At 43.7% G+C, this 72,089-nt stretch overlaps 1 protein-coding gene across 1 annotated transcript; it reads right to left on the bottom strand.

Moving 5' to 3' along the window:
- Positions 1–22,830: 22,830 nt before the first annotated feature.
- Positions 22,831–47,529, bottom strand: LOC113960154 (creatine kinase S-type, mitochondrial-like). Its single transcript, XM_027669550.1, has 9 exons — positions 47,378–47,529; positions 45,686–45,884; positions 43,609–43,704; positions 41,932–42,153; positions 36,626–36,711; positions 30,597–30,720; positions 26,230–26,364; positions 25,767–25,892; positions 22,831–22,950 (listed from the first exon to the last, which is right to left on the bottom strand). The coding sequence occupies exons 1-9, from the start codon at positions 47,527–47,529 to the stop codon at positions 22,831–22,833; spliced, it is 1,260 nt and encodes a 419-aa protein (XP_027525351.1).
- Between the last annotated feature and the right edge of the window lie 24,560 nt (positions 47,530–72,089).

Below are 72,089 nucleotides of genomic sequence, written 5' to 3'. Positions count from 1 at the left end.
AGTGCCCCCTGCCAGCCACCATGGAGCAACTGCAGGCTCTGCTCCTCCAGTGGTCCAACAGCGCTCCCTCCTGATCTTGGTTAGAATTTGACCAAAAGGTGGAAAGTACTGAACTGTTTCCTTTTTGAAGGGGACTTTTGGGTACAGGATTATTGTTTAGTCTTTTTTTGTGTTCTTTTGTTGTTCTACCAATACACATATATCCTTTAATAAAGGACTGTTATCTTTTTTTTCTTTCTCTATACTTCCTCAATTGGAACCTCTTAATGTCAGATTTACAATTGCTTAGAGGGAGGAGCTTGGTCTTCCTCATAACTCATCCTCCTTAGCAAAACACTTCAGTCTCATTAAACTGAGACAGTTGGCAAAAACAATCCAATAAAAAAGTACTATAGCAATACCATACTCCAGGCACTTTAGTCTTAGCCCACAGACATCTGGGCAGAGAGCAATGCTACATGGAATATTTTATTCTTTCCAAATATGGTACCTAGCAGATAAGATATCAAATCAAATTCCCCTTTTTCTAGTGTTCAAAGCATAAAGGAAATTTGGAAGAATTCCAGTTTTAGTGCACAGTGATTTGGGGAACAGAGTATAGCTATAGCAAATCAAAAGCAAGCACTGTGCACACAGATGTGATGGGTCCTTCAAGGTGGAAAGTCTGTTCCTTCCCTTATTATTACTCTAGCCTAGGGTGGAATTTTTTTGAAGCATGCAAGTAATGCAAAAGCACAAACTGCACCAAATGTCAACAGGACTTGTTATCCTGAAAGACATACCATTTTGGAAAAAGCTTCTTTTTCTTTTCTTTTAAGATATGACATGCAACTTTTACTGCAATAAGCAGGGTCTCCTGATTGGTGCATCTCAACCTTCTTTAACCCAAGAACCACCAATATTTTTTGAAGACATCTCTTTATCATTCTGTAGAGCATTTTCATATCAGTTGTCAATTTCAGTCAAATGACCACTGAAAGTTTAAATTACTTTGAGCACGTTTCCCAGATTTATTTGTTTGACTGTTGAAATGAGAGGGGATCTCCTTTCTGAATGACTTAGGAAATTAGAAGTTTTAACTTAGATAAAATTGTATCTTAATCACCTAAGGGATTTGCTTTCTTGGCATGGTAGTTGTCGTTTCTTTTAGGACTACAATTAGTTTCAGGATGTAGAATGTAGATGAAACATGGGAACTAATAGAGAGTGTACCATATGCCCACGTGCAAGAAATTACCCTATACACTTCAAAAAACATGATCAATAAGAGATTGTTTTGCGAAGAAGTAAATTCAATTAAAGATTGTTTAAGTTAATGAGAAATTTCAGTTATCTTTGACCAATGATGAATATATGTGTCTTGGTAAGTACTAGAACAATTAGTTTTGGGATTAGAGATCAACTGGATCAATCAGAGATATTAGGAAGACTGCCAAGTGGAAAGAAGACTCTATGAAGATGACTCCCCCTCCTGAAGAAATGGACACTAGGTGGAAGTCTTGCTCCACAAATGAATTCCAGGATGATATTTGACCCCCAAATCATGCCACAATCAGGGGTTGGGTATGAGGGGGGTCTTTCAGGTATCACTGTATTTATATCCCAAAGTTTGTGCTGATTCTTCGATTCATGTATGGTAAAAAATTTCCCCACAAATCCCCAGCTGGCATATTAAAGAAATGTCTGATCCAATGATTTCTGGTTGTTGGGTTTAATTGTTTTGTTTCAATGTGCAGGAATGGGTGTACATGTTTTTAACTTGATGCTTAATTTGTGGATGTCCCTCTAAGCAGGTCTTTAAGGAAAGAACTGGGTGTTTTGGAAGAAGTTAAGCTGTTGTGTTGGGGTTTTTTTTTAAAGAAGAGTTAATCTTTCCACTTGCAATAATTTCTTATGAGCACTTGTGTAATAGGGAGAGTTCGAAGGATGCCAAGATTGAAACCAAAACACCATTGAAAGCTCAAAAAAAATAAAAATCAATATTTATTATCAAGAGGTGGCCAACAAAACAAAAAAAAAAAACCAAGAGAGAGGAAGGAGGAGAGAAATAAGCCCTCAGTATGACTCCCCCAGTCACCCATGTGTTGCATATGAAGTTATCTTACTGTAGTGGTTTGGACCAAGTTTTTCCCCTGCAGTTGAAAATGGTAAAACCCCAGGGGGTGGTGGCCCTAGAAGTTTTGAAGTTTTGTCCAATGAGTGCTTTTGCAAAATATAAACATATCACAACCAAACGGAAGAGAAGAGTTGTAGTTTGGGTAGTAGAGGTGGTAGCCATGTTGTAGGAACCACGAGGAGAGGGTAAGAGCCCTCTGGGGGGCCTCTGCCCCCCCCAGCCCCAGTTGGGGGCTACAGAGACTTGGAACAGTGTTAAACTGGACTATGTGTCTGTAGCTATGAGCTGGGAGATGTTTTCTTCACTGTGAGCAGCAGCGGCAGCAGCAGAACTGCACTGACCGGAGCAGTGGCAGAGAACCAGAAAAGATAAGATGCGGCAGAGGCATTACAGCCAAGCAGGAGAGAGACAGTGTTGTCTGAAGAGAGACAGTAGCAGAGAGACAGAGTTTTGGGGGTAAGAACTGAACTAGACCCCCAAACTCCTTGGAGACCCCTCACGTCCTAAACGGGAGGGGTAAAGTGCAACATGCACTGCAGAGAAGAGCTAAGAAGCTCAGTCGTCCTGAGAGTTCAGCCAGGACGGTGTGTAGGAGGTAGACCTTGAGCCCTCCCGTGCTGCAAGCTACAAAGAAGCTCGCAGCCATCTTGAAGCAGGGCACAGAAGCTCTGCAAGGGGCTGAGTCCCCTGAAGATAAGGACCGTCGCGAAGACCCCTGAGCTTCATGATATGACGTGGTGATAGCGCCCTTGTCCTGGGAAACATAGCCCACAGAAGACCCCTCGTTTGGAAAGACGAGTGGCTGAGGGGGCTTGGATTTCCCCCTCGTGTGTACTGGCAGAAATCCAGCTATCAGCTGCTGCAGGTGAAGAGGATAAATGACTGCTGCTGTAGAAGATACTCCTGCTCAGAGACTAGAAGGGATCTGTCCTTCTTCCCTCCTGGACTTTTATTTGGAGGGGAGAAGAGATCTGATCCATTGTAAATACTTATGTCATGGTAGAGATAGCTAAGGTTGTATATAATGTATTGTAGTATTTATTTGTACAGTCACTGTAATATATTCCCTTTCCCCCACTTTGAGTCTGGTGTGTTTTGTCTGGGAAAAAACACATCTTACACTAGGTTGAGATGTGAGAGGGGGGCTTGGACTAGAGAATTGGATTTTGGGGTATCTCAAACCATGACACTTACCACCCCAGAATGCCTAGAATTATCCATAGCAGAAGCTGCATTCTTGGAGAGTCAGCAGGTTCACAAGATAGCGGGCGTCCCCGCAAAAGGCAACGTTGTCCTTTGATGTGAAGTTTGCATTTTTCATTCCCTCACTCAGCATGAGCTATCTGCTTTTTATAAATTAATAGGTGACGTCTACCTAGGCAGGTGTGGCCAGCACCGCCCAGCTAGAGACCTTCAGTCCCTCCCTCTGTTATGCAAGTGGTATCTCTTCTGCACATGTGTGGCTACTTTGGAATTTCCCCCGCGTGTGCATGCTGCACCTAGGGGAGTCTTTCCCAAATGAGTCTGGCGGTTTATTTCATCACCCTCCTCTTCACTTTCTCCCTCAAGTGCCCTTGAAAGGCGATGAGCCAATCATAAGACAGCAATTAATTTCAGTTTATACAAGATGCTTGCTTCAAGGATGTTCTCGTTTATCAGTGCTTGTTTTCTCATAGTTTAGCAGTAAAAGAACAAACTTTCACAAGTGGCTGGGCCAAACACAGACCACAGTATCAACTTCTATTTAAGTCCTGATACAACTTGTTATCAGTTACCTTGGCTAAACGCCTGGTGTCCACTGAGACTCCACTCAACCTCCCCCCCAGAGGGAAAAGGAGGAGGGAAGAGGGGGACAGAAGAGGAAAAAAAACTTGCAAAACTGAAACTGCAGAGAAAGGCAGTTTTATATTTACGTAGAGAGGAAAAAAAAAGAGATCTATAAGCACTATACACACAGGGAAAACTGACAATAAAGACTACTTACCTGCAAAAGGTGTTTTCCTCCTCTGAATAACAGCTGTCTATCCCGCGCAACTGTTCTGGAAGAGAAGAGAAGGAGTTGTTTCCTTTATATCTGAGCTGACATAACATGGTATGGAATATCTTATTGGTAAAATATACATCAGGTGACCTATCCTAGTTCCTTTTCCCTCCCAGGGAGGGTTACAAACCCACTACAGCACTAGTGAACTTTATCGTTTATCTAGTATGTAATATGACACAGTCATCATACTACAAAATGTAAGTTCACTTGTGGTTAATAATAATTTCATTTCTGTCTATGTTGGCTCTCTTAAAAACCCATAATTGGAGCAATAATTTAATGACAGATGACATCAGAGCAAATAATTCAATAAAACTGATCTGAGTGTTCAGTGCACCACTTGCAGGGAAACATGCTGAGATCTCCATTGTCAAAGGAATTGGACAGACGGTCGATGTTATGGGAGTTGATCCCCACAGACTACTTAACTATATTTGTTTGGAAGGGACCTTAAAGATCATCTAGGTCAGGTTGTTTAGAGCCTCATCCAACCTGGCCTTGAACACTTCCAGGGAGGGGGCATCCACAACTTCTCTGGGCAACCTGTTCCAGAGCCTCACCATCCTCACAGTAAAGAATTTCTTCCTAATATCTAATCTAAACTTGCCCTCTTTCAGTTTGAAGTCGTTCCTCCTTGTCCTGTCACTACATGCTCTTGTAAAAAGTCCCTCTCCAGTTTTCCTGTAGTCCCCCTTCAGGTAGTAGAAGGTCGCAATTAGGTGCCCCGAAACCTTCTCTTCTCCAGGCTGAACAATCCCAACTCTCTCAGCCTTTCCTCATAAGAGAGGTGTTCTATCCCTCTAATCATCTTCATGGTCTTCCTCTGGACTCACTCCAACATGTCTCAGTCCCTCCTGTGCTGAGGACCCAAGAGCTGAATGCAATACTCCAAGTGGGGTCTCACAAAGGCAGAGTAGAGGGGCAGATTCACCTCCCTCAGCCTGTTGGCCATGCTTCTTTTGATGCAGCCCAGGATAGGATTCTGGGCTGCAAGCACACATTGCCAACTCATGTCCAACCTCTTGTCCACCAGAACCCCCTAGTCCTTCTCGGCAGAGTTGCTCTCCATCTGTTCATCCCACAGCCTGTATTGATTCCAGGGATTACCCCAACCCAGGTGCAACACCTTGCACTTGGTCTTATAAAACCTCATGAGATTCCCATAGACCCACTTCTCGAGTTTGTCCTGGTCCCTCTGGATGGCATCGTATCCTTCAGATGTGTCAACTGCACCACTCAGCTTGGTGTCATGTGCAAACTTGCTGAGGGTGCAGTCGATCCCTTTTTCTATGTTACTGATGAAGATATTGAATAACACTGGCCCCAATATGGACCCCTGAAGGTCGCCACTCATCACCGATGTCCATCGGGCCTCTGAGCAGTTGACCACTACCCTCTGAATGTGACCATCCAGCCAATTACTCATCCATCTGGGCGGAGGAAGGGGTTGAAAACAGAAGATTGGTGAGAAGACAAGAGAATAAGATGCTTTTAGAATTCTTTTCGCTCAAGAGATTTTTGCAGTTGGGAAGGCTAAGCTGGAAAAAGATCAGTGTGGGAATCTTCACACCCTGTATTCTCTTTGGATTGTTTTCTGTAGAAAGAAGTGGAATTCTCTCAGGGAAGACAACACAGTGTTGTTAAAAACTTAAAAGCATTCTTTCCCACAGGCTTGGGGGGAAGGAAGATATGACAGAAAGTTTAGAACTGTAAAAACAGCCTCTTGAGCCACTTGCGCATGTGTCAGGCCTTTGATATGTAAGGCAGGGCACAGGTCTGCACTGTGCTTTTTGCCCCTGATAAGTTTGCACTAACCTAGCAGTGTATGGATGTCCCTGAAACTATGGAATAAATCTATTCTTCACACTGCAGCTGTGGTTCATGGTTGTCTTGGTGTTACCTGCGTATAATAAATTCTTACACTCACCCACCGCATGACATGTTTATCCAGCTGTGTGCTGGACATTTTGTCCAGAAGGAGACCATGAGACACAGTATCGAAAGCTTTACTGAAGTCCAAAACAATTACATCAACTGGCTTTCCTTGATCAACTAGGTAGGTTACCTTGTCATAAAAGGAAATGAGGTTTGACAAGCAGGACTTTCCTCTCATGAAGCCGTACTGGCTGTGACCAATGACTGCATTGTCTTTCAGATGTTTTTCAATAACTCCCAGAATAATCTTCTACATAACTTTATCAGGCACTAAAGCGAGACTGACAGTTTCTGGGGTCCTCCTTCTTGCCCTTCTTGAAAATTGGAACAACATTTGCCAGCTTCCATTCAGCTGGGACCTTTACGGATTCCCAAGACCGCTAAAAAAATCATCAAGAGAGGTTTTGCGATTACATCAGCCAACTCTTTGAGCATTCTGGGATGAATCCCATCAGGTCCCATAGATTTCACAGAATCACAGAATCACCTAGGTTGGAAAATACCTCTGAGATCATCGAGTCCAACCTATGATTTACCACTACCTTGTCAACTAGACCATGGCACTAAGTGCCACATCCAGTCTTTTCTTAAACACCTCCAAGAATGGTGACTCCACCACCTCCCTGGGCAGCCCATTCCAATGCCCAATCACTCTTTCTGTGAAGAACTTCTTCCTAATGTCTAACCTAAGCCTCCCCTGATGCAGCTTAAGACTGTGCCCTCTTGTCCTACTGCTAGTTGCCTGGGAGAAGAGACCAACCCCCACCTGGTTACAACCTCCTTTCAGGTAGTTGTAGAGAGTGATGTCTCCCCTGAGCCTTCCCCTCTCCAGGCTAAACAACCCCAGCTCCCTTAGCCAATCCTCATAGGACTTCTGGTCCAGACCCTTCGCCAGCCTTGTTGCCCTTTTCAAACACACTCCAGCACCTCAACATCCTTCCTAAATTGAGGGGCCCAGAACTGGACATAGTACTTGAGTGCCGAGTACAGGGGAAGAATCACTTCCCTGGTCCTGTTGACCACACTATTCCTGATACAGGTCAGCATGCCCTTGGTCTTCTTGGTCACCTGGGCACACTGCTGGCTCATGCTCAGCTTCCTGTCAATCCAAACTCCCAGGTCCCTTTCTGCCTGGTTGCTCTCCAGTCACTCTGTCCCCAACCTGCAGTGCTCCATGGGGTTGTTGTGGGCAAAGTGCAGGACCCAGAACTTGGTATTGTTGAACCTCATACTGTTGGATTCGGTCTATCTATCCAGTCTGTCCAAGTCCCTCTGCAGAGCCATCCTACCCTCCAGCCGATCGGCACTCCCCCCCAACTTGATGTCATCTGAAAATTTACTAATGGTAGACTTGATCTCCTTGTCCAGATCATCAATAAAGATATTAAACAGGACCAGGACCAACACTGATCCCTGGAGAACACCACTAGTGTGGTGGACAACAGCTGGATGCAACACCATTCCCCAGCACTTTCTGGGCCAGGTCATCCAGCCAGTTGTCAACCCAGTGAAGAGTGCCTCTGTCCAAGCCATGAACTGCCAGCTTTTCCAGAAGTATGATATGAGAGACGGTGTCGAAGGCCTTGCTGAAGTCCAGGTAGACAACATCCACAGCCTTCCCTTCATCCACCAGGAGGGTCACCTGGTCATAAAAGATTAGGTTGGTCAGGCAGGACCTGACCCTCCTAAGTCCATGCTGGTTTGGTCTGATCCCCTGGTCATCCTGTAGGTGCCATGTGATTGCACTCAAGATGATCCATTCCATAACCTTGCCAAGCACAGAGGTCAGGCCTTAAAGGTCTGTAGTTCCCTGGATCATCCTTCCAACCGTTCTTGTAGATGGGCATCACATTTGCCAACTGCCAGTTCCCTGGGACCTCCCCAGTTAACCAAGATTGATGGCAAATGATGGAGAGCGGCTTGGCAAGCTCTTCTGCCAACTCCTTCAGTACCCTCGGGTGAATTCTATCTGGACCCATAGACTTGTGAGTGTCTAAATGGCACAGCAGGTCACTAACTACCTCCTCCTTGATTACAGGGGGCCTATTCTGCTCCCCACCCCTGTCTACCAGCTCAGGGGTCTGGTTGCCCTGAAGATAACTGGTCTTACTGTTAAAGACTGAGGCAAAGAAGGCATTAAGTACCTCAGCCTTTTCCTCATCCTTAGTGACAGTGTTCCCCCCCACATTCAATAAAGTATGGAGATTTTCCTTGGCCCTCCTGTTGTTGTTGATGTATTTATAAAAACATTTTTTATTATCTCTCACAACAGTGGCCAGATTAAGTTCTAGCTGAGCTTTTGGTGGGAAACCAAACAGGTGTTCAACCCAGAAAGCCAGAGGTAGCTGCTCAGCAAGAGTCCTCAGAGATAACGATGGAATCCATCAGACGGCCTTGGACACTCTGTGAGAGTGAGAGAAGCAGCTGCTAACTTTGGCAGAAGGATACCATGCAATGAACACCTGTTACCAAAGTTAAAACTAAAAAAGAAAGACTGCTTAAGTTAACCCCCACTTATGAAATATGTATTGATTTGTAAGTAGTAATGACAGTGTGTTGTTAGAAAATTTGAATAGTGTGAATAAGTTTGATAAAAGCGTGTAATAGTATGTTAAATAGGTCCATGCATGCCTCCCTCCCTGTAACCTAAAAATTCCTGCACTAGGTGTGATAAAAATGCTTTAATGTAAACACTGCATGCCATTCCACCATTCCGGGTGATTCTGTATGGAGGAATCTGACTGGTCCTGGAGTTCTCTGAGTGAAATGGATATAACACAGATACCTGTGTATCCTGGAGACAGTTAGGGAAGGAAGTGAGAAGAAGGAAGCTGGAACTGCAAGGTTGGATTTCCTGAACTTTTGCAAAGTCATCATGATCCTGCTAGAGCCAAGTCACTATGAGTTTGCAGATGCTGAATCATCATGAGTGTGCTACGAGGCAATCAATTGTGATGTATATTTATGTAGAATCACCAATGGTGGTATAACATGTATGTTACACCAAGGACTATAAATGTCAGTGATTTGTTGCAAAAAAGGTCCTGTCCTATGTGGGAGGCGTGTCTAAGGGCACAAAAGATGTGCCAAGGTAACAGAGCCCAAGACAGCATGCCCCGACATAAGTAACCTGGTTGGTTAAAGAAGTCACATGATGTTAAGGAATAAAACCGTGCCGAGTTTGAAATAAAGTCTCTTTGTCCACACCACCAGGAGGAGCATCATTATTCCTTGTTATACAAGGACTGCCGCCGTTACATATGGCAACCCGAAAAGGGACATTTTAGCTTATATTAAGCCAATTACCCTGGACTCTTTTAGCTTATATTAAGCCAGATATTTCTCCTGAATCAGGAAATCAGCCGGTGGCTCCGGGATCGTCTCAATTCTCGGAGACGGGAGCCTTTACCGCAAAAAACCTTGAAGTCAGTAAAGCCGTGGTCTCAGTGGCATCTGAGAAACGGAAAGTTAGTTTAGGAGCACCAAAAATATTAGGAAAGTGCACGAGAGAAGAGAAGAAAGAAGTTGAAGAAGAAACCGAGAGGTCGAGCAGCAACCGGAGAGAGCAGAGGGTCCACACAACATCAAAAGCGGTGAGTCCAACTGGGAGGCATTCTGCACGCCTAAGACTGCTCCCTGGGCAAGAGTGTGCCTGCAGTTCGGAGACCCAGGCCGCGGAGCACCTTAAGATCGTCAGGGAAAAGTCTGTTGGTCCCCGTGCGTCGGTCAATCTGGTAAAAGCGGCCTTGCCGCTGCCGAGAGCACTAGTCGGACCACGTGCGAGAAGTAGCTTTGCTACTGCCGCATCTTAACACCCCCAGCCACCGCAGACCCCACCGTCGCGAACGCCGTGCTCGCCAGAGACAGAGCCAGACCTGCCGCCGCCAGTGCCGCCGCCGCCGTTCACCGCTTCAGCAGCCCACGCACACGCCGATCGCCTGTAGCCCCAAGTGCCGCTTCTGCAGTCAGCCCCGCGCCCGTCGCTACAGTTGCCCCGTGCCTGCCGTTGCCCCTCGCCGCCGCTCGCAGCCTGCACCGGGACACCAGCCATGCACCGATCCTGCCCCGCGCCCCTCCACGCCACAGCCGCAACAGACCTGGACCCCCGCAGAGACACCGAGAGAAAAAAAAACTGCAGAGAAAAGACTACCAGATAAACAAAACTGTCGAGGACCAGGAATCGGAATGGGAACGATTCCGGAAATGGAAAAACATGTACAGCGATTGAATGGACTTCACACATTGTGTGTTTCCCCCGAATTTGTATCTTCCGGGCATGTCCCGGTTTACTCACCTCCCTGCACCTCTGTCTTCTCTGCCGACTGGCTGGAGAAGCTGCGGCAGGAGACAGCCCCCATTCGCCCTTTCCTCCCCTGGTCCCTCCTGCGCTCCCCCCTTTTTTGCCCACGGTTCAATCCTGGTTTGTCCCCCTGTCTGTCTGTCTCCTGCTCCACCCTATGTTCTGGCCCTTTCCCTCCGGATAAAAACCCCGTGTGCACGCTGGATTAAAGATTCTACCTGCACCCCACCTTTGTGTCTGGGATCCGTACAGTGTCGCGGCCCCATTCCCCTCCCCTGCTCGGACCGCGGCATATGGCTCCCAACGTGCGGCGAAGGTAGAGGTTTTTATCTTAAAAAGCCTCCCATACGCCACGAGGGCTCAGACGACGCGGAGAGAGGCGTTTGTCCCACTGGTCCTTCCCGGCTGAACTCCAGAATTACGGCAAGATAGCCACCGCACCGAGAAAGGTGAGCTCTGGGAAAACCCCTAATCCCATCTCCCCCCCTCCCAAACTTTAAAAAAAAAAAAAAAAAAAAAAAAAAATGGGCCTCTCGCTATCTACCTCTCAAAAATTCGTGTACCGCAAGCTTAAAGACTTTATTTTGGAAAACGACCATCCTTTAGATAAAAAATCCGCTAAAGTCCTCGCTAAATGGCTTGAAAAGGGAGGGGAGACGGTCTCCAACAGCATGTCCCTAAAAGACTGGGAGAAAATTGGATACAATATCTGGAGAGCGAAAGAGAGGGGAGACAAAATTGCTACTGAGGCATTAATCGCCTGGAGATTGATTCTGATGATGATACAGCATCAGTTGATGAGTTCCTATGAAAATATCCAAGAATCACCACGAAAATATAAAAATTCCAATTCAAAATCCCCGACAAAAGACAAACTCCGAAAAAACGAGCACGGCGGGAGGGAAAAAAGCGGCGCAGGGAACACGCGGTCTTGGCAACATGGCGACGGGGGGGGGAAGGGCACTTGCACGAGTACAGGGCGGAAGCACGCGGGGGAAGATCGCGGGAACGCACGCCGCGTGGCAGCACGGCGCGCAAACTTTTCGCGCGCGCTCCGTCGGTCCCGTCCCCTAGCCCGCCCGACCGGGACTCCGTCGGCACCGCCCCCCAGCCCGCCTTCGCGCCCGCCCCCCTACGCCCCCGGCACGCCCACGGACCCTCCCACCAGAACGTCCTCTCCCTCCAGCACCGCCTCTACCCCCACGTCATCACCCTCCCGGGGTAGACGGAAGCTAAGGGGCAGGGTCAGAGCCTCTTCCGACAATAACATCCGGAAAGATGGCCGCGCCCATGAAGCCTTTGTTACCGAGGCTCCCGGCAGTTGTCGGATGGCAAATGCCTCTCTTCCATGCAACGATATTTGGAAAGCTTTCCGAACAGAAGCCGCACAGGCTAATGATGCCGAGTTTTTAAAAGCTTTTCCAATTTACCTAGAGGAAGGTCGTGCCCCTGAGTGGCATCCGGTGTCTTATCCTATGTTAAAGGACATCAAAAAAGCGATTGTACAGTACGGTTTGGGGTCACCTTATACTGTTGGACTTTTTGAATCGTTTTTTCTCGCCTGCCATTTAATACCTTATGATATCAAAGCGGTAATTAATGGACTGTTATCGACTGTGCAGGCATCCGTTTTTGAAGCGGAATGGAAACGTCTTATAGTTAAATATGTCAATGAAAAGATGGAGAGGCGTGATATTCCTGTAAACAATGCTATTGATATGCTGTATGGAGAGGGCAACTATGCGAGTTGACAAGATCAGGCTCGTGTAGATTTAAAATACCTGGATATTACAAAAGATCTGGCAATGGAGGTCTTTAAAAAAGTTGCTGATGCATATGTCCAGACACCCTCCTTCACCCTAATTCATCAGGGCTCAACAGAACCTTTTGTGGACTTTATAACCCGGTTAAGGGAAGCTATAACACGGCAGGTCCAGTAAAAGGAAAGCCAAGACATTTTGTTTAATAAACTTGTGATTGAAAAGGTTAACGAAGATTGTCAACAAGCCTTAAAAATGCTAAAAGATCCTACACTCCTGGAGATGATAGAAGCTTGTAAGAATGTGGGGTCTAATTCTCATAAAGCAAGACTAATAGCTGAAGCTTTGGCTGGACCACAAACCTGTTTTCACTGTGGTGAGACAGGACATATTAAAAAGAACTGCCCACAATTAATTACAAAGACTGAACTTCCAAAGACGCCGTGCAAATGATGTGGGAAACGCAGACACTGGACTAAAGATTGCCGTTCCCTTACTAACATTTATGGACAACTGCTACCCCCGAAAAAGTCACCAGACTTGAGAAGAAAAGTGACTTTTAATTCAATGCCAGATCTTAAACAGTGCACCTGTAAGTTGTCAAGAAACAAGGCAGCACCCCCTCAACCGTGTTCCATCCTACGTAGCCCATCCCTTCAGCAAGTGCCAGGAAACCACAGCAATCCCTGCAATTCCCTTATCACGTGATCCCAATCCTAAATTCTCCCTTCTAACATGTTCTGCTTACTTTCCAGGATCTCGTAGTTCACAGAAGACCACTATCACTAAGCTTTTAGACACCATGGAGCAGTGGCATCTCTGACTGGAAACAATTTTTAGGGGGGGAGTCACTCAGCAAATGCAGCTGTCCACTTGTTTTGAAATTTTGCTTTCTCTGTTTGTTTTGTTACTAACTATTTCTTGTGTCACAGCATGCTGCAGGAAGACCATCACAAAAAATATCTTTTTAGCTGTGCCTGATTTAAATAACAGAGGGCGAGATGTCGAGGACCAGGAATCGGAATGGGAACGATTCCGGAAATGGAAAAACATGTACAGTGATTGAATGGACTTCACACATTGTGTGTTTCCCCCGAATTTGTATCTTCCGGGCATGTCCCGGCTTGCTCACCTCCCTGCACCTCTGTCTTCTCTGCCGACTGGCTGGAGAAGCTGCGGCAGGAGACAGCCCCCATTCGCCCTTTCCTCCCCTGGTCCCTCCTGCGCTCCCCCCCCCCCTTTTTTGCCCACGGCTCAATCCTGGTTTGTCCCCCCGTCTGTCTGTCTCCTACTCCACCCTATGTTCTGGCCCTTTCCCTCCGGATAAAAACCCCGTGTGCACGCTGGATTAAAGATTCTACCTGCACCCCACCTTTGTGTCTGGGATCCGTACCGTGTCGAGGCCCCATACCCCTCCCCTGCTCGGACCGCGGCACAAAACTGCTACACAAAGGACTCAGAACACGTGTGCTCCCAGTCGCTCGTAGATAAGGTAAACACAAACACTTGTTTCCATAGAAACCTCATGATACATTGAAACAAAACACAGATACAGGCGATTGCCAGTTTTTGCAACATAAAGCAGTTTACTCGGTTATAAACTCTGCCTGCACAAAGCACACAGGGAAAAAAAAAAACCCCACACCGCACCCCCTGCACACACTGCTGGTAGCAGCACAACACAACATAGTAACAGAAACTCAGAGAACATACCGGGGAAAGGGACGGGAGCCGGGAGAACACAGTCGCTGGGAAGGGACAGAATTGCCATGCAAGCTCCTGGTCTATGGGCCCACAACAAGCAATTCTGTTACAGCGATGGGGGGGCTAATTCAGCGTGCCTACCCCATTTCGCTGCGGATGACCAGTGACCACGTGGCCCGGTATGGCCGCAGCCATTTTCCCCCCCTCACGACCCAAACCCTGACCTTTCTCTTCCGGTCCAGGTGCAACCCCACCCCACCCACAGACACGAGGAGGGAGGCAACCCCCCCCCTACTCGCCACCTGTACCGCCCACCACCCCCCCACAGAGAACCGGTCTCACCGGAGCTACAAGGGGGGAGAACTGGGAGGGATGGGGGGAGGGGGAGAAAGAACAAAACATGATTCCAACGGGAGGGATCAAAAAGGCAAATGGGGAGAAGTCAGCTAACATGTGGGAACAATGTCTAGACAAGGCAATTCGTATGGAAAGCCTGAATGTTAATCAGGCATGCCCAGACGATATTAGCCAAAGCCAGTCCCCTCAGAGTCAAACCCTGTATAGGGCCACAGAGAACCTGAGGCATTTGATAAGAAGTTCTGGTCTGTCTTTAACCAATATTTTCAAATATTTGGAGGCATTGAGTTACATCTATCTTTTCACCACATATGACTGGGAAGAATTGGTAAAATTAGTTCTCAGTGACACCCAATATACAGTTTGGTTAACTGATTTTCAAAAAAATTGCTCTATTCATATTAAATACCCACAGGCAGGCATCACGGCACACCAATTAAGCAAGAAAGCAAATTATAATTCAGATTTACAATCAAAGTACCATAGAGAGATAACCAGGCAAGCCCTAAAAGCTATGGAAAGCATTCTCACTGCAGATCAAGATGATCATCTGTCCCCCATTAAAAAGTTACAAAGTTATACTGAGTTAAATTTAAGATGTGTAGACCAGCTGCAGTCTACTTTGAACAAGCAAATTGAATACAATGAAACCAGAGAGATGCTGTACAAGCATTTGGTTTTTGAAAGAGAAAATGCAAACTGTGAAAGAGTTTTGCAGAGCCCTCCTGCAAGGGAGAACTGTGACTTTATTGAGCTGGTACAACCCTACCAAAAAGCTAGCTCTGAGAAGCAGCTACCTGCCTCTTTAGCTGCAGCTTTAGATGCCCAGATAAGAGTACAGAAAGAAGTCAGACACACAGCTAGTTGTATTAGTTGTGAAGAAATAGGTCACTCTCAGGAAGATTGTCCTTGGAAGCCCCTAGTAGCAACATTCCATAAACACCCTAACAGCAGAGAAATGACTGAGTTATACCAAAGGTGCCATAAGCAAGGTAAAAGATGTGCTACAGGCATCATACTGCTTGTAGGAGCCCTGCTTGCTGTAATCCTTTGTGGTACTACTTTTCATGTGCAAGAAAGGAAACAAATTAAGGTAAACCACAATATGCCAATAACCAGTCCCCAAAATACCCGTGTACCCTGTACCCCAAAAAAAGGTGACAGGTGGAAAACATTGCAAATGTTAAGAGCAGAACGCGCAGTCAAAAAACATGCAGAAACCTTGCAAATCGGACTGCCCCTACCTATAAGGCTTCTAGTAAATTTGCCACGAGTGGTAACTGATTCAAAAAACCATTCCTTTACCATTCTCCTTCACCCGGAGGGTGCCCAGAAACCTTTCTTTCCCATCATGGTTTTAAACAGTGCACAATCTATGCAAAGTCACTGCTGGGCTGCCCTTCCTCAAGGGATGCAAAATACCTCGATAAAGTATCAGACAGCCATAATACATCATTATGCAGATGACACATTAATAACCACGGCCACAAGAAATGAACTGCTATTTGTTCCTGCTGCTTTAACCAAAACCACCCAAGGTACAGATCTTCAGGTTGTTTCAGGAAGAATTCAACAACCACAACTCTGGACTTGCCCAGGACGAGAGAACACAGCAAAAAAGTTCTACACAGCTGACACAACTCGAGGTAAAAAACATTTATATTTACACGAGTTGCAGAAGCCTCAGAAAGCTACCAATTGCTTAAAACCTGTTTTAACCATAACCATAGGGGACCTATACCCTCTCTTTATGTTGCTAAGGGAGAACTTCAATTTAAAGTCTGACAAATCGTTAGCTGCAGAGGCAAACCAAATGTTAGAGAATTATACCAAAGTGATAAAAGGCAAACAGAACAACAGAGATGCTGAAAGGCAATTCTGCCTAGTTCTTGTTTCCAGCAGGTATGAAGCATTGCAGTTTGTTTCAGTGGGATCAAACTGAGAGAAGCCCACTGTTAGTTCTAAAACAGCTTTTTCTGTCATACCACACCACCTAAAATCTGTGTAAACTGCTAATATGTTTGCAAGTTTGTCATTTAGGGCAGAGCACGACGAAGAGAACTGGACAGAAGAAATCCTGCCTTTACCAACATTCCAGCTTTGAAAGACAATTTAGATAGGATGACAGCTGAGGACGCCGGATTTTAAGATGCCCTGGCAAGTTTTAGTGGTAATATTTTAATTCATCTCCTTAAGCACAGATTGTGGCAGAAATCAGCAATTTGCCTTTAAAAGCCACACCAGATGCAAAACTGAACCAGTGAAAGGCCTCAGGGCCTTCACACATGCATCTAGAAAAACACAAAATGCTGCAATGACTTGAATAAGTCCTGCCACTGATCAGTAAGAAAACTACAGCCATGAACCAAGCTTCTGTATAGTTCTGGAACTGATTGTCATTCATATTACCTTGAAAAGTTTTTAAACAATCCTCGGGTGTTATGATTGTGCTTATTATGCTATAAGGTTAATATCCTGTCTTGAAAGTTAATTTCCTTGAGATATTGTTAACCCTTACCTGTTGTTTGAAATGCGTTCTGTTTGGTTCCTGTAAGTTGCAGAAAGTATGATTTCTATATATATGTACACAAATCACATCCTGACATGCCACAGACAATAACTGACAGTAACTAAGAAGTTGCTAAAGCAGCAATGTTTAACACTATACCCAGAGTTTTAAAGCAAGCAATTGTCTCATTCATTACATCAGAATACAGGTTCTCTAAAGAGACCATTCAAAATAACAATTAATAAAAACTACATCATCAAGGTATGCTCACACTGTCAGGAAATCTCAGAAAGCATTAACCCTAGCTGGTTAATGGTAAGTGAGATCTAGCAAACAGATATGTACATATCTGAATTAGACATGTTGAAAATGTACATGCAAATAGATACACATCCACAAAGCATAACTGCTACTACATCCACTAGACAAAACACAAAGGTGTAAAACACATGAGTTAGTTGCTTAGCAACCTTGATACACTAAAATGGATTAACATTAATAATAACTAGCTACTTCCTATCAAATAGGAAAATTCTCATGTCACAAGCATTCCACATTAAACCATAAAACAGCAAAAGCACATCACATTTTGAAACACATGCTAAATTTAAACAAAAGGGGGGAGAACCAGTGTAACCTGTAAAAACATCTGTAAAAAACTATGTATGTTATCAATTTTTGAGTTGTGACAGTGTTGAAAGAAGCAGGTCTGAAAAGCAGCACACACCTCAAGCGTTTGTTTCTCCCAAACTACTAATCATGGTAAGAATTGATTTCAGGACATTAGACGAGATCCCTAGATTTTGTGACTCAAACAGATTTCTCCCAAGTGTGTAAAACCCTATTCAAATATGTGACCACAGCAGCAGGAACCAGAGCAACGCAGAAGTTTGAAAAGAGTTATGTTATGTTTCAAGTTTGCATTAGAAAATGACCAACGTGGTGAAACACAGTCTCTGAAATGTGCATGTGTTCGTGTGTGTGTTCAGTGTACGGTGGCCACCGATGAATGAGATGAGTGAATGAATGAAAATAGTTGTTTGACTAGTCAAATAATGGAAAACAAAACACCTCACAAAATAACATTACCTCAGCCACAGGTCACTTTTAGGAAATTGAAGTTTGCTAAGATTACCCTGTTTCTTAAATAAAGTTAAATCTCCCAGTTGTAAAAACCCTCAGATTAAAAAAGTTGTAGTTTACACACAGTTAAAATAAGTCCAGGTTAATAAAGTTATCTCTCCAAGTTGCGCTACCCTATAGGAATATAAGAAGGTTTTAAAAATGTTTACAATAGAAGTATAAGTAGTCAAGTAAGCAATGTGCTGGATCACTGCGAAACTTGGTAACTTATAATGTTTTGATCGTTTGAATTGTTTGCATTTTTGTTTACACTGTTATCGTGACTTCTTTTAGATATTTAGGAAAGGGGTGATGTGGGAGGCGTGTCTCAGGGCACAAAAGATGTACCAAGGTAACAGAGCCCAAGAGAGCATGCCCCGACATAAGTAACCTGGTTGGTTAAAGAAGTCACATGGTGTTAAGGAATAAAACCGCGCCGAGTTTGAAATAAAGTCTCTTTGTCCACACCACCACGAGGAGCATCATTATTCCTTGTTATACAAGGACCGCCGCCGTTACAGTCCTATTCTTCTGGAAGAAGATCTTGTGTTTTGGCTGTCTCGACAATGACAATTCTGCTCCTTTCAACTCAACGAGGAGGACAGAAGAATAAAACCTCTTTTTTAGAGATGCAGTCAGATTGTCTTTATTAATAGCCATCATTGGTAAAAAAGAAGTTAAAACTGTGTCAGGATAGGGTTTAGGCATCGTCAGTTTTTGCTTTTCTAATTTTCTCTCTACATGACCTAAGGACATCCTTGTACTCTTCCTGAGTTGCCTGCCCCTTCTTGCAAAGGTCATAAACCCTCATTTTCCCCTGAGTTCCAACAAAAGCTCCCTGGTCAGCCAGGCCAGTCTTATTCCCCACTGGCTCATCTTTTGGCACATAGGGTTGGCCTGCTCCTGTGCCTTTAGGATTTCCTTCTTAAAGTATGTCCAGCCTTCTTGGACCCCTTTGTTATTAAGGACTGTTTCCCAAGGGACTCTCTGAACCAGTGTCTTGAAAAGGTCAAACTCCACCTTCTGGAAGTCCACAGTAGAGGCAGAGAGGCCCTGCAGAGAGACCTCAACAAACTAGAGGACTGGACAATCACCAACCATATGAAGTTCAGCAAGGGAAAGTGCCAGATTCTGCACCTGGAATGGGGCAATCCCAGATGTACGTAGAGAATGCAGAATGAGATGCTGGAAAGCAGTGCCGTGGAAAGGGAACTGGGGGTCCTGGCCGATGGCAAGTTGAATATGAGTCAGCAGTGTGCCCTGGCAGTCAGGAGGGACAACTGTGTCCTGGGGTGCATCAGGCAAAGCATCACCAGTCGGTCGAGGGAGGTGATTGTCCTGCTCTACTCTGCACTGGTGCAGCCTCACCTTGAATATTGTGTGCAGTTTTGGTCTCCACAATATAAGAAAGATATTAAGCTATTAGAGAGTGTCCAAAGGAGGGCAACAAAGATGTTGAAGGGCCTTGAGGGGAAGCTGTATGAGGAGCAGCTGAGGTCACTTGGTCTGTTCAACCTAGAGGAGGCTGAGGGGAGACGTCATCGCAGTCTACAACTTCCTCATGAGGGGGAGAGGAGAGGCAGACACTGATCCCTTCTCTGTGGTGACGAGTGACAGGACACAAAGGAACGTCCTGAAGGTGTGTCAGGGGAGGTTTAGGTTAGATATTAGGAAAAGGTTCTTCACCTAGAGGGTGATTGGGCACTGGAACAGGTTCCCCAGGGCAGTGGTCACAGCGCCAAGCCTGACAGTTCAAGAAGCATTTGGATGATACTCTCAGGCACATGGTGTGACTCTTGGGGATGGTCCTGTGCAAGGCTAAGGGTTGGACTCGATGATCCTTGTGGGTCCCTTCCAACTCAGAATATTCTGTGATTCTGTGTTGAATCCTTATTTCACTGAGAAATGAAAACTTTATCATTTTGTGGTCTTTGTACCCAGGATGGCCTCCAACCACCACATCTCCCACCAGTCCTTCTCTGTTTGTAAACAGCAGGTCTAGTGGGGCACCACCCCTGGTTTGCTCACTTACCAGCTGTGTCAGGAAGTTCTCTTCCACACACTCCAGGAACCCCCTAGACTGCCTCCTCTCTGCTGTTTCCAGCAGACATCTGACAGGTTAAAGTCTCCCACAAGCACAAGGGCTAGTGATTATGAAACATCACCCAGACGCTTATAAAATATTTCATCCGCCTCTTCATCCTGGTTGGGTGGTCTATAACAGACTCCCATTGGAATGTCTGCCTTGTTGTCCTTCCCCCTGATTCTTACACATAGGCACTCAACCTTATCATCATTATCCTTGAGCTCTATACAGTCAAAACACTCCATAATGTACAGAGCCACCCCACCACCTCTCCTTCCTCGCTTGTCCCTTCGGAAGAACTTGTATCCATCCATTGCAGCACTCCAGTCACGCGAGTCATCCCATCACATTTCTGTGATGGTGAATACATCATAGCTTTCCTGCTGCATGATGGCCTCCAGTTCCTCCTGTTTGTTACCCATACTGTGTGCATTGGTGTAGATGGACTTCAGGTGGGCTATCGATTTCACCCCAACACTGACATGCTGCCCTCAGGCTCATCTCTACTGAGCCAGGTCTTATCCCCTCCCCCCTTTAAACCTAGTTTAAAGCTCTCTCAATCAGCCCTGCCAACTCATGGGCTAGAATCCTTTTCCCCCTTTTAGACAGGTGAACCCCAGCAGGCCTGGTGTCGTATAAACTGCCCCACAATCAAAAAAGCCAAAATTTCACTGATGGCACCAGTCTTTAAGCCATATGTGGATCAGGTGGATTCTCCTGTTCTTTTCAGCATTCTTCCCTGTTACACCTGTACTCCTGTCCCTTCAACCAGTCATCCCAGTGCCCTGAAATCCTTTGTGATTGCCCTAGGGCTTCTCTCCAGAACCTGACCTGGACAACTAGCAGTGGGTAATGATCAGAGGGCCGAATCAGTCCAGGGTGTGTCCTAGTAATGTCTCTTACCTGGGCTCCAGGGAAGCAGCAGACTTCCCTGTGGGATGGGTCCAGTCGTGTGCTGGTTTAAAGGTAAACTGGCAGGAGAAATGAACCCAACTCAAAAGAGATTGTAAGTCAGAGTTACAATTTCATAAAAATAGTACAATAAGCCATTTGCAGCTGCTTGTTCTAGTTAACTTTTGAACATGATGTTGAATGCTGAAAAAGTAATGACTACTTTGCAGCACCTGCCCTTCAGACTGAGAGATTTTTTCTGTCTGGACAGGCAGTCAAGAGAAGTGCTTCTGTGAATAAAATGCAGGTGCTCAGAAGTCTGCATAAATATGGTCATAAGTGCACATACAGGCTAGAATTATGTATTTGTGCTTTTTTCATTATTCAAGTAATACTTTCCTTATCATCAGCCAAGAAAGAGAGGTTCAAAACCTAGGTGAAACTTGCTGAGAAGACAAAGGGAAAAGGAAAGCAGTCCCTACTGATACCTTTGAACTTTTTGGATTTTGAGCATTTTGTAGATTTTAGAAGTAACTGTACTTAGCTCACACTTTAGCACAGTAGTTTACATATACCCAAACGCTTTTTCCCATTTCATATCAAATCTTCTAAATTCCTTTAGTTTGTTTAGACTTCCCTCAAGGTAGGCCTTCATTCAGTTTAAGAACATTTGCACCCTGGCCTAAACAACAAGATATGCCAACAGACAAAGCAACCTTCAAAAGCTAGAACTTTGGAGGAGCTCCAAGGACTGGACGTTCTGCGACGATGAGGAAGATGAGGAAGAGGGGGTCTTAGAGACTCCTGACTCAATTTCCAGAGGTGTGTGCCAGGGACAGAACTGGGCAGAAATGCGGGGCAGATAGATCTGGGATTGGAAGGGTAATACCTTAAATTGTGGAACCCCCTGGACACGGCGAACCACACCCCTGTGGTGGTTGAAGGCTTTCTATTAAAACTGTTCTCTTACCTTATGTCTACTAATGATTACCTGGTGAGTAATTTTTTGGCTCCTGATCTAAGGTAACACTACAAAGTGGTTGTCCTACTTTAAGACCCTAGGCTCACCCTACGAGCTCATTGAAGGGGTTTTACATTAAAAATATACAAGACTCCAAAAATCTGCTTTCCAGATGTATTAAAAGGACCTTCAGTTCTTTTATACCTTGAGAGAGCACATGGGAGAAGATGCTGCACAAATTTCTCAGGAGGTCAAATAACACACTTTTTGGGTAAACTTTAGAAAATAAGGAAACTTGGCAAAAGTTTAAAGGGCAACATTCAACCAAAATAAAGCATTCCATGAAGCATTGACTCAGCACATGCTAACCCATACAATTTAGCAAATCCAACTCATCCGGCTTTAAGTTATCAAAAATATTAAGAAAGGAGATTAGGAGAAGAAGAAGGAGAGAGAAAGAGAGAGAGAGAGAGAGAGAGAGAGAGAGAAAAGGAGAATTATAGTTACCATCCCAGATCCAGCTATCCAGGAGTCTAGGAAATGGCAGGACCACAATCATGTGGAGGCTTTACGGTGTTTTTATCTGCTCTAGCCCTGCTGTGGTGACCTCCCCCTCCAGGTGGGACTTCCAGTGTGCTAGCCATTCTGAGGCTGAGTTAGGGGCTCCAGGGAGTGTGGTGTGGGGCAGTGCTCCCAGTGTGCCAATGACAGACAACTGCTACAGGGCTCGCCAAGGAGGCTTCAAGGGGCTGGGGTATGGAGCAGGACACCACTCCACCTTCATGAAATTCAACATGTCCCTTCCCCCCCCCCCCCCAAACACTTGAGTTGGTCTGAACCAATAATTAATATAATAATCCAGTGTCTCACACCTACTAAAGCTGCACTAAGACTATTTTCTGTCAGTGTAACCAGGCATCTAGAGAGACATTGGGTATCAGGTAGCATTTTATTAAACCAGCTATTTATATAGAGATATACAGAGGTGCCTTTCTGTCAAAATGGCAGTCATATTTTTCATCATTTACAGTCATCAACCACAAGATCACTTCCTGCCAAACTGAGGTAACGGTGGTGGTACTTTAATGTCTTGACCTCTTTCCAGTTTCTTCTCACAGTCAACTAGGTAGTTGACTCCATCAATGACAATCTGAACTAGTTCTACCTACAACAACAAGAAAAACAATAATAATAAAAGATTTAGGCAACATTTTAATAGAGGAAGGAAAAAATTGGCTTTGCATGACAAAGGCTGCAAGTAAAGTTGGACCCAAGGAGAGTCATGACCTGGGCACAGAGATCACACATGCTGTGGCACAGGGAATATGGGTCACCCACTGATCCAGTGGAAGCCAATAGTAATTCCCTTCTCCCTACCCCTTCTCCTGTTCATGCTGAGTTGGATCTTCTGACAATAGAAATTTTCAAATAGGTTTCTAATTTCCACCAAATTCTGTTCCTACACATATCCCTATATAAATAAACAGAAGTACTTAAATAAAATGTTTAGGCACGAGTTTAGACACCTATTTCAAATGTTACCACTCTGAGGGTACAAGATCCTCCCCAGACATTTGCTGAGAACTACAGCATGTCAAAGCCTTGGGTTCCCATCTGCTGTGTTCTCAAAATTTACATATTAGGACAAAGAAAGTGAAAAGTCGTTGTCATGGATGTTGAGTCACCAGGCAGTTCTCTGTGAAGCAACAAATGCCAGTGTAAGTAAAGAGGTTCTGGTGTTTTGCCAACAGCATCTTGTGAGGTTTGGATTAATGCCTTTATCCAAATGCCTTTGGGCTTAAAAGCTATGGAACATTGGTCTGACATTTGGTAAATGACTGTGAAGACTACTGGCACTTTGTCTTCTATAGAAAGTGGGGGAGTTGCATTTTCTTGATGGATAGTAATGAGATATATAAGTAGCACTGAAATGACTTGAAGAATCATGCAGAGCCCTCCCTTACTGTTTAGCATGCTTAAAGTATCTGTACATATATGCTTACTTTTTGATGTTTTAGACTGTTTTTCTCTATTCTGTGAAATACAACAGCTTTATTCAATATACAGTCAGTACTGTAGAAGAAAGAATGTACTGCATCCAAATGGACACCAGTGAATTGCAGAGGATGACCCATACATCAACTGTAGAAACTAAAACTTATTCTATGATATTAAGATATTAGTATAGTTTTGTGTGTCTGAAAAAGCAAAAAATATGTTCTCCTATGAGAAGACAGTCAACTGAAAACTAATTGGAATGGGGGTGTAAGGAGGGGAAGAGACACACTCATTTCCCCAATCCAGTGGTACCATGAGCCCTGAAAGCTTCTGGATGCATGGGGTAGGAGGAGGATAGTGGGGGTTCTTTCACATGACTGGGAGTTGGTAGGATGGCAGGACTAGACTTCTGGCCACAGCCATTTAGACTAACTGTCTGTGGTGGGTTGACCTTGACTAGACGTCAGTTGCCCATCAAGCCACTCTATCACTCCCCTCCTCAGCTGGGACTTAGGGGAGGGGGAGAAAATAGTATGGGAAAAAACCCTCATGGGTCAAGATAAAGGCAGTTTACTAAAGAAAAAGTAAAGGTCATGCATGTGCAAGCAATGGAAAAAAACCCAAAGTTTTTATTATCTTCTTTCCATCAGCAAGGGATCTACAGCCTCTTCCCAGGAAGCAGGGCTTCAGCATGAGTAGTGGTTGCTCTAGAAGGCAAAAACTGTAAATAACAAATGCCATTCCCTCCTCCTCTATTCTCTTAGCTTTTATATATGAACAGATGTCATATGGTATGGAATAACCCTTTGGCCAGTTTGGGTCAGCTGTCCTAGTTATGTCCCCTCCCAAGATCTTGCCCACACCCAGTCTATTGGGGGGTGAGGGGGCGTAATGTTGGAGAGACAGCACTGATGCTGTGCCAGCACTGCTCAGCAGTAGCCAAAACACTGATGTGTTATCAACACCTTTCTAGCTACCAATGCAAAGCACAGCACTATGGGGATTGCTATGGGAAAGTTAACTATTCCAGCCAAACACAATACAGTGAAAGTGCATGACTGAATCCTAAAAGGAAAACTGCATGTTAATCCAGTCTTGATTTCAGTGACTGATTCCCTGCGTGGGTTAGTCCTCAAATCCTGCTTCTTTCCTCAGTATTTTACACTGGATACATCAGGTACCTGTCCAAGGTACAGTACCTAGCTCCATTCCCAGTTTACGACTTCAGTGAACCCCATTCAGAAAGATGGAGAGGAACTTTTTACAAGAACATGTAGTGATAGGAAAAGGGGGAATGGATTCAAACTGAGAGTAGGTTTAGATTAGATATTAGGAAAAAATTCTTTACTGTGAGGGTGGTGAAGCACTGGAACAGGTTGCCCAGAGAAGTTGTGGATGCCCCCTCCCTGGAAGTGTTCAAGGTGAGGTTGGATGGGGCCCTGAACAACCTGGTCTAGTGGGAGGTGTCCCTGCCCATGGCAGAGATGGTTGGGACTAGATGATCTTTAAGGTCCCTTCCAACTCAAACCATTCTGTGTTTCTATGATTCTATGATTCTTAGATACGTAGCTCATTTCCAGCACCGTAGAGAGAACCTGTACACCTAACTCATAGCTGTGTACTCCAGTAGGTATTTGGGTATAAAAGTTTGTTCTGTGATACTGAGAAACATTGTCCCAAGGGAATTCTGTTACCACAGTCAAAGGTTTTCAGTACCTGCACACTTTCAACAAAATGTCTCAGCATATGATGTAAGCAAGTCACATTTATGGAACTTGCTCAGAAACTTGTCATATTTGACAAGCACTGTATGCACAGTAGTAATTTTTTGTTGTGTAAACCTTTTCATTGGATCAAATTCACTAGGAGAAAAAACTGCCATAGTTCTAAAAAGTGACTCTAAATTCATAGTGAAATCAGAGGGAAACTGACATATCAGTGCAGATCTGAGTTTTAAAGCAAGGAAAAAATCAAACTGATTACCTCTGATCGACCCATGCGGTCCAGGTTGGAGATATCATACACATCTGCAACAGCTGCTGTGTCTACTCCACCAGTGCCACGCTTCTGCAGCCTCAAACTCTCCAGGATTTTTGGAAACCTGGGATCCTAACAGAAAAAATAGGTTTGTTCATATTGTCTTTCGCCTTGCTTATTGTTATTATCCATGATCTAGTACCATCTCCAGAAAGACAGGCAGAGAAAGTTTCCTCTGTCTTTGGATTATAGCCTGTCTTGGGGTCTGTCTGCTGAGTAGATTAATTTCCATTAAAAATATAACAATTTTCATAATACAAGTGTGCTCAATCAGTAATGCATTATGCCTGGGACCTAGTTGTTGCACATCTTGAAAACATCCAATTGCTGTAAACTGTCTTTTTTTTTTAATTTATAAATCATGTGAAGACCTTATTTATATCACTGGTCTTTTAAACAATTTATGTACCTTGCTAAGGTTTGGCAGCTTTACATGTACTCCAGCACGTAAACCAGTTCCTAGGTTCGAAGGACAAGTCAGAACATATCCAAGACGTTCATTCCACATGAACTCCCAGCCTCGTTCTTTAATTAATCTTTCAACCTATGAAGGTAAAAAAAAGAGAAAAAAAAAAAAAGGAAAGAAATGGATACAAACTTGTCATCTTCTGACACTTTTTTATAGATTAAATTCTTTTCACTTTGTATCTATGTTGATGATGAACTTCACTATTCACCAATGGAGGTACATACACATATACTCAAGTAAAGTCTGTTTTGGCTCTGGTATGAACCTTTGCATTCATCAGGCATCAAGTTCCCCAGTGAATATTACGAAAATTTCTTCATTTTCTAACTACCATTAACTTGAAGGTTCTTTATCACTTTATCACATGGCCTTAGCCCATGAAGCCATATGCTTATATAGTAATTCTGACTTTTACCTATAGTATAAATGATTTTCTAACCTTTGTGTTTTTAGAGCCAAATTGCAAAGCATAAGTCCAAACATCTCAAACACTGTGTAGCAAACAAAAAGAGACAAAGTCTAGTTTTATATAATTTTCAAGGTGATTACATGATGCTAGGTGAAGGACACGATTTCTAAATGCTTAAATTTCACAGCCCTGCTTCCACTATGAAAAGACTACATACCTCCTCTATAATGTAAGTGCTTTTGCAATTCACAGAATATCCTGAATTGGAAGGAACCCACAAGGATCATCGAGTCCAACTGTTGAGTGAATGGCCTGTACAGATATTGTACCCATGACTTTGGCATTATTAGCACTATGCTCTAAACAACTGAGCTAATCTCAGGGTCAGTAGTTCTAAAATCCAGTTACAAAGGAGACTGAAATCATTATCCTCGGAAATATCACAAAGGTCTATTGACCTTTTAATAAGCTACTATTCTGTCCACTCAACTACACTTCTGAGACTTAATTCTGTGACCCAAATCCAATTTCAGTTCAGTAAAACCACTGTCAGAAGAGAATCAGATACCTATGACAGTTCAGGTTCACAAGAACTCTGCAATATAGGCAAATTCTGCAGAAGGATACAAAATAATGGACTAATTCTGACATTTCAATATTGTGTGAGGATGTAGAAATTGCTCATAAGAAACTAGACCTGATTTCCTGCCTCATGCACTTGCTCTGGTCACAGTTCCCAAAGCTATCTGACCACTTCGTACAGCAAGGTTGAGAGGTCCACTTCTCTTGAACAAGAGATAAGCACAGTAGCAGAGGAAAACATGGAAACAACATCCCCAAGCTATGTCACTTAGACCATAATCCTGTACATTTCTCAGTCTCACGGATATGCCTGAGAAGCATACCAGATCCCAGTGAACCACCCAGGTGCCAACAAAGCATCGATTAGGCACTTTTGTTTTTCCATGTTCCCAAAGTCACTACATGTTCAAAATTTCTTAAAGATGCTCTGAACTTACCTTCAGGGACCACTTCCACAATCAGATAATCATAGAATCATAGAATGCTTTGGGCTGGAAGGGACCTTAAAGATCATCTAGTTCCAATCCTTCTGCCATGGGCAGGGACACTTTTCACTAGACCAGGTTGTTTAGAGCCTCATCCAACCTGGCCTTGAACACTTCCAGGGAGGGGGCATCCACAACTTCTCTGGGCAACCTGTTCCAGAGCCTCACCATCCTCACAGTAAAGAATTTCTTCCTAATATCTAATCTAAACTTGCCCTCTTTCAGTTTGAAGTCGTTCCTCCTTGTCCTGTCACTACATGCTCTTGTAAAAAGTCCCTCTCCAGTTTTCCTGTAGTCCCCCTTCAGGTAGTAGAAGGTCGCAATTAGGTGCCCCGAAGCCTTCTCTTCTCCAGGTTGAACAATCCCAACTCTCTCAGCCTTTCCTCATAAGAGAGGTGTTCTATCCCTCTAATCATCTTCATGGTCTTCCTCTGGACTCGCTCCAACATGTCTCAGTCCCTCCTGTGCTGAGGACCCAAGAGCTGAATGCAATACTCCAAGTGGGGTCTCACAAAGGCAGAGTAGAGGGGCAGATTCACCTCCCTCAACCTGCTGGCCATGCTTCTTTTGATGCAGCCCAGGATAGGATTCTGGGCTGCAAGTGCATATTGCCAGCTCATGTCCAGCCTCTTGTCCACCAGAACCCCCTAGTCCTTCTTGGCAGGGCTTCTCTCCATCTGTTCATCCCACAGTCTGTATTGATTCCAGGGATTACCCCAACCCAGGTGCAGCACCTTGCACTTGGTCTTATAAAACCTCATAAGATTCCCATAGGCCCACTTCTCAAGCTTGTCCTGGTCCCTCTGGATGGCATCGTATCCTTCAGATGTGTCAACTGTACCACACAGTTTGGTGTTGTCTGCAAACTTGCCCAGGATTTACTCTATCCCTTTGTTAATAACACTGGCCCCAATATGGACCGCTGAAGGTCGCCACTCATCACTGATGTCCATCAGGCCTCTGAGCAGTTGACCACTACCCTCTGAATGTGACTGTCCGGACAATTATTTATCCATCTAACAGTCCACACATCCAATCCATCTCTCTCCACTTTAGAGAGGATGTTGTGAGGGACCGTGTCAAAGACCTCACAGAATTCCAGATAAATGACATCTATAGTTCTTTCTTTGTCTATTGATGTAGTCACCCCATCATAGAAGGTCGCTAGATTGGTCAGACAGGACTTGCCATTGGTGAAGGCATGATGGCTGTCTCTAATCACATCCCTGTTCTCCATGTGCCTTAGTATAGCTTCTAGAGGATCTGTTCCATGATCTTCCCAGGTGCAGAGGTGAGGCTGATAGGTCATTAGTTCTCAGGGTCCTCCTGATGCCTTTGAACTTTTTGGATTTTTAGCTTTTTGTAGATTTTAGAAGTTATTGTGCAGTAAATGTAGATTTTAATGTAGCTGTAAAATCTTTCACACTTTAGAACAGTACTTAGGACTCACTAAACCCTTTTCCCCCATTTCATATCAAATTTTCTAAATTCTTCAGGCTTGTTTAGACTCCTTTTCAAGGTAGAATTGTAGAGAACACCCTCTGTTTAAGAACATTTGCACCCTAGGCCTGAAGAACAAGATACCATCATAGTCAAAGCAACCTTCAAACCCAGAATCTTAAAGGAACTCCAAAGACAGTACTTGCCGCCAAGAAGAGGAAGATGAGGAAGAAAGGGGTCTTAAGACCCCTGACTCAATTTCCAGAGGGGTGTGTTGGGGGAGGATCTAGGGGGCAGATGGTTCTGGGATTGGATGGACAATACTATAAAATTGTAGAGCCAATAGACACCACGTGCACGCCTTTTTTTCTGTATTCCCCATGTCTGAAGGCCTCCATTAAAGACCTGCTCTTTATCTTATCTCTACTAAATTTATCTGGAGTGTTTCTTTGCTCCTGATCTTAAGGTAACACTCCTTTCTACCCTTTTAAAAGATGGGTACAATGTTTCCCTTTTTCCAGTCACCTGGCACTTCATCTGGGTGCCAGGACTTTTCAAATATCATGAAGAGTGGCTTGGCAACTACGTCAGCCAATTCCCTCAGAATGCTGGGATGCATCTCATTGGGTCCCATAGACTTATGTATGTTCTGGTTCTTCAGGTGACCATGAACCTGATCTTTACTTACAGTGGGAAGCACTTCACTTCCCCAGTCCCCATCCTGCTGTCTATACACAGGAGAAGTGTGGGAAGAGAGGTTGCAATTGAAGACTGAAGAAAAAACTATTGAGTACCTCAGTTTTCTCCTCATCCATTGTTACCAGTTTTCCAGCACTGTTTATCGGGAGGGGTACACCTTCTTTGATCTTCCTTTTCTGGTTAACATACCTGTAGAAGCCATTATAGTTCCCTGCTTTCCCTACTTTGCCATGTGGTGTTTGTTTTGGTTTTTTTCAGGTGAAGGCCTGTGCTGGTGTCTTTGAAGTGATATGGGAGTGCACAGTTGTATGAGCTATACAGCAGTTGGAGATTTCCTGAGACAGGAGAGTCTCTAGAAATCCAGAGAAGCTGGAGTGAAAGCTGCTTTGCCCAGAATGAGAGGAATAAAGCAAGTGTTCCAAGGAAAAAGAAGAAACATTTCTTTAGCCATCCAGTGCTGAAGATTGTAATATAAAAACTAAAATGACATTTTACCTATTTTTCCTACAACTCCAATAACAATTTGGTTTTGTTTCCTTCTTTAACTGCTATTAATGTGGGTTGCTATTTGAATTGGTGTTAGTTTATTTTGTTGCTTCTGGAGATGTCAGTTCAGTGTTAATCATGCTAAGTAGTGCTGACAACAGCCCAACAATAAACAAACAGGCATCATAAATTCATTGAGTTACTACCTCTTTTAAACCACGGCAAAATCTTTCAAACACCCGTTTCATGTTGCCACCCTTTTCCATGGAGATCACCCTGGTGTGGTCCTCTTCATTAATCCAGACAAGAAATGTCTTGTCATTGTTATGCCTGGTTGAGAGAAAAATGAGCAGCTTTAAAGCACAAGACAAGCCCTGAAAAATAACTCTCAGTATCCATAGTTTCATTACAGTCTTTCAGGACTGTGAAGAGGTTAAGCACTGCAAAATAACATTGCTCTGCATGGTTAAGGACATGAGCTACTTTCACAGCTTGATCCCCCATGCCAATGGAATTATGCAGGTTTCTCAGGTCACAGTGAGAAGAGCAGTTTTCTCTGATCACATCATGCTGCCATGAAGCTGAGATATGAAGAACATGTCTTCAAACATGAACACAGTTGGGGTGTACAGCTGCTAAGGGAACAGGTAAAGGGAGAAGCCAAATTCTGCATCTTAAGTCACTGGGGATGGTTTTTATTGTTCTTAGAAAATTGTGCAGTTAGAAAAAAACTGACTGGGGGCATAGCCCTATGACCTTACTTAATTGTATTGTCTTCTAAATCAAATCCCAGTGCCCTTCATATCACTTAATAACACTGGATTGCCACGTCAGTCAAATTATATGTCTGAGGAAAACAGCTATATTTTGCTTCTGGACACTGCATTAAAAATGTTGGTTTGTCAATTAAGATAATGCCTACAGAGAAGCTAACTACTGTTGTTCCAGGCAGATCAGTCATGACTAGGTTTATATAGTTCTAGGTCAAACTCAAGATAACTTTTCCTTGATTTTCTCCATTTTTTCTATCTTTTGCAACAATTTTTCTACAGAATATAAAAAGTGATTGATAAGATTAGACTTGTACACACAAACAGTAGAATATGACCAAGTTTGAAACACATGAAATTTGCAACTTCACTGAGAGCCTAACTTGCAGCCTGCCTTTTACTGCAACTCACTTTTCACACTTTGACAATGCAAAACCTAACAGATGCAAGCATCCTGTGGTCTGATATTATAGTTACAGAGAGGTCCAGTTATCTCATTTTCAATCACATGCAAATATTCAGGGTAGGATTTTCCAGAGATTGATGTTGACCTGACTCAGTTTCTCCTTTATTTAAACGAGTCTTTCCATTGCTTCAAGGAATGCAGAGTGAGACAACACTGTTCTATGGCAATACTGCATCATGTTCAGAAGCATATGCAGTATTATTCTGATAAGTTAAACCTGCTTTGTCAGGGAGCAGGAACTGTAAAACCTGATCAGAAGCCTGTGGAAATCTGTGAGGATTTTTTATTTCAGTGATCTTCTGATTAGTTCCCCAGAACACAAAACCAACTAGACAATAGTCCTGTACCCAAAAGTCTCCTTCAAAAAAAAAAAGAAACAGTCTGAATACTTCTCTGTCCTTTAGAGCAGTTCTAATCACAGTTGGCAGGGGGCGCTGTTGGATCACTGGCGGTCACTGGGGTCTGGGGGGGGGTGTCTCAGATCACAGGAGAAACTGAAAAAATGGGGCCCCTCCCCAATGGAAGAAGGGGAAAGAAAAAAAAACAGTCCACCCCCACAAAACTCATTGTTGTCCTCGGCTGACGGTGCTTCAAGGTTCCTCTTTTCTCCCAATGAGCACAAAACTCTCCAATGAAATCACAGCAGGTTTGGACTGGAGGCAAGGGCAGCATGCAAGCAAGCCAAGGCGAGTGGTCAGGAATGACCAGGTTGAGAGCAAGAAAAACCGACCTCAAGGGTTTTTTTTTTCCAAATGCACACACACAGACCCCGTCTCCGTTCGAGAGAGAAACCCAAAAACTGTTCTCCCTCTTTGTGAGGAGGGCAGCAACAGAGCAAAACTCCTCCCCCCTCACTCCAGTCTCAGATGGACCATCAGTCGGGAATGTGGTTCTGCCAGTTAGATCTTTTGTAAAGTTAATTAGCCCCCTTCCCTCTTCCCGTTTGAACTCCGACTTTCTTACAGTGGGGCACTGGAAGAAAAATTCCCCCTTGGATTTATATAACCTATGACAGCAGGTCACTTTGTCATAGAAGGACATCATGTTAGTCAAGCAGGACTTGCCTCTCATAAACCCATGTTGACTGGGCCTGATCCCCTGGTTGTCCTCTATATGCCATTTGATGGCACTCATGATGTTCCATGACCTTCCTGTGCACCAAGGTCAGACTGACAGGCCTGTAGTTCCCCAGATCCTCCTTCCAGCCCTTCTTGTAGGTGGGTTTCACATTTGGTAACTTCCAGTCAACTGGGACCTCCCTGGTTAGGCAGAACTGCTGGTAAATGATTGAAAGTTGCTTGATGAGTGCTTCCGCCAGCTCCCTCAGTACCCTTGGAAGGATCCCTTCTGGTCCCATTGACTTTTGTATGTCTAAGTGGTGTTCCAGGTCACTAACCATTTTGCCTTGGATTATGGGGGCTTCATTCTGCTCCCTGTCTCTGTCTTACAGTTCAGAGCACTGGGTGCACTGAGAACAATTGGTCTTGCTATTAGACTGATGCATCATCATGGTTAGGCTTCACGAACGAAGATTTGGGAAGGGGTCTACCCACGTTTGTTGCAAGTGCACTAGTGGCTAAAAAGGTCAATACGAGATAGGCATGTCCAGTTGCAAAAGGCACAGTAGAAAGACTCCTTAGGTGGTATATTCTGCAAGGCATGATTCTTTTCTCCTCAAGGGTGATCCTGCGTGCTTTCTCAAAAGCATCAACAGCATTATAGTCGGTGTGTCTCCAGGCCTCCCGATTGGAGAACAGAGTAGACCAGTTATGGTGGTCAATATGGCCAAGGCTGAGATGTTGATTCAGGGAGTCCTTGTATCTTCTCTTTGGGGCTCCTCTCTTGCGGCAACCGGTAGCAAGTTCACCATAAAGCAAGATCTTTGGGAGGTGGTGGTCCTTCATCCTGGAGACGTGCCCTGCCCAACGCAGCTGTGTTCTCAGTAACATGACCTCAATACTTGTGACTGCTGCTTGTTCAAGAACAGATGTATTGGTCTCATAATCCGACCAGTGGATGTTTAGGATTGTTCGGAGGCAGCGTTGATGGAAGCGTTCTAGGAGATGCAGATGGTGGCAGTAGATGACCCATGGTTCAGATCCGTATAAGAGAGTAGACAGCACTATGGTTCTGTAAACACTGATCTTTGTACTTTTCAAGTGTTTATTTCGCCAAACTCTTTTATGGAGCTTCCCGAAAGCACTATATGCCTTTGCTAACCTGTTGTCTATCTCCCCGTCAATCTTACCATTCCAGCACATGAGGTTACCTAGGTAATTAAACTGCTGGACTGATTTGAGCTCTGATTTGCCAATAGTGATATGGGGATGATGGGGGACTTCCTGAGGTGCAGGTTGATGGAGAACTTCTGTCTTCTTTAAGCTGACTTCCAACCCAAAGAGCTTAGTAGCATCTGCAAAGCAGGATGTTAAACGCTGCAGAGTTGCTTCTGTGTGGGCAACAAGGGCGGCGTCATCAGCATAGAGCAGCTCCCGGACAAGGTGGTTTAAGGTTTTGGTGTGGGCCTTCAGTCGCCTTAGATTGAATAGACTTCCATCAGTACGGTATCGAATGTAGATACCGTCCTGATCATCGAGGTCTGCTGTGGCCCTTTGGAGCATCCTGCTAAAGAAGACGGTGAATAGGGTAGGAGTAAGAACGCAGCCTTGTTTCACACCATTCTTTATTAGAAAGGGCTCAGAAAGTGTGTTGCCATATCTGACTCGGTCGTGCTGATCCTCATGGAGTGAGAAGATCTTTTTAAGGAACTTGGGGGGACAACCTAAATGTTCCAAAATCTGCCACAGACCTTTTCTGCTCACAGTATCGAAAGCCTTGGTGAGATCAACAAAGGTTGCATAGAGACCTTTGTTCTGTTCCCTACACTTCTCTTGCAGTTGTCTGAGAACAAATACTGTGTCTGTGGTACTCCCGTTGTCTCTGAAACCACACTGACTTTCAGGTAGAATTCTTCTGCTATGGCAGGTATTAGTCTGTTCAAGAGTATTCTTGCCAGGATTTTGCCAGCAATGGAGAGCAGAGTAATACTACGGTAATTTGAGCAGTCTGATTTAGTACCTTTCTACTTATACAAAGTGATGATGACTGCATCTCGAAGGTCTGATGGTAGTTCGCCTAGTTCCCAACAGTGCACCACAAACTCGTGAAATTTGGTATGGAGTGCAAGGCCCCCCTGTTTCCAGACTTCAGGTGGAATTCCATCAACTCCAGCTGCCTTGCCAATTTTCACCTACTGTATGTCCTTGAGGGTTTCTCCTAAAGTGGGGGCAGTATCCAATTCATACTTTACTGGTTGTTGTGTGATGGACTGAATTGCTGAGTCTTGGACTACACGGTTGGTACTGAAAAGAGTCTGAAAGTGTTCAGACCACCGATTCAGAATGGAGGTTTTATCCTTAGGGTTCTCTCTCAAGAAGAACGAGGACTGGTTTGACGAAAACAATCAAGAAATAAATCCAGGACTTGTTGAGGAAAAAGAGAACCGCCCACCAAGCACACCTTACACTGTCATCCTGTCACGCAAAAAAGCCTTTCGTCTTGCATGCAGCAAGCTCCAACAGAAACTCCGTGACATCCAGAACAAGTGGTGGATCGATCTAGCTGAAAAAACTCAACTATGTGCAGATACGGGTGATCACAAAGGATTCTATGAGGCCCTGAAAACAGCATACGGGCCTACATACCAGGTCCAAAGCCCTCTACTCAGCGCTGATGATCAAACGCTTCTAGACTGATGCAAAGAAGGCATTAATTACCTCAGTCTTTTCCTCATCCTCTGTCACTATGTTTCCCCCCCACATCCAATAAAGGATGGAGATTCTCCTTAGCTCTTTTTTTGTTGTTAATGTATTTACAGAACTATTTTTTATTGTCTTTTATGGCAGTAGCCAATTAAGTTCTAACTGTGCTTCCTGGACTTCTTTGCCCTTCAGGACTGTCTCATAAGGGACTTTCTCAACCAGGTCCCTAAACAGGTCAAAGTCTGCCCTCCAGAAGCCTGAGGTAGCAGTTCTGGTAACCATATTCCTTACTTCCCTAAGAATTGAAAACTCCTATCATTTCATGATCGCTGTGCTCAAAATGGCCTCCAACCATCATATCACCCACAATTCCTTTGCTTTTTGCAAACAAGTCCAGCGGGCGTGCCTTCCCCAGTTGGTTCACTCTCCAGTTGTGTCAGGAAGTTTTCTTCTGCACATTCCAGGAACCTCCTAGACTGTTTCTTCTCTGCTGTATTGTATTTCCAGCAGACAACTGGTATGTTGAAGTCTCCAAGAGAACAAGGATTAGAGATTGTGAGACTACTCCCAGATGCTTATAGAATATTTCCTCTGCCTCTTCATCCCAGTTGGATGAAGACCACCAGGATATCTGCCTTGTTAGCCTTTCCCCTGGTTCTTACGCATAAACATTTGACCCTTTCATCATCATTGGCAAGCCCTAAACAGTCCAAACAATCCCTAACATACAGGGTTACCCCATGGCCTCTCCTTCCTTGCCTGTCCCCTCTAAAGAGTTTATAGCCATCCATTGCAGTACCCCAGTTCTGTGAGTCAACTCACCATGTTTTCATGACTGCAATTATATCATAGTTTTTCAGCCGTGCAATAGCTTCCAACTCCTCTTATTTGTTGCCCACAGTGCATGCATTGGTGTAGATGCACTTCAGTTGGGCTATTGATCCTATCACCTTTATTGTGGGAGAAGCCCTAATTCCTTTGTGACTGTTTTCAAGCTCTTCTGTAGTTTCTAACACTTCAACAATCCTCGCATCTTTGCTGTGTCTTTGCCTTTATGAATATAAAGGTCTTAAATTTTTTTTCAATTAATCATTTAAAACATTACAAAAATATTTAAAAAACAAACTGAACATGCTGTGAGTATCAGTGCAGAGTGGCTGTGGGGTTAGGAGAAGCAAGGAGACTTGTAATATATATTTTTAAACATGACACATGCTTCTATGCGTCACACAACATACCAGATTCCTCTGGCATCTGGCCAGTCACGTGCCATCCCAGCACATGTTAGCAAAGGGGACACTGGTTTATCAAAGAGAAAATGATCCTGGACACCAAAATGGGACCAGAAAGAGAGAGACAAACAGAGAAAGAGAAACAAAACAAAATTGAAGTTTATTAACACTGTCTTATGCATTTAATATGAAGTAATCAATACAATTAAATCCCATAGCAAACCTGATTCCTTCCTGACTGAAAGTATGAGAATGATATTGATAACACACTGATGTTTCAGTTGTTGCTAAGTAGTACTTACTCTAAGTCAAGGACTTTTCAGTTTCCCATGCTCTGCCAGTGAGGAGATGCACAAGAAGCTGGGAGGTAGCATCACCAGGACAGCGGACCTGAACTGGACAAGGGGATATTTCATATCATAGAATGTCATGCTCAGTATATAAACTGAGGGGAGTTGGAGCAGCTGAGGAGCAGCTGCATGGTACTTAGTTGCCAGCTGGAGTTAAACCATGACAGACTTTTCTTGGCACCCAGTACGGGACACAAAGGGTTGAGATAATGGCAGATCTGACAGTACCATGTTAAAACAAGTTTGTTATATGCATTCATTGTATTGGTTTAGTAGCCGTTGGTCACAATGTTGATTCATTTGCTCTCAGAGCTGTTGTGCTTGTTCTCAGGGATTTTTATGTAATACCTTACTTGCTGTATGTGTTCCCTATGTATATTTATTGTCCTTGGGACCTGGGCTCAGATTATGATTGCAGTGTACTTTGTAGTATGGTAGACTTGTTGGTGATGAAACTAAGGTGATCTATGCACTCAGCATTGCCAACACCTCTGTACTTTGGGAGTCATTTACTGGGAACTATTAATAATTACATCTTTTGCCTTTTTTCTCCCAGAGAGTCAGCCTATGGGCTAGATATCTTCCTACATCTATCTTTTTTCCTTCCTTCCTTCCTCCCTTCCTTCTTTGTCCAGACTGATTACAGTAGTGTTTGAGTACTTCACAGATTTCAAATATCCTTTGAATACCCTTGAAACCAATACAGTCCTTTTGCTAGGAAACAGCATGTTGCTGAATATGGTTCAGTCCTTGTTTAAGGTTAAACAGCTATTTAAGAACATCATCCAGAGATCTGTCTCAAGGTTGTATAGTTATGAATGGCAGGGTGTGGGACAGTATGGGCAAGTACCTAGGAGAGTGGTCACCTCCATCCTTTTGGAACCCCTGAACAAGTGTAGAATCCTGAAAAACTAGTAAAATATTAGGAAAAAAGTATGCTGTCACCCTGGCAATTCCAGAGAGATACAAATAATTGTAAAGTGCTGGGGCCTGGCTAATGCCTACAGAGCCCTGTTCTACACTATTCAGTACCCTCAGGGGGAGGAGAAGGTCTCTGGATTTGATGACAAAACAACAGACAATGCTGCTACTCCAACCCTGATGATAGACACTGTGGCTACTCGAACCCCAGTGACAGGTCCTGTGCTTACTCCAAACCCCATGATAGACACTGCCACTGAATCAGAGAACCAACCTGTGCTGGTATCAGTCACCCCTATACACAAAAAGAATTGGATGTGAAAGACATCTTGTTTACTAAAGGATGACAAGGAGAACAAAGAAGGGCCATCACGGGAACAGGAGGAAGAGACAGAACAAAAGAACCACTCGATCCTTATCCCTGAGTGAGCTGCTGGATATACGAAAAGATTTCAGCTGTCATCCAGGTGAGGACATTATTAAACGTCTGCTCCAATGATGGGATAATGGGGATAAGAGTTTGGAATTAGAGGGTAGGGAAGCCAAGCAGCTGGGATCACTTTCTAGGGAAGCATGCATTGACAAGGCGATTGGAAGAGGGACAGGAGTTCTTAGCCTCTGGAGGCAACTCCTATCAAGAGTGAGGAAAAAGTAGCCCCACAAGGAAGATGTTATATGTCACCCAGGCAAGTGGACCACCTTAGAGAAAGGTATCCAGTACCTCAGGGAATTAGCCATGCTGGAGTTGGTTTATTTTGACCTAAACAATGCACAGTTACCAACAGATCCAGACAAAGTCCAGTGCACATGACTCGTGGTGGAAATTTTTACAGAGCACACCACCATCAAACACTAACCTATTGGTAACAATAAGCTGGAGAGACATTTCTCCAGCAACGGTAAATGAAGTGGCTTGCCAACTCCAGGAATATGATGACAAAATCTCTTCCTCTATCATCTTGATTGTAGAGAAACTGTTCAGGGAGTTTCAGCAATTCAGAGAGGATATGTCCTACTCCCCACCTGTACAGACCCACATCTCAGATTTTAACAGCAGGCATTCTTCCACTCAAGAGGGAGGATATAGAAGGTACACACCATGGGGTACCCTGGGGTTTTACTTGCAGGGCCACAGAGAGGACATGAGGAAGAGGGATGGAAAACCTACTTTGATCCTAGAGGCACAGGTGCAGGAATTGCAGGGAAAAGAAATCACAAAAGGGGGTTCTTCCAGGAAAGTTGCAGCTCCAGGTTCCAGTGGGCAGTTTTCCAGGCTGAGTGGAAGGGTTGATCTACCTCCTGATCATATGGGAAGAAATTGTATTGTGTACCCTAATGCCATCAAGCTATGCAGAGGCAGAAGCCATTTGCATTTCTGGAGTGACAGAAGGATTCCAATGGCTGACTGGAGGCTGAAATCAGCATCACTGGGAATGAGTGGCAAAAGCACCCCATTGTGACTGGTCCAGAGGTTCCATGAATCCTTGGCATAGACTATCTCAGGAGAGGGTATTTCAAGGACCCAAAAGGGTATCGGTGGGCTTTTGGTATAGCTGCCTTGGAGACAGAGGAAATTAAGCAACTGTCTACCTTACCCAGTCTCTTGGAGAGGGGTTGCTGAAGGTCAAAGAACAACAGGTGCCGATTGCTACCACAGTGGTGCAACGGCTGCAATATTGCACTGAGACTATCATTCTCATCCATAAGCTGATTCATCTACTGGAGAGGCAATGAGTGAGTAGCAGGACCCACTCACCCTTTAAGAACCCCATGTGGCCAGTCCAAAAGTCTAATGGAGAATGGACAGTAACAGTAGATTATCATGGCCTGAATAAAGTCATGTCACTGTTGAGTGTTGCCATAGCAGACACACTAGAAAGTCTATGCAAACTGGAGTCAAAGGTAGCCCAGTGGTATGTCACAAATGATGCCACTAATGCATTTTTCTCAATCTCTTTGGCAGCAGAGTGCATGCCACAGTTCACTTTCACTTGGAGAGGCATCCAGTACACCTGGAATGGACCACCCCAGTGGTGGAAACACAGTCCTACCATCTGCCATGGCCTAATTCAAACTGCACTGGAACCAGAATTAACAGTTGTTTTATTTTCTGCCAGTACCACCCCTCAAGCAGAGCTTCTAAGTTAAGTGCCTCTTTTTGTTAACACAATGTAGTGGGTTTCTGTGGCTGGGCTTTGGTACTGGGGGGGGCTACAGGGGTGGCTTCTGTTAGAAGCTGCTAGAAGCTTCCCCTGTCCCATGGAGCCAATGCCAGCCAGCTCCAGGACAGACTTCCTGTTGTTGGTCAAGGTCGAGCCAATTAGGAGTAATAGTAACACCTCTGTGATAACATATTTAAGAACAGAAGGTATTGCGCAGAAAGAATTCCAGCCAGGGAAGAGTGGAGTTAGAACATGGGAACAACAAAGTAGACACCAAGGTCAGTGCAGAAGGAGGGGGAGGAATGTTACAGGTGCCAGAGCTGAGGCCCCTGCAGCCCGTGGTGAAGACCATGGTGGAGTAGGCTGTCCCCCTGCAGCCCATGGTGGACCATTGGGATGCAGAGACCCACCTGCAGCCCATGGAGGAGCCCATGCTGGAACAGGTGGATGCATGAAGGAGGCTGTGACCTTGTGGGAGGCCCAGGATGGAGCAGGGTCCTGCTGGAGACCTGCAGCCCATGGAGAGGGAAACCCACACTGGAGCAGGTTTTTCCTGGGTAAGACTTGTGGCCCCTGTGGGGGACCCACAGAGGTACAGCTCATTTGTGAAGGACTGCCCTGTGGAGGAGTGACCCACGGGACAGCAGTTTGGGAAGAACTGCTGCCCGAGGGATGGACTCATGCTGGAGAGTTCCATGAAGGACTGTCTTCCATGGGAGGGACCCCATGGGAGCAGGGGAAGGACTCCTCTCTCTAAGCAGCAGCAGAAACAACAACTGACTGCAACCTCCATTCCCCATCCCCCTGCATCGCTCCGGGGGAGGAGGGAGAACATGGAAGGAGGAGTGGGGGGAAGGTGTTTTTAAGACTGTTTTATTTCTCACTCTTTGGCTCTTATCCTGTTAGTAATAAATTTAAGTACTATCCCCACTTTGAGTCTATTTTGCCCGTGAAGGTAATCTCAGTGACCTCTCCCAGCTCTTATCTCAACTCATGAATCCTTAGCTGTCTTTTTTTTTTCTCTCTCCTCTGTCCAGTTGCAGAGGGAGAGTGAGAAAGCGGCTTTAGTGGGTACCTGGCATCCAGCCAGGGTCAACCCACTACACACATGAAAATCTAAAAAGACTTTGTAAGAATAATTTTCATATAAATATTTGATCTACCCATAGCAAAACAGAGAGTAGAAGAAAAGAAGAAAGGAAGGCAAGCAAGACCAAACTTAACACTAGGGACCTTATGTCACCTCAAAACTTAAGGAGAGGTATAATTCTCCCCACTCTGCTCATATGAGAAAATGAAGCTTTCTCTCTTTCACACACACACACACACACACACACACACTCTCTCACTCTTTCTTTCTCTTAATGCTTTCAGAGACTTTTATCTTTAGTTAGTCATCCTTGTTGTAAGTTTCTTTAAATTGCAATTGGATGGTCTTTCAGATTCTGGAGGTCCCTTTTTGTCAGAGGAATCTCTGGGGATATATCATCTATTTGATGAAATTGAAAGTTGCTAAATTAACAAAGGACTAACTAAAGATACAATTCATTGCTTGTAGTAGAAATCCTGATTTACCAGCAACTGTTTTTAAAGAACCCTAAACTAAAATACTTATGCTTGTATATTCATGTTCCTGTGTTTTATTTTCTGTCAAATTATACTCTGAATTTATGAATATCATGATCTGTGTGTGTGTGTCACATTGAGAATTTGTTTCTTAGCCTGCATGCTTGCTACCCTTGACCTTAGAGATCCCAAATGTGTAGATATCATTTGAACTAATTTCCCCAAATCAGTTTCATTTTGCATTTTCTCTGAGTGTACATGTGGCTTTTATTCACATGCAAAAGTCCTACATGTCACATGGAGCTATACTTACATCAATAAGCTGCTGCTGATCCTTCTCAGACATATCGGTCAAACTATAGTACTTTCCAGAAAGGTCTCCTTTCAGTCCAGCTAGAGCAGTGACTACAACATTTTCTACTTCTCTTCTCTCTGCCCTGGTACAAGCTGGAGGAAGGCTGAGGCCCCGGATGCTACGACCAGTACGTACACGTGATGAGAGGACATAGCGTTCATCAAATTGACCATGGGTGATCTGAAGGAAGAATATTTTTTAATTTACATACAGTTCCCCATCTTGTATGCCACCATTTAAAAACCCCATGATACAAAAATGGGTCATCTTTCTGCCCAGGGATCATGACTTTTCCTAGATATCACAAAACATTAGGAACCCCTCAGTGTTTCAGATACTAAGGGGTTTTTTAGGAACTCCAAAGTTCTTTCGCTGACTGAATGTGGCAAAGTAACCAGCTGATCCTTCTTATCTCCAGCATGGAATGCGAAAAGATCTGAGCAGCTTTTGGAAATATGGATATGAACACAGAAAGAAGGCCAGGTATGGAAGTTCTTTTGAAAAAAGAAAACGCAAGATGATGCTAATCAACACTGTTATTGAATGATGAAGGAAATATTAAGCAATGGTTAAGACTTGACTGTGTGTGTGCAGGAGGGGGGAATGCTTTCACTCTGATCCTTAAATACATGGTTAACTTTAGCTCATGAACAGGCTCACAGTGCCATTAGGCAGAGGCCCAAATGTTTTGTAACAGTTGAGATCAATCCCTCTGTTAAGAACAAGGTAGGATGCAACTAACTTGCTGTTAGGGCCATGAGTGCACCAAGGAGCTCTGCAAACCTCTTTCACCCTCTCTCCACTGGGTTTTAGCCAGCTCTGATATTGTACACCTGTGTAACCATGAATCCAACAACTTTGAAAAGAGTTGTCTGAAAAAGATCTGTGAGAAGTTTAATTTGCACTCTTTATACCTTGATTTGAGCTGCATTTAATCTAAGGCACCCTCAGTCCTTGCCTGAGCTACTTTGTAGGTGTGCCTGTGCCTGTGCCTGGCCTTGTACCTTGTTTATCCTGACCCTGCCTCACTGACCTGACCTCAGACTTGCCTTGTCACTATGGACTTTTCTGTCAGTCATTGGCCTGTTGACTGAACCTGGTTTACCTGTTCTCTTCTTGCTCGGGTACTGTGGAAATGTGCCTTTGGTGAGCCCACTGTTTTGCCTGTCTTGCTATCACTTTTGGCTCCTGGCTTGCTCCTTTTGCACAGTCTTATGCCTCTGACACTTCTGCATAATGTCAGGGTGTAATTGAATAAAGTAGTCAGGTGAACACTACAGTAGTCAGGTGAAAGTGGTCCAGTAAAGAAAGGAAATTAGAAGAGAACAATAAGGAAGAGAAAGAAAGGCCATGTAGATGTTAGCCTGGTTTGTCCTTTGTCAGATGCTGAAAACCCCAGCAAACCTAAGCTATAAACTAACAGGCTTGCAATAAAAAAGGACAGAACCAGAGCTTGCTTCATTTAGACATACTCCCTGTGGGATGTGCCATTTCAGTAATTTGTGGCATCCCAGTTTCTTTAGCCAGTTTCCTCAATTTCTTTGGAGTTGGATCAGGGTAAAAAAAGTACTATTACATACAATATCATAATTGTAAGCAGAAGCACTGAATCTCATTATTTTATTTAAATCCTACCTTGGATGCATCCAGGTCTGTGTGATGCTTCATTGTGCACGGATCATAGCCATTATGCCTCACTTTAATGACAGGGTCAAAAATCTCAGCAAATACCTATGGAGTCAAGAGAATCTACAAAAAGTCTTCAGTATCACGGAAACATTTTAATGCACTAACTTCAGTCACAAGGGAAATCCCTTGGTACCAGCTCCTGGACGACAGCCATGGATGTCGGCAAGTGCTGACAGGGGTAAATATAAAAGGAAGGGTCATATGTGGATTGTATCTTTGAAAACTGGTCTCTGAAAAAATTATCTTGCAAAACCTGATCTATTTTCAATAGATCTCTTGTTTATGTAGCAGAGGGTAACTACCAGTAGTTTGCCATGAGTTTCTCGATTGCTCTTTCTCCTGTATCTTAGAAGCAGAACATGGAATTTCATCCTCTGTCTCCTAACAATAAATTGGGAGATTGTATCAGGAACAATGTGGCCAGCAGGACCAGGGAAGTGATTCTTCCCCTGTACTCAGCACTTGTTAGGCCACACCTGGAGTACTGTGTCCAGTTCTGGGCCCCTCAGTTCAGGAAGGATATTGAGGTGCTGGAGCAGGTCCAGAGAAGAGCAACAAGGTTGGTGAAGGGACTCGAGCACAAGTCCTATGAGGAGAGGCTGAGGGAGCTGGGGTTGTTCAGCCTGGAGAAGAGGAGGCTCAGGGGAGACCTCATCACTCTCTGCAGCTACCTGAAAGGAGGTTGTAGCGAGGTGGGGGTTGGTCTCTTTTCCCAGGCAACCAGCAGCAGGACAAGAGGGCATGGTCTTAAGCTGTGCCGGGGAGGTTTGGGTTGGATATTAGGAAGAAATTCTTTACAGAGAGAGTAATCAGACATTGGAATGGGCTGCCCAGGGAAGTGGTGAATTCTCCGTCCCTGGAGGATTTTAAGATAAGACTGGATGTGGCACTTAGTGCCATGGTCTAGTAACCACGGCGGTGGTGGATCAAGGGTTGGACTTGATGATCTCGGAGGTCCTTTCCAACCTGGTTGATTCTATGATTCTATGAGATTATTGGTTGTGGATTTCAGTCATTTTGACCTAAACAGTGCTTTGTAGTGTTTGCTCATCTTCACAACAAAAATTACGCCTTACTTTAGTTACAAGCTTATTCTAGTTACCACAGATAGGTACTGGATGTGGTGGTAACCAGATTAAATTTCAGGATTTATTAGCAACTAAAATACACATTCAGTCCCCAGGCAGCTTGTGCCCTGTTCTTAGGTCATATAAGAATACCTGTCTTCACTGCCATTGACTACTGGTGCTAGTTAGAACCATTTAGCACAGGTATGTCAACACTGATCACAGTCACACCTTCCTTCTGTTGTGCAGTAATAACTCTAGCAGAGCTTTTCAAGGCAGTCACCGTGTCTAAATAAGCAAAACAAATCACAGAAGCTGGTAGTCCCAGAATACCGGATGTCTTCTTTCATCTTGAGCAGCCTAGCATTTGGGATACTATTAAGAGATTGTATAATAATAGATACTGTTGTATGGTAGACTGAAGGAAGCAGACCACAGAGGTAAATAAAAATAAGGATTTTCTTCTTTTTTCCATCCTAATACTGTCTTTGGTTTTTGTCATGGTCCAATAGTTATGGTTGAAAGATGCCTGGCACTTCACAGAAGCCATTTTCTTTTCAGTTCTGCCCCAGCTGTTTTACAGTGTAATTTCCATATTACCTTTATTTTGATGTCTTTCGTTGTTTTTCCATAAACTATGTTTAGCATTAGGAAAGAGAGCAGCTGTTGGAGGCAAATAGAGGATTGCTCCCAAGCAGCCACATTTTATTGACTTTGACTGCAGTAGAGAGGGCTCCTTTAGCAATGCCTCATATTCAATGCATTTCCTAATATAGAATAGCATTCAAATCCTCATAAAGAGTAGGGAAAATGTACATGGTCTGCCCTTTATATATTATCTGGGATACAATTTTTCTTAGGAGTCCATATTCTACTATGAATGTGTTCATATAATGAGCTCTTGTGAACTATATCATACAAACTGAAACAAATATGATAACATGAAAATATTTTACCTCATAAGATTCTTCATCGCCTGCAACCATACCCACAGTTTTAATGAAAGGATGGCCAGGATTGTCAACCCCGGTTTGGATACACTGGTCTAGGGTGTAGCCATTGGGAGTGATCTTGTCCCTTAGCCTAGCATAAATTGCTGGTGTGAGGCATTCAGCCATGCAGTTGTTATGTTTGCGGAGATCAGGATAGTCTGCACTGAAGAGAAAAAAAATATAAGCACTAAATATGATATCTTTAAACAGTAATCCTTGCTAGTTTAAGAAACTACTTAATCGATCAGGAAATATGGAGTACACAGCATAGCTGAAAAATATAATTAGTTCTTGGTTTATACATATATTTGGTTTATGTGGCAAGATTTTTGTAGTGGGGGGGTTGTAGGAATGGCTTCTGTGAGAAGAAATCAGGGGCTGTCTCCATGCTCGAACAGAGCCAGTTTCATCAGGCTCCAAAATGGACCCACCACTGTCCAAAGCTGCACCAATCAGTGAAGCTGGTGGTGCTTCTGTGATAACATATTTAAGAAAGGGTAAAAAACACTGCCATAGCAGTTGTGATAGACAGAAGTAAGAAAAGATGTGAGAAAAACAACCCTGCGTACACCAAGGTCACTGAAGAAGGAGGGGGAGGAGGTGCTCCAGGTGCCAGAGCAGAGATTCCCCTGCAGCCCCTGGTGAAGACTGTGGTGAGGCAGGCTGTCCTCCAGCCTGTGGAGGATCCCACGCCAGAGGAGATGGATGTGCCAATTATGTTTAACTGGATAAGAGCTCTCATTCTGAACTGAGATATTCTTGCAGCTTTGTGGACATCAGTGTAACTGTCTGATCTATATCAGCTGGGAATCTAACTATTTTACAGTATTTGGGGTTCTTTTAATGGTTTTATTTACAAAAAGCTGTACAGTATAATAAAGCAGAGAAAATGACATTATGTTTTAGTAAATCATTTTTGTGAGTCAGATCACATTTACCTTGTTTTGATAAATTTGCTTTATGCACAACCCCATTAGTTTGATAAGAGTTTATTTGAACTAAGATACTATTTGCCAAGTAAAAAAAAAAAAAAAGTCTGTCAAAGCCTGGTCCTTTCTTTTGGGTGGTTTGGTTTGGTTTTGGTTTTTTTCCACAAATATGGCCAGCAAAGTCAACTTACATATCTGTAGTTAGTTTTTAATTATCAACCAACTAGGTTTTAAACAGAATTAGGAACACTTCAAATACAGTAGTTATATAAGAAATTCCTATTTGCATCATTAAAATACTTTTATGGTTCCTAATATTAGAATCTATGCAATCGGCATGTTCAATAGACACTGAAAGCATTCAAGAGCTGACAAGATAAAATAAGGACTGATTTGGTGCTTTGCCTAAAAATTGAACCATTTTTCAGGCTTGTCATTGTTTGGCTATGTTTTTGTAAGTGTGTTGATATGATCTCACATCCCTATTTTCTGTCCTTGAAGGCCATTGTCAGTGCTGTCTAAAACTGGGGTTATTAATAAAGGATGCTGGGGTTTAGGTTGACAGTTAACAATCCATATGCAGAAACATAGATAGTATGTTTGCATGAGGGAATAGGTACTCTGCAGCTTTAATGAGGATCTTCCTCCTCCAAAGAGTTAAATGCTATGCCTAGCCCAAGCGAACTGGATGCTATGCTCAGCTGACTACTTAACCTAAAGGGCTTACCTTGGAGGGAAGAGTTTTCGTTTTTCTTGAACAACAGCCTTAACATTTTGCTTATTGAGGAGGTATCCAGTGGTCAGGATCCCTGTGCCTGCTGCTGCAAAGAATGCAGCAGTTGCACGGCCAACCAGGAGACGACAGAATGTGCTAGCCATTCGTCTTGGAAGGATACAATTTCTAAAAGAGAAGACAACCTAAAATCAACTCAGAAGACTTCATGCAATGCAAATGAAAAATAAACCCTCACTTTTAACTGTAGTCCAATAAAAGAAGCAATTAATTTTTACTATTGTTTTGCATTGAAACAGTGCATTAAGAAAAATAGTTAGACTTTACTATATTTCTATATATGTACCTGTGGTAGACTTGGAAATCAATTGATTTTTAATTCTATATTAAGTGCACAATTCTAAACCAAACACCCAGAATATTTTAATTGTTTTAATGATTTAAGGCCATAATTGAATGCTTTAGCTTGCTTCATAGCAAAAATGCATTACACAGAGATGTCTTTCCACTGACCAAAAAGGTACAATACTGGAGTAAGAAACAGCAGACAAAAATATTTAAAGTGAAATGAGTGTTTTGGTGAAAGGGGTAAGAGGAAAGAAGGTTGAAATCATATGGAGGTTTTAAATATTTCATGGTATAATCAATTATATAATGCTGATTGTAGATTACAGGGATTTGTGGCATGGAGTGGGATAAGGCATCCTGCAAAATCAGACGTATGAGTTCTATATTTTTATTGAGAATGTTTCCAGGTGACTCTGCTGTAAGTGGCTGTGCAGCCAGAAAAGTCAAATGTGGCAGGATATGGCATTAGGTAGATGCTAACTTTCAGTGCTATCACCTATACAGAAACTCATGCACCTTTTCATGCTAGCCCGACCTGTTAAACGCTTTGTGTTTTTTTTTCAATATGAATAAAGTTTAAGTAGGTCAGAACTCATCAGCCTGAAAAAGAGACAGTTTGGAGGAGGAATATGGTAGGGACCTAAAAATTCTGAGTGGCATGGGGAACATGGATAGAGATCAACTCTTCACTGCCTTTTCCAATATAAGAATATAGTTCATTAAAGGCAACTAGTGGGAGCAACATTCAAAACAAAGGTAAGTGAATCTTTATACAATCTGTCATAGATCTATGGAACTCCTTCTCAAAGGATGATGTATATGCAGGACATTTCCATGGGTTCAACAAGAAACCGAACAAGTACATGGAAGAGATGCATTGTGGGCTTTAAGCAGATAAATGAAAACAGGCTAACAAAATTCCCTGATCTGAAAATATCTGAAAGCTGTGAGAGTATCAAGGAATATCATGTTTGTTCTGCTCTCTTCTCTGAGCATTAACTTATGGCCATTGTTGGACAGAGTACCAGGTTATGAAGACCCCTGGTCTGGATCAGTACTGTTGTTCTCAACATTTAGGTTACTATGGAAGTATACAAGCATCTTTCAGACCAACAGATATGACTAAAGAAAGCAAAGTAAAATGACTTCTCCAAGCCACAAGGTGTCACTTAGCAGAGGCACATTATAAGTAGCAGTTTCTGGATCAGTCTTGAGGTACCAAACTAGGATTATGTTTGTCTCTCGAGAAATGAAGATCTTTCATTATTCAAGACAAAGAGAGAATCTCCTTTGCATTTATACCACATGTACAGCACAAAACTTTAAAATAAGAATTAACATAATGGATACCAAATTTCGAGGCCTTGCTGCAATTCAATAATGTTCTTAGTTTGAGGAGTAGGATGAGGGGAGGGAGGGCTCTTTAAAAGAAGAAAATGTGTAGAGCCTGCCTCATGACATGTTCCTATAAAATTCCTGTAGTATGTGTTTTCAGTGAGCTAGGGAAGAAAAGAGATAAGTGTTTAGAGGGAGGAAGTCATTGTGAGCAACATTGCTCTGGGAAGATAATCCAGGAAGATACTTCCCAGGAATTTGTGTGCCCTATTAATTATTCTCAGCAGTGTGTTCACAGTGCAGTTATGGTTTTGGGATTATGTCTAGAGTACAGGAGATTTCTGAGTCTAACAGAGAAAAAGGTACGTTCTCTAAAAGACTGAAGAAGAGAATACATATTTTTTCTTCCTCAAAAGAGAATGCATTTTTTTCTTCCTCAGAATCTGACTTGCAAAGCAATATCTACTTTGTACTTTAGTCACATGATATGTCAGATGAGAAACACAGATGTGTTTCAAATTTCATAGAATCATATAATACTAGGTAGCTCAAGGATCTTCTGGTCCAACCTTTCTCAGCAAAACACGGTCTAGATAAGATGGACCAACATCCTGTCCAGACAGATTGTAAAAGTGTCCAGTGTTGGAGAATCCACCACTTCCCTGGGTAGATTATTCCAATGGCTGATTGTTCTCACTGTGAAAAATTTTCCTCTTGTGTCCAATTGGATTCTCCCCAGGAGTAACTTGTATCCATTACCCCTTGTCTTTTACATGTGACTCCTTGTAAAAAGAGTCTCCATCTTCATTGTAGCCACCCTTTAAATATTGGAACATGGCGATAAGGTGTCCTCTAAGTCTTTTTTTCTCAGTGCTGAACAAACCCAGTTCTCTCAGCCTTTCCTCACATGGCAGGTTTCCCACTCCTTTGATCATCTTTGTGGCCCTTCTCTGGACCCTATCCAGCCTGTCCACATCTTTTGTGTAGCAAGAACCAAAACTGGACACAGTATTCCTGGCATGGCACTGAGTGGGATAATGACCTCTTTATCTCTGCTGGTGATGGTGACTTCTTTATTTCTGATGCTTGATGCAACCCAGCATCCTGTTGCCATAGCAGTACACTGTTCACTCATATTGAGCTTGTTGTCTACCAGGATCCCCAGGTCGCTTTCCACAGAGCTGCTTCTCAGCTGGGTAGATCTCAGCCTGTGCTGCACTCCTGGAATATATTTTCCCAGGTGTAAGACCTTACACTTGACTTTGTTGAACTTCATAAGGTTCTGGTCAGCCCATTCTTCCAGCCTATACAGGTCTTCCTGCAGGGTGGCTCTACCTTACGAGGTGTCCACTTCCCCACTCAGTTTGGTATCATTGGCAAACACTTGACCCCATCATCCAGATAACTTATGAAGATATTAAACAGCATTGGGCCCAATATCGATCCCTGAGGGCCCCCACTTGTGACAGGTTGCCAGTTTGAAAAGGAACTATTTACCACCAGCTTCTGAGTGTGGCCTGTCAGCCAGTTCCCCACTCAACCTCACAGACCACTTGCCTAGACCATAATGCATCAATTTCTCTAAGAAGAGTCTGTGGGAAACTGTATCAAAAGCCTTGGAGAAATCCAGGTAGACAGCGTCCACCGCTCATCCCATATCAACTGAGCAGAAGCTTTGTCATAAAAGGCAACCAGGTTTGTCAAATATGATTTGCCCTTGGTGAATCCATGCTGGTTTTTCCCAGTCACATACTTCATCTGACTTGTGATAGCCTCCAGGAGGATTCATTCCATAACTTCCCCAGGGACTGAAGTAAGACCGATGAGCCTATAACTTCCTGGATCTTCCTTTAAGCCCTTCTTGTAGATGGGGGTGACATTAGCCTTCTTCCAGTCTTCTGGGACATTCCCATATCTCCACAACTTCTCAAACTTCATGGAGAGTGGCCTCATAATGACATCAGCCATCTTTCTTAATACCCTCAGGTGGATATTGTCAGGGCCCATTGATTTGCAGGGGCCAAGCCCCTGTAATAGTTCACACACCAACTCTTCCTTCACTGATGGTGGGTCTGTGCAGCAACCTGGATTTTTATTCCCAGGTCCTGGGGTCCAACAGTGCTAGTGAAGACAGAGATGAAGAAAGTGTTGAGAACCTCTGCCTTTTCAGCATTGTTGGTGACTATATCACCTCTTCTGTTTAACAGTGAACCAATATTTTCCATCTGATTCTGCTTGTTGTTTATGTACCTGAAGAACCCTTTCTTGTGTTTTTTGACATCTCTGCCCAATTTCAATTCTAACTGCATCTCTACTCACCCTGGCAATGCTCTTTCTTTTCTTTCCATCTCTGGTACCCTCCACTTTTGGTTTTGAGCAGACTCAGAAGCTCGCAGTTAAGCCAAGGGAGTCTCTTGCTCTGCCCACTTCCATTACCTTTAAAGGGGATGAACTGTTTTTGTGCTTCCAGGAGAGCATTCCTGAAAAACTCCCAGCACTCACTGGCTCCTTTATCCTCCATGGAAGCTTCCCATAGAATCTCTCCCAATTGAGCTCTGAGTGAGCTGAAGTTTGCTCTTCTAAAATCTAAAACCTTTGTCTTAGTACGAACCTTCAGCATGCTCAGCTGGATCCCAAACTCCATAATATTGTAATCACTGCAGCCAAGGCTATCACCTCATTCGTGGTTGGCACATCCAGCATTTGTATGAGGAAGCAGTTCTCTACACATTCCAGGAATTTGATGGATGGCATGTGAGCTGCTGTATTGTTCTTCCAACAAATATCTGCATAGTTGAAGTCATCCATAAGAACCAGGTTCTGTTGGCCCAAAGCTTGCTTAAGTGACCCAAATATTGCTCTTCGTTGGCCTTAACATCTTGGTTTGGAGGTCAGTAGTAGATGCCTACTGTAAGATCCCCCTTGGAAACAACTCCTCTGATCTTGATCCAGAGGTATTTGATAAGGCTTCCACAGTCACTGTAGTTGACTGCTATACATTCAAGGTTCTCCTTAACATAGAGCATGACTCCTCCTCTTCCTCTGTCGGAGGACAGAAATTGTGTGAACAATTTCTATTGCATTTCTGAGACCTCTGCCTTGGCATGGCTGGGTGCAGACAGTAATAAAAACTACGCCACTAATATGGCTGCAGGCCTTGTGCCAAGGTGAAGGAGGAGTTATTCTGGCAGGAAAACAAGTTTTATGGACACCTGCTGTGGTCCAATTGGTAATGTACAGCTCAGTGTGTTTACCTTATGTATCCAATGTAACCTGGAAAAGAATCACATGTCTCTGTGTCATAAGCAGCATATAAGCTGCCTTTCCTCTAATAAAGCGGACATTTTTGCCAATCATATTGATTTGTGTGCATTTCTGTCTGACCCCCTCTGCCGATATCTGGCGCCTGTTACACAGGGAGTTCTACTTCGCCGAGTTCTGCAGGGACGTAAGGTGAATGGTAGGAGCTGAGGGAAGCGGTCGTGTGAGGTAGTGCTGTCCCCGGCGCTACGAAAAAGCCCCGCGCGCGGTGAAGTTGGAATCTTGCCTTGGCCAGGCGATTCGACCGAGGGAGGAGGCATGGGGCCCGCGACATCCAAAGAGGATGAGGCTGTGGAAACGCTCCTCCAATATATAATCTCTCTAAGAGAGCCTAATTATGATGAAAAAGCCCTTAAAGGGTTACTGGAATGGGCAAGAGCGAAGAACTTAATCCCTACCTTAATCCCTACCGCTCAAACCGCCTTTGAGGTGTCCACGTGGGACGCTATAAAGGACCACTTGTGGGAAGAGATGTCTAAGGGGTCGAAAGATGCAAAGAAATATCCTACGCTTTGGCGTCTAGTGGTTGAATCGTTAGAGAGACAGAACGCTTTACACTGGGCATCTACGGCTGCGGAGGCGGCTGCAAAGGCAGCTTTCCAGGGTGACGGGGAGACTGTAGTGCATCCGTGCGCGGAACGGTTCGTTTTCGGGGAGGTTTCGGCTCCTGCACCTGCTCTGGCGCGACCGATGAAGGTTTTGAAAGCCGCGGGCTTGTCTCGGTTCAGCAGCGCGCCAGTGCTGGCACAAAAGCCCGGGACTGCGGAGACCAAAGCTGGCGCCGTGCCAACGGCACCGCACTTTACTGCGACTGCGCAGCCGACACTGCCATCTCTTCCTGCGCCACTCCCCACTGCGCCTGCTCCGGGTGCTATGTCGGGGACTGTTACCGCGCAGGCGCTGCCCAGGGCGGCGATGCTAGGAGCCTCCGCGTCACCGGAGCCGTCGTGTCGCCTGCGCTTACGTCATCAGGAACCGTCGCGCCTGAACCCGGAAGTACGCCGACGAGGATCATTGCTATTGCGACCGGAGCTTTTCCGAACGGAGCTGCTGCTATGCCGACGGGAGCCGCTGCTGTTTCCACGGAGGCAGGAGCTGCTGCAGGAGGGGCCACTACCCTTGCACCAATGCTGCTGCAGAAACTGAAAGCACTACCGGCTTATGACAACGTGGGACGGCTATCCCCTCTGCTTCCGTCCCCGAGTCCGGCTTCTGATACAGAGAGTTCGGAGGATGACGGCGACAGGCTTGCTACCCTTGCTACAAAGGATCAGATGAACTCTTTGTTGCGTTGCCTTGAAGAGCTCAAGTCTACATTGGCAGAGAGGCAGTTCGCTCCACGGCATCCGGAGTTCTGCGGTGTTCCAGCTTCCTCTAAGGTGCCGACCTCGCCTCCTCCGAATCCCTTTCCCGGGATGCCCGGGGTGGGACCTTCTGATGTGGGGTTTCCAGCCTTGCCGGGTGGAGGGGGGGGAAGGGAGGGGGTGAGTGGTAATCCAACACAAAATTGGAAAAACATCATACGGGATGCTGCTTCTGATGGAGATTATGGGCTCTTAGGAGTTAGTGCTTTCCCTGCAATTGTAGATGGTGCAGGGCGTAAATCCTGAGAAGCTTTAGATTGGAAACTCATAAAAGAGGCTAAGGCAGCCGTTTCCCAGTATGGTTTAAAGAGCAGTTATACACAATCGATAATGCAACATCTTTTTACTGCAAGTCTGTTAACACCGTTTGATACACGAATGATAGTAACCACACTGCTGACTCCTTCGCAGCAGCTGCAATTTTTTAATAAATGGGATGCTAGCTGTGCAGCAGTGGCAGTACAGCCCAGGCAGCAAAGTCACCCTCTCTATGGCATTACAGCTGACATGCTCACGGGCATTGGTCAGTACAACACATCAGACATACAAGCACAATTTCCAGATGAGGCACTACGAACCAGCCAAGACCTGACCTACAGGTCCTTGCTTGCAGTGAAGGATGCAAGGTCAGGGCCCCCATGTACTATGATCAAACAGGGGCCCCATGAACCATATAATCTGTTTATAGATCGTTTATTTCAGTCAGTAAATACAGATCCAGATATGGATCAGACTATGAAAGCAAGATTTCTGGATGTGTTGACCTATGATAACGCCAATGAGAAAACCAAACAGATCTTAAGCACGCTGCCTAGGGGTGCTGGCACAGCTCAACTCCTGGAGGCTGTATCAAGAATGAGCAAACAGGAGGAAGCGGCCTATCTGGCTACTGCAGTAGGTGCAGTAGTAAAGCCTCTTCTGTTTGGGAAAGGAAGGGATGGAAAGAAACGCAAAGAAAAGAGGTGTTTTGCCTGTGGTCAGAAGGGACATCTCAGCACCCAGTGTCGAGCATTTCCTTTGCCAGGGACTGCTCGCCCTGCAAATACGGCAGGGGGGTCAGGATGGTGTAATAACTGTCGAGTGAATAACCATAACACACATGAGTGTAGACGGCAGGGAAACTCCAAACGGAGTGCGATGCACCCTTGCGCGATGACAACAAATCAGAGCACTTGGAACGCTGCCGTGCAACCACCGCAGGAAGTGCCGGCGTGGACCTGGCAACAGCAGTAGATACTATGCTTGAGACTCAAGATGTGTATGTGATTGAGTCTACATTGCAAGGACCTTTAGGTAGAGGATTGAGTGCTCATTTGGTAGGACGATCATCTTTGTCTCGTCAGGGAATTTTTGTGGTGCCAGCAGTCATAGATGCAGATTCTACAGGTGTCATCACGATCATGGTATACACCCTAACACCACCAGTTTTTATTCCTGCTAACAGTAAAATAGCTCAGCTAGCGCCTTTTAAAGCAGAAGTGCCCAATGCAGAACCACTGACACGAGGAGATGGGGGTTTTGGCTCAACAAGCCCCCCTAAGGTGATGTTAGCAGTAGACATAAAGCAGGGAAAACCTGAGGAAGACGTAATTTTACGGCATCCTAATGGTTAATCCAGCACTATGACTATGCTTCTTGATACCAGGGCTGACATTTCAATTACTCCTACACATAAATGGCCTCGAGCATGGCCTGTGGAAATGGCACCTACAGGAGTTAAGGGAGTAGGCGGTGTACAGCAGACATGGATCAGCAGAGATGTGATAACTTTCCAGTTTTCCGATTGGGCAATAGTGGGAACGCGTCCTTATGTGTTATCTTTACCAATTGACCTGAGAGGTCGAGATCTGTTGGGGTAAATGGGGGCACACCTGATTACTTCTCCTTTTCAGGAGTGGCCATTGATAGGCAACCGACCTTAAAACTGCAGTGGAAAACAGAAAAACCAGTATGGATAGATCAGTGGCCGCTGAAAAAGGAGAGGCTGCAAATAGTTCAACAATTAGTTCAGGAGCAATTGGATGCAGGACATATTGTTCCATCTACGAGTCCATGGAACACTCCCATATTTGCCATCCCAAAAAAATCAGGAAAGTGGAGGTTATTACATGATCTGCGAGCTGTCAACGCGGTCATGGAAGATATGGGACCCTTACAAGTTGGTCTGCCTTCTCCTATGATGATCCCCCATGATTGGGCCATGCTGGTGATAGATTTAAAGGACTGTTTTTTCACGATCCTTTTGCATCCAGATGATGCTGTCAGGTTTGCCTTCACAGTGCCTTCAATTAACAAAGCAGAACCAGCACAGCGTTTTCATTGGATAACTCTTCCCCAGGGGATGAAAAATTCACCTACTATGTGTCAAATTTATGTTGCATGGGCCTTGCAGTCATTTCGGACCCAACACCCTGACTTATTAGTATATCATTACATAGATGATATTCTGATAGCAGGAAAACATTTGGATGCGCCTGCGCTGTTACAGCAATTAGAACAAGAGTTGGGTCGTCGAGGTCTCAAAATTGCCCCTGAAAAGATTCAGAAGCAGGAGCCGTGGCAATACCTGGGCTGGACCATCACCAATGGTATAGTGAGGCCACAGAAATTAGTTATTAACACTGCCATAAAAACTTTGACTGATGTGCAGAAGCTGATGGGTGACATACAGTGGGTCAGACCTGTGTGTGGAATAACCAATGATGATCTAGCTCCTCTGATGCCTTTACTAGGATTAGTTGCTCAGGCAGGACTTCCAAGAGAATTGTCAGAAGACCAAAAAGTAGCTATAGTTAATATCTCAGGAAAAATAGCTGCAGGATATGCCTGTAGAATCATAGAAGACCAGCCAGTGCAGTACCTACTTGTCAATTCTGGAGAGAGCAGAAAGCATCCATTGGGCATCATCTGTCAAATTGCAATCAGTATGAGAATTTTAGAATGGGTATTTTTACCATATCAACCCAAAAAGACAATCATGACACAACCTGAATTGTTTGCACAACTTGTCATAAAAGGGCGACGGAGAGTTTGTGAATTAATTGACAGAGATCCATCTGTAATATTTGTACCAGTCGCCCAGAACTATTTGGAGTGGTTGCTTGAGAAATCAGAACCATTCCAGATAGCCATGGCAGACTTTGAAGGTCTGGTCACCAATCATTATCCATCAGACAAATTACTGCCTTTGCTGCAACATCAGACGATTGAGCAGCTTGTGTTGCGTTCAGATGACCCAGTTGCTGGGATTACTGTTTTTACAGATGCCGGTAGAAAATCTCGGCGTGCAGCAATTACTTGGCAGGAGGGAGCAGAATGAAAACATAAAATACTTCCGGGTGTTTCAGGAGACACATTACAAACCCTTGAATTGAGGGGTGTGGTGTGGGCCTTAAACTTCTGGAAGGAAGAACCTGTTAATGTGGTTTCAGATTCACTTTATGTAGTGGGTACAGTGCAACGAATTTAGCGAGCAATGATCAAAACTCTGAAAAATAAAATCTTAGCAGCGCTTATGACACAGTTGCTGCATTTGCTGGATCAGCGAACACAGCCCTACTTCGTCACTCACATAGGAAGCCATCAGAAGCTAGACGGTGGTTTAGCAATTGGGAATAACAGGGCAGATACATTAGTGGCACCTGCATGGACTGGTCCTGCAGTAAATAAGTTTCAGCAAGCAGTCTTGTCTCATGACTTTTTCCATCAGTCTACCGATGTATTAGTCAGGCAGTTTGGGCTCACTTCATCGGACTCACGAGGAATTGTACAGGCCTGTTCAGCCTGTCATAGGAATGGGCTGGGTATTGGCTTAGGAGTCAATCCTCGGGGGCTTCAAGCATTGCAGCTTTGGCAAATGGATGTTACTCATGTTGCGGAATTTGGGAGGTTAAAATATGTGCATGTATGCATTGATACCTTTTCTCATGCCATGTGGGCCTCTGCTCAGGCTGGAGAAGGTACCAGATATGTCATTCAACATATGTATGCATGCATAGCAGCCCTAGGGATCCCCACAGAGCTTAAGACCAACAATGGACCTGGTTATACCTCACAACATTTCCGAAGATTCTGTATGAATTGGGGTATTTCTCATGTTACTGGCATTGCTAATTCTCCTACAGGTCAAGTTATTATTGAACGGGCTCACGGAGTTCTGAAGTCACTTCTGCACAAGCAGAAAGGGGGAGAAGAGCTAACCAGTCCACATGACCGGCTTGCAAAAGTGTTGTATGTGCTGAATTTTTTGCGGTTGACGGGTACTAGAACAGACTCTCCCATTGTTATTCACAACACTTCTTTGTAGTCGGGTCTGGTAAGTCAACAGGTAGTAGTTAAAGTACAATATAAGGATCCACAAACAGGAGAATGGAAAGGGCCTGCAGAAGTGAAGATGACTGGAAGAGGCTATGCTTGCATCTTAACAGACACAGGTGTTCGATGGATACCGGCTCGATGGATTAAGCCCTGGAAAGGTGCTGATTCTTCAGATCAGAATTAACATTGTTGTAGGCATTATTAGCACTGTTAGAAGGTGTCGTATATAACAGTCTTGTCAGCATCATTAAGAGCACATCTTAGTGTTATCAAAGCACAGTATTTTTAGTCTTATTAAAGCACAGTTTTTTAGTATACTTAAGCACATATTTCTAGACGGTAAAGATTTTAGATTATTTACTACATGTTAGTAAACACAATGACACGGAACTCAGGAGTATGTTTGTGTGAAAGCGTGTTGACAGTGGCCACTGTGAAAGCTTGTATGCGTGTATGTGTGTGACTGCGTGATGATTACTGTGTTCTGATAATAAATACACGCACACTTGAAATACACAAATACTTTTACATTAAAACAGAAGACACTTTTAGACTGAATACGTTTGGAGAAGCACTCTTAGGTGCACTTTAAGAGCACATATCTTGGGGTCAATAGGTTGTTAAGTGTATTAATGATAGTAGTGTTATTGTATGTTTGTGTTTTTTGGACTGTTATGGATACAATAAGGAATGTTACAGAAATGCAATTTAAATTGTTCAAACTTCAACAGGGGATTTGTCGGAGGACAGAAATTGTGTGAACAATTTCTATTGCATTTCTGAGACCTCTGCCTTGGCATGGCTGGGTGCAGACAGTAATAAAAACTACGCCACTAATATGGCTGCAGGCCTTGTGCCAAGGTGAAGGAGGAGTTATTCTGGCAGGAAAACAAGTTTTATGGACACCTGCTGTGGTCCAATTGGTAATGTACAGCTCAGTGTGTTTACCTTATGTATCCAATGTAACCTGGAAAAGAATCACGTCTCTGTGTCATAAGCAGCATATAAGCTGCCTTTCCTCTAATAAAGCGGACATTTTTGCCAATCATATTGATTTGTGTGCATTTCTGTCTGACCCCCTCCGCCGATATTCCTCCCTGCCTGTCTTTACGAAACAGCCTGTAGCCATCCATCATGATCCTCCAGTTGTGAGTTGTCTCACCATGTTTCAGTTATTCCTATGATACCATAACTTTCTAACTGCATGCAGAGCTCCAGTTCCTCCTGTTTGTTTCCTAATCTGTGTGCATTAGTATATATACACTTGAGGTGGTTGGTCTTCTGATTCTCATCTTGGGAGGCAGTTAGGGAATATTTGTCTCTGCTCTGGTTGGCCTGGCATATTCACCAGTTGATTGTAACAGAGTGAGAATTGCCACTTTGGACCCCACCCCCAAGTCCTTCAGTTTAAAGTCTGCCTCACCAAGTAGGGCAGCCTGCTGCCAAAGATTCCCTTGTCTTTTCTAGACAGGTGGATCCCATTCTTCCCTAATAAGCTATAGTCATCGAAGAATGTCCCATCATAAAAGTTAAAACCCTCACAACAGCATCAGCCACAAAGCTAGAATTTGATTTGAATTATATGTCCATTTCTGTCTGTAACTCATAAAATGGAGAAAGAGATAACTTGGGCGCCAATACTTTTTGTTTGCACCCCCAGGGCTCTGTAGTCTTCCCCCATTCTGCCCAGGTTCTGGCTTGCAAGTTTCAAGCTATAGTGTTAGCTATGCTAATCTGGTATTTGGGCCCTACATTACTGTTGTCTCAGTACTCCAAGCACCATCTCATGAAGACGATCAGCAATTACATTTTTTCCCTTTTCTCCTCAGAGAAACAACTTGAGGAGGTACGCTGGGAAGCTTAGCTGCCTACTGGGGTTAACCTCCAGTCCGTCTGTCTATCCCTCAAATTCATCTCTTTCCAATTCAGAGGCAAGAATGTGATGGGAGACCATGTCAAAGGCCTTACAGATGTCCAGATAGTTGATATCTGTAGCTCTTCCCTTGTCCACTGATGCAGTCACTCCATCATATAAGGGCACTAGATTAGTCAGGCGCGATTTGCCCTTGGTGAAGCCTTGTTAGCTGTCTCTTATCACTTCCCTGACTTCCATATGGCTTCAGCATAACTTACAGGAGGATCTGCTCCATGATCTTACTGGGCACAGAGGTGAGGCTGATAGGTCTGTAGTTCCCAGGGTCCTCTTTTTTTAACCTTTTTAAAAATGGGTGAAATGTTTCCCTTTTTCCAGTCACTAGCAACTTCACCTGACTGCCACGACTTTTCAAATATCACAGAGAGTGTCTTTGCAACTACATCTGCCACTTCCCTCAGGACTCTGGGAAGCATCTTGTTGGGGGCCATGGACTTGTGTGTTTCAAGTTCCTCAGGTGGTCTCAAACCTGTTCTCTTACAGTGGGAGAGACTTCATTCCCCCAGTCTCTGCCTTGAGGTCCATCCACTCAAAAGGTGTGGGAAGAGAGATTACCATTGAAAGCTGAGGTAAAAAAGTTATTGAGTACCTCAGCCTTCTCCTCGTCCATTGTTACCAGTTTGCAAGTCATGTTCATCAGAGGGGGTACACTTTATTTGGCCTTCCTTTTCTGGCTGATGTACCTGTAGAAGCCCTTCTTATTATTCTTTGTGTCCCTTGACAATTTCAGCTCCAGCTGCATCTTGACCATCCCTACACAACTGGACAACATCCCTGTACTCTTCCCAGGACACCTGTCCCTGCTTCCACTGCCTGTGCATTTCCTTCTTGCACTTTAGTTTGACCAGCACATCTCTACTCAACCATTCTGGTCTCCTGCTTTCCTTTCCTGATTTCTTACACATAGGGATCAAGAACTCTTGTCCTCTATGGAAAGCATCCTTTAATATCTGCCAGCTCTCTTCTGCTCCCTTGTCCCTGAGGGCAGTTTCACAGAGGGTCCTATTGACTAACTCCTTGAACAGCTGGAAGTTTGCTTTCCTAAAGTTCAGGGTCTTGACTTTACTCTGACCCATATCCCTCAGGACTGCGAATTCCACCAGCACATGATCACTGTAGCTGCCTCCAATTCTGATCTCACCAATTAGCTCACTTGCATTGGTGACCATCAGGTCTGGCATTGCATCTATTACCTGGCTTAAGAAGTTATTCTTGATGCACTCCAGGAGTCTCCTGGATTGCTTACAGCTCACTGTGCTACTTCTCCAGTAGATGTCGGGGTGGTTGAAGTCCCCCAGCAGGACAAGAGCCATCTTCAACTAGATCAGGTTGCTCAGAGTCCTGTCCAACCTGACCATGAATGTTTCCTGGGATGGGGCATCTACCACCTCTCTGGGCAACCTGTTCCAGTGTTTCACCAAACAGTATTGGATGTACTACATTCCCTATCACACACCAGCTTCTGAAAACACTGAAGGATACAATGGACTCTTAAGGACTGTACTGAAAGCCATAAGTGCTGGGACATAGAAGCATTGAGACGCAAATTTAGCAAAAGCCACTTGGCTGGTTAATACCAGAGGATCAAATAACTGACCTGGTCCTACCCAAACAAAACTCCTATGAGCTGTAGAAGGAGATAAGGTCCCTGTAGGGACATGTAGGGAACTGGGTGAGAAAGACATCATGGACAAATCAGGTTTGCTTTCAGTCAAGGACCCAGGTATAATTGGTGGGTAATGCAGGATGGTGGGGAAATCTGTTGGGCACCTCAAGGAGATTTAACCCTAGGGGAAAATAACCCATGATTTTAGTTGTATATTATAGGAAGTACAATAACAGGAATCCCCTGAACCAACAGAGAATGAGCCTTGCAAGAAACCAAGCAAGTACAGCAGCAACCCAATCTGAGCTGGCTTTAGCATCCAATAACTCAACACAACACCAGTCTCTCATCCTGAGTGGCCACAATAATGAATGGAGCCTGAATCGCAGACTAAGTGAACTCTATGGACATTTTATGGACATTTTACAGGGGAAGCCCATAGACTAAGGGAATGATATCTGTGTGTATAGCAAAGGACGGGAAGAAGGAATGGTGATTAATGACAATGTATTGGATAGTGTGGGACCCAAGCATGACGTAAACGGTATGGAATAAGGTATAGAGGTTGTACTGGATTTGGCTGGGGTGGAGTTGACTTTCTTCATAGCAGCTGGTATGATGCTGTCTTAGATTTGTGGCTAAAACAGTGTTGATAGCACACTAGTGTTTTACCTATTGTTGAGCAGTGCTTGTACAGTATCAAACCTTTCTCTTTTTTCCAGCTCTCCTCCCTGCAGTGAGCAGGCTCAGGGTGGGAGGGGACACAACTTGGACAGCTGACCCAGACTGACCAAAGGGATATTCCATGTCATACAACATCATGCTGAGCAATAAAAAATGAGGAGAGGAGGGGTTTGGAAGGTAGCCATTGCTTGGAGACTAGCTGAGCATCAGTCTACTTGTGGAATTGCCTTTGCATCACTCATTTTGTTTTCTTCCTCTTACCTTTGCTTATTAAACTATCTTTATCTCAACCCACGAGTTTTCTCGCTTTGCTCTTCCTATTCCTTCCCCTGCCCCAGTGGGCTGAGTGAATAAGCAGCTGTGTGGTGCTTAGCTGCTGGCCAGGGTCAACCCACCACTCTGCTAGTTGGTTTATAACTGCATCAATCTTTGTAGAAATTAGTTCTTTCAATGCACCACAAGCTACATACAAGTTTGGACTTTATTTTGGAAACATATAGGACTGAATTGCATCTTAACTAGCCTTGATTTTAAGTTCTTTAAACTTTTCTCCTTTAGTTGTCTAAATGAGGTCTAATTTCTGTGATATTGTATGCAACACTTTTTTGAAGTATAAAGTTTAGTAATTTTATTTTATATATTTGAAGGACACTTTTAGGATTTGTAGCACGAGACCACAATCATATGTCACTCAGATGATACTCCCATAGTAATGAGTGTTTTTCCAAAGCATTACAGACAGCTTCTTCCTTTATTAATTGGATGATGTCAGGGATTTCAGCTCCTAACCCATTTTGACCACTGTATTAGAAATATTCAGGGAAGTGATCTAAAATGAACTGTTTCAGTGTAAGACTGTTGAATCCAGAGTACTGTATATATTCTATATACAGATAAGCTAAAGTTAACACATCAGGAAACACAACAGCCCAGAGTGAATAAATGAGAACTGGTATTTCACATTGTGGAAATATAAATTGGAACACTAACTCAGAACCAAAGATTAAGACAGCATTGATATTATTGCAGGCTGATGAAAAGAATATCAGAAAGAGAATGCCAGCTAGAGAAAAGCAGGAGTTTCTCAAATACCATAGCAGGTCACAGATACAAAAAATGCACTTCATGCACTGCTATACCAGTCTATGCTGCAACTGGGAGGATGCACCTGTGTTTACTGCACATGGCATCACTGTGGGGTTTGGCTCACCAACTCTCCAATGCAAGTGGTTTGACATGGTTATTGGTCATAATGTGATGGTCTTAATCAAGTCATTAAATCTTCTACTTTTCCTTACCACTGCCAGGGGTGATTGGCCCATACCCCACAGTACCCACAATTGCATATCCATTAATTGCTGTATGTGGAGGGTAAAATATACATGTATCAGTTGGCATTCAGCATCAGGCGATTTTCCTGTGGGTAAGAGGGAGGGATTTTTCTCGTTAGCTGTGTGATGCAAGACATTTTGATGACTCCTGGGATTTGAATCTAACTAACAGCTTTACAAAATGGTTGGACAACTAGCCTTATACATTTTGCCTTTATTATGTCATTCTGCTCACAATTTGGCTGCTGGATTTACCTCATAACTAGTTAATATATCTTTTGTATCCCTCCAGGATTACGCATTCCTTTGGCTCAAGTACAGATCAATAGTTCTGAGAGTGGAATTTGTCATTGGCAATAAGTCCTTTCAAGTTTTATTTCCAAGGACATTTGTACTTGTACTATAACTTAAAGAAAGCAAAAATATTGTTCTACAGAAGTGAAGAAATACAGAACAATTGGCTCAGCAACAGCTGCTATGTATTTTCCATGCAGCAGGTTTACTCCTATAGTGAACAGTTTTGATTAATTCCTTATAAGCCATCTTGTGGATTGTTATAACAGGGAGTGGCCACTTCATGTGTGAAGTGATTAATTGTGAGGGGAGTAAATGCTACATTGACTTAAAGTAAGTCACTAAGCCATACTGAAATGAGAAGCTAGGCCCAAAAGAGTTAACTCAGATATCTGGGTCTGCTAAGAAGGCCCCTCAACATCTAATCGGCCTCTCCTACTAAGACTCGTTCTGTTCTGCCTACTGGACCAAAACTTAGAAGAATGCTAGAAGCAGTATACAATAGGCCTAGAGGTAATAAATTAGGATAAGGTCGACATTTGAATAGGAGAAATAGGCCTGGAGCCAAGGCTTTCTCCAAGCTTCAGCGAGCGGGTCAAGAACAATGAAAAGGTAAAGAGGTCAAACTGATGAAGATGAGAAAAGACTCCAGACTCCAGGGATGAAGAGCGGATGTACCCCTGAAATTGAGGGCCAAGAGAAGCACCACCCTAAGCTCCACCTGAACTCTGCCTATACTCCCCCTGTTATTAATATGTATAGATAGATGATGTAATCATATGAATGTGCATTTAATCATATATGAAAGTTGTATAAAACCCCTGATTTTGTGTGAAACCTTTGAGCAAGTTTTCTGTGGTGCGAACCACGCTTGCTCCCAACGTTGTGCAATAAATACCTTTGCTGCTCAAAAGATGCAAAGTCTCTGAGCAGTCCCTTATACCGGATTTTTCAGATTCAATACAACATATAGCATTAAGTGTCTGCAAAAACCAAGTTTTCTTCATAGCTGAACACAATTATTCCTGATCTCCCACCACATCAGCACTATAAAGGGTAAGTAAATTCAGAGCCAAATTGTAATTGCCTTTTCTAGAACAATATTCAGTAATCTATGACTTCCAGTGAACCAGCAAAAACAATCTGAAAGGTCATGATCTTGGAGGTCATAGCCTATCTTTTTTCCCTCCCCAGGATTTGCTCAGCTACCTGTAATCAGTCTTTAAAACATTAGTGTTCTGACAGAAGTGTATTATGATTTAAAATTCCATTTATATATACAAAACCTACCATACATAGAATGCAGAGGCAAAACCCAGCTCCGAGATTCGGTAAAAGTCACTGCATAAATTTTGATGCCGGCTCATAAACAACCCAAAGGATTCCAAATATCATTTAAGGTGGAGCTGCTGTTAGTAGCCACAGTCTGAATCACGGGATGAAAAAAAGATAATGCCTCTTTTATGGCATTAAACCAGTTTTCCCTCTTCACAATACATCTAGATTACAGTCTTTGTTAAAGGCCAATGTAGGCTTCAAAAGAAATCCATTTTTTATAGATCAGGTCCCTCACCAACACTAAAAAGATACCTTTTTTAATTAATAACTTACGGAAATTCTATTGCACCAAAACTCCCCTTGCTATTCTGACCAAAGGTTGCATAGAATTCTTCTGGACATTTGATTCATGGCTACAACGTTGTTCAGACTATTTCAGTGGTATCATACTGCACACAGTGATCCTGTGATCTGCACATAGGTGAAACCATTCCATCTATTTCAGAGACTGAATCATCATAAATGCACAAACCACTTCTTTACCCTTTAAGGAACTTGCAGTCTTTGCTACTACTTTTAATATAAACAAACTCTTTTGCAATTAATCCTTTACTTTCTTGAACTTATTTTAAAGAGAAAGTTGTCAGCTCTGTTTTCTTAGATGGATAGTCATGTAGTTGAACATAAATGTCGATTATTCTTTATTTTACACTAGACAGCACATGTTCTTTCAGCCAAGGATGGAAAGAAGGTACAAGGGTTACAGACTGATCAGTGATATTTCTAGAAATAGAACTAGTTTAAATATTTGAATCATGTCATGGGTATATTAAATGCCACACCATGTGATCCTGAGTGACATTTTAGAGGAATAGCAGTCATAGCTAAAGATCACACAGACACATAAACGCCAATAACATATATGCAAATTTTAAACTGTTAAGCTGTCTAATGGTGATACTGTACTGAGCAGAACTTTACATGTAGTGGAGAAATGGGTTACAAAAGATACTGGTCTTTTATATTGGAGAAATAATTCCTTTGAGTCATCCTTAGCTTGATCTAGAACCCACAGAAGACAGTGAAAATTTTTCTCTGCTCTTCTACAGCAGTTGTGGGCACCTTAGAAACATCTGCAAGAAATGTCATAAGTAACTAAATGCCTGATATACCATTTTTAGATGCCTAAAAAACAGTTTACATTGCTTTTGGTTTGCTATATCACTCTACAAGGTCAGAGGCTAAGATCTAAATTAAAACATTAAATCTCATTAAATTGGTGGGGGTTTTTTCCAGTTTCTCAGCTCAGCCTGAGCAAGACCTGAACCTTTCTGACTGATCTCTGTTTAATATAAAAATCTCCAGAGTGCAGAAATAATGTTAGTGCAGACATAATTCTAATTATGTCTTAATCATAGCATGGAATGTCTCTAGGAAAAATAAACTAAAATTCCGTTTCTTTTCTCCTTGTAATTCCAGAGGTCAGTGAACCGGTATAAAAATCTAAGCCTCTTTTTAAAAAAAAAATAAACCAGAAAATGCCAAATTCATTGCTATGAAAGGAAGAGATACAGAAAAGACCGTGACACTTAATAGGTCAAACAACTGCTCTTTAGTCACAACACTTTTTGATTTCTACCAGATAAAGATCTATTCCATTAAATTTGACCTGGTGAGATTTAGAACCCCAAGTTATCTTGCTGAAGCCAGTCAAAGGTCTTGGGGATGCTTGCCTTTTTTAATCAGTCACCCACTATTTTACAATATGAAAACCTAATCTCCACAGTGCAGAGAGTTACAAACTCTAACTCTCAAATAACTTCCCAAATTAAAGATAGTTTCTCTGAACCTCTGCAAAGGAACTTATGTTTCCCCTTATTTAAACTGTTACTTAAGGGTTGACATTTGAAGGAGTTTCACAGTGGGCTGACACATTTTCCTGCACTAAGTAGTTATGCAAATCAATAAATTATAACCAAGTTACATCACATCCTGTGGTACTTTCAATTAATTTTTACTAAGCCTTATTTTTGAAATGCCACAGTTTGAGTTACCTCAAATAAGATAAGTAATAGTTAGTTAAACTGACCTTGAAGCTGAAGGTAGACACGTCCTGTTACATGCAGTGAGCCCAGAGTGTAAAGGGAATAACAAGTTGGTGTGCTCACAGGATTCCAGGTAATATGAGAAGGGGAAAGGAGGAGACAGAAAGGAAAATAGTTGCTGCAGTGGCCAATCCCACTCCACTCAGTTATGTCAATGACATTTGCTCTCACAAGGATGCCCTTGAGGACATAAATAGGATGTGGCAAAAGGGGGCCATTTAACAGTTGGGTAATAGCAACATCATCTTTCAAAGACCTCTCAAGGGGAAAGAGATTACATCAGCAAATGATTGGCCAGATGCTTAAGGGCAATGAGATGCCTCTCTACTGCTTCACCCCAAAGGCCCATTTGGCAGCAGTGAAAGGAGAAAGGTCATGAGCAGCTTCTGTGCTGGTTTGCCTGAACTACTCCTTAGATACACATAAGAGCAGGAGAAATCCACCTGTAACACCCCAAATGGAAGCTGGTCAGAGCAGGAAACTGGACTCAAGTTGTCAGGAGAATGAGATGAGATGAGATGAGATGAGATGAGATGAGATGAGATGAGATGAGATCACAGTGGGCCTATGTTTTTTTCTGACTTTTTAATTGACTACATGAATTTTTGACAGACTTCTTGCAGAGAAGTCCAGAAGCATGAAATGTAAAATGTGATGATAGAAAACAACTGTTAAGGATATCTGAAGCCTTCAATTTAAAATTACTATAGCTGCATAGTGGCAATGTACTAAAAGAAATAATACATGATGGGTGGAGGTGCAAACAAAAAAAAAGCAATTTCATTCATCAAACTGCTCCCACTGAAGCTGAATATTTATCAAGGTTGATAGGAACATAGAGGCCAATGCTGAACAGCTTTTTAAAAAATCCAAGACTTTAAAACACTTTTTTCCTTTGTACATTTAATATTTATTGAATTATACTTGGCAATTTCCAAACCCCAAACTCAGCTTTGTGAAACTTTAAAAAACATATACTTCTCTCCCCTTAAGTGTTTATGACTTCTTCGAATTAATGAGGGAGTGTTGTGGTTTGACCTCAGCTGGGAACTAAGCAGCACACATCTGCTCACTCACTTCCCCCAGATGGGATGGGGGAGAAAAAAACCTGTGAGTTGAGATAAAGACAGTTTAAAGCAAAAACCACACACACAAGCAAAGCAAGACAAGGAATTCATTCACTGCTTCCCATGGGCAGGCAGATGTTCAGCCATCTCCAAGAGAGCAGGACTCCATCATGCATAACAGTGACTTGGGAAGACAAATGCCATCACTCTGAACATCCGCCCTTCCTTCTTATTCCCCCAGCTTTATATGCTGGGCATGAATTCATATGGTATGGAATATCCCTTTGGTCAGTTGGGGTCAGCTGTCTCTGCTGTGTCTCCTTGTTGCCGAATTTTAGGAACTCTCTAAACACAAAGAGTCAGTTTTAAAAAGGAGACATTGTTTATTCTGCACAGGGGGCAAGGTGGAAGTTTTCCACAAATCAAGCACTCCAGGGAGTAAAAAGCAAAAGAATTTATACACTAAAGTTTATGTATGCCTGCCTATCTAATATATAGTTACCGCCTGCCTAATGCATAGTCATTTAGCTTGTGCAACCTTATGCAATACTTGTCACTGTGTGGGCCTCTTCGGGGATCTCTGGTGGTCCCTGGTGGTCGTTTTGGGAGGTGCCTCCTTCTCAGTTTCAAGCAAAGTTCATGTCAGGACACGCAGAACACAAGGTTGAGTGCCAAATAAGATGTGATCTGCAGTTGGGGCACCACATCTTCTTAAACAATTGCCAAGCAGGACATAAAATACAAAAGCTTTCCATAAGCATTAAGCAACACCTGCTTAACACACCTGATAACATCTATTTGCATTCAGAAGAGGAGTTAAAGGTGAGAATGATACTATCAGCTTCCATCTGCAACAAAGATCAAAGGAAGGGACAGAGAATTCTGCTTAAAGACATTGCCTTCCCAACTTCTTGTGCACCCTCAGCCTACTTGCTGGTGGGGTGGGGGAAGAAGAATAAAAGACTTTGACTCTGTGTAAGCCCTGCTCAGAAATAGCTAAAACATCCCTGTGTTATCAACACTGTTTCCAGCACAAATCAAAAACATAGCCCCATACTAGCTACTATGAAGAAAATTAACTCCACCCCATCCAAAACCAGCACAGGGAACCATGCATATCCACTGTAACTAAAAGCAAAGCAGCCACATCAGATCAATGCATCTGGACTACTTAGTATTTGAAGCACTCCTTTACCACACTGGTGCTTTTTATCAACCCAACACTATGTTTTCAGTATTGATCCAAAGAAACCATTTAATGATCTCTTGATGTAACATGAGTTTAAAAATATGACCACAACAGCAGTATAAAACAAATCTGCCCTGTGCAGGAATCAGCAATGAAAACAGAAGCCAGCTTTTCCTTTCATACTGTGCAAAAACTACTTTGTGATTGTGTCATATATTTTGCTCTGGCTATAAGGTCCCCAGTCTGCACTAAATGTACTAACCTTTCCTATATGGAGGCTGTCATCTCTTTGTTCATAATGCAGTTTCCACCCACACTGTCAGACTCCAGTTCAGCAACTCATGACTGAGGCTCATACCTCATTTTAAATTTTTAACAAAAGACATCCTGAACACAAAGATATTTATCTCAACGTTAACTGGATGGCAACGTGAAGTTTAAGTGTCTTGAAACTTAAGCAGATGTTTAAGCTATTTGCCAGATCAAAACCTAAAAGAACAAAGATGCACACAAAACTGATTGCAACAGACACAGGACTAGTGTGAGGAGCAGCAGCAGCAGCAAGCAGTTGCGGGACACAAGTGGACAAGAAAAGGCTTGTCTGAACAGGGGGCTTTCCCCAGCAACTGACCCTGGACCCGCCGATTGGAAGAGACAGCAAGGGGTACAGCCTGCATCCAGCAGTGCGGGAGATTTAAACAGGCAAAACCAATAAGCTGCTCAGTTGATTGCAACAGATGAATATATGTATTTCCCAGGAGGTATGTGCACAGTACTGGGCAACATGGTGACCACTTGACAAAAAACACTGTCCTCTGCTTCTTGCACCTGGTAGGACCAATGCAGTCAGAGAGAGCTGCTCTTCAAGCATGTGACCATAGAGGTTTCCAGCTGTGGGATGCGTGCAGGGATATTCCTAGAGGTGGAAAGTGATAGCAAGCAAGCCTGTGAGAGGTGTGACCAGACTGATGAACTGCTGATGTTGTGGTTGAGAACTTCTGGGTGAGGATTAAGGGTATGGAAAACAAAAGCAGATGTTGTAGTGGTGTTATAGGTTATAAATCTGAGAGGTGAATTTTTCCTTTCCCTGCTTCACTGTAAGAAAAAAACGGAGTTGGAATGGGAGGGGGGAAGGGGAGGTCATTAGCTTTACAAAGGATGTAGCCAGCTGAACTACATTCCTAGCTGATGGCCCATCAGAAGCTGGGGGGGCTGGCCACCCAGACAGAGGACAGGTCAGAGGGCGGAGTTCTCTGGTCGGGACAGAGACAGGGACTGTATCCAGGCGTTTCTGGAGGAAAAGCCTGGGAGCCAGTTGTGGGTTTTTTTCTGTTTTTTTCGTCCTGGTGAGGCCTGACCACCGGCCCTGCGCAGCCACTGCCTTGTGACTCCCGCCGGGACCTACTGGTTGTTTTTCTTCTTTTCATCGGAGAGGTCTGTGCTTGTTGGGAGAAGAGGGGAGAGCCTTGGAACACCGTCATCTGGGAACAGTGAGTCCTGTTGGGGGGTGAACTGCTTCACCTTACCCCTTTCTTCCACTGAGGCAAGGGTCCCCCATCTTCTTTTTGGCTCCTCCTGCGACCCGAGACCAACCCTCCAGACCCCTCTCCCCGCATGGTGACCGCCAGAGCCCAACAGTGCCCCCTGCCGACCCTGTACCTTCAGCGATCCACCAGCGCCCCCTGCAGGCCACGACAGGGTACTGCAGGCCCTGCACCTTCAGCAATCCAACATCGCCCCCTGCAGGTGATGCCGTGGGATGTGGGTGCTAAAAAATCTCTGGAGCAGTTAATTAGGGGTGAGATAAGGAAAGGGTTTATTATGCCAAGGCAAAAGATGTTACGACGCACTCGCCTGCTGTGTCCAAGATGCTGCATTTTATAATACCATCCATCCAATCCCAAATGTGTCCACCCTGTGGCCTTTACTCTGGACTGCCCCGGGTCCACTCCCTGAGAAATGGGGCTGGGGGCCTTTGGGACCACCTCTTCATCCAATCTTCATCTTTTTCAGAGCACAAAGGGTTCATAGTCACCTAATTCTTGACCGTGTTCTGCGGTTTAGGCCAAGATACAAACATTCTCCAAACAATCTAGGCCTTGCCTTGACAAAAGACTAAACATTTCTACTGGATTCGGGGGTAGGAGTGATATGGGGTGCAAAGAATGGGGTAAGAAGGTTAAGGAATGTGTAAACTATTTGTACTACAGGGAGAGGGATGTGAGGGTTGCTGCTTTTAAAATCTACTTATAAAACTTACAAGGCTTACAAATATTAGAAAAATAAAAAACCATTCGGGGCTTAAGGTATCAGTCCCCCCTTTAGAGATTAAACAAGGTTCAAAGATCTTGTTCAATCTCTACTACTTATACATAGCACTAACTATATAATAAGCTATGCAGATTTTATACTAATATGAATGGCTGTTCTATTCAGATTCAACTTATTAACTAATAAGTAAGTTTGTGGAAGTAAACTTAATGAAATATTTTCAAGAATTATCCAATATATAATTTAAACTTGCTGCCAAATCC

Source organism: Corapipo altera, unplaced genomic scaffold, assembly GCF_003945725.1.
Source record: "Corapipo altera isolate COAL_440 unplaced genomic scaffold, ASM394572v1 61504, whole genome shotgun sequence".
In the NCBI taxonomy this organism is placed as follows: Eukaryota; Metazoa; Chordata; class Aves; order Passeriformes; family Pipridae; genus Corapipo; species Corapipo altera.
This window is presented reverse-complemented; position numbering and strand designations above follow the sequence as displayed.

Coding starts and splice junctions, on each gene's coding strand:
- LOC113960154 (XM_027669550.1), bottom strand. CDS start 47,529: ATGGCTAGCACATTCTGTCGTCTCCTGGTTGGCCGTGCAACTGCTGCA. Junction 45,885..47,377: donor CGAAAACTCTTCCCTCCAAG/GTAAGCCCTTTA, acceptor TTTTCTCTTCAG/TGCAGACTATCCTGATCTCC. Junction 22,951..25,766: donor ACCGCATGGGTCGATCAGAG/GTAATCAGTTTG, acceptor TTGTTGTTGTAG/GTAGAACTAGTTCAGATTGT.